Below are 69,329 nucleotides of genomic sequence, written 5' to 3' on the forward strand. Positions count from 1 at the left end.
TGCATTCAGTTTCAGGCTCTCGGTTGAAGCCTTGCCCTGCCGTGGCTGTCGTGGGCACCTGGGCCAGAAAGAGAAGATGGACGCTCTGTCTTGGTGTTTGCCTCCGACTCTCGAATTTTAACAATGGCAGAACAAGCCTCAGAAGGGAAGAAAATGTCAACACAGCTGCAGTAAGAGACTTACATTTAATGTGTCAGAATTCCTCGCTGCCCCGTTACAAGATGGAAGCTGAACAGGGATGAAGTATTGAGAGGACGCATCTCCAAAGAACAGGTATTCGCGAGCTCACAGCTGCGTGACCGACCCAAACGTCTATCAGCTGCTGAACACCCGAGAGCCACCTGGCAGCTTGTGCTCGGCTCCTGTGCAGCACGACGGATGGACGCAGAGCACCTGCAGCTGAGGACCGTCACCAGCCATGGGCCCACACGTCACGAGGCCCCAGCATGGAGAACAATCCACAGACACGACCATGCACGCATGGCTGCGGGACGCTGCTGGAGGCTGTGGGGGACAGGATTGTTCCAGAACACAGGAAACCAAAGGTGATGGGTCTGTGGCCTTTTGGGGAATAACGGACATGTTCCTGGCCCTGAATACACACAAGAGCCATGGAGTTGCCCCCATGGCAAGGTGAGTTTTAGCACAAAGTATATCTCAACAAAACCATCACAGAAAATACTAGAAGTACACATCGCTAGGGTTGAGCTAGAGTCCCGGGTGGCCATCGGCATGAAGCCAGTGTACAGCTTCGCCATGAGCAGCAGAGGCAAACCTCGGGAATTTTGGCAGCGTAAGCTTTTTCAGTCCTTCTGTCTGAAAGCTGAGTTTAGGCAACCCAGAAGCAAATTTCAAAATTAGGCTTTGTTCATGGCATTCAGTGAAGGGTGGCCCTCCCTCGGATCTGGGACTGTCGGCTCCTTTATCACACGTTGCATATTTAACTTACTAGTCTGATGAGCCCAGGCCACAGATGACGCAGGGACCTGGCGACATCACAACGCTCGGCTTCTTTGCCAAGGTCCCCAAGTTCAAAAATGAACAGCTGAGCAAGACTGGGACGGTGCTCGGGTCCAGGGGTGGCTGGCCAGGAGCGTGCCTGGCGTGGCTCCTGAGGATGTCAAAGCCAGGGTGCCCAGAGCTGCTGCTGGCACCTGCATTTTGAGTGCCGTACTGGGTTGGTGGAGAGGTGGGAAGGGGTCGGTCTCCTCCCCTGACCTTGAGTCACAGGCTTGAGTGCTGTCCCTGCATCCGGCAGGGTTTCACCAACATCCACCCTGGTGCCCAGCATACAGGGTTGGTTCAAGTTCAGGGGCAAAAGAGCTCCTTTCCACACAGGTTTAACCGTGGTGGAGCCCACGCGAGGAGCCCGAGTTTAAGCGCTGCTGGCGCCGAGGCCTAGGAGTCGGACACTCACTGTGCAGTTTCCCCCTTGGACCTCTGTTCTTCACCCAGCATGCAAGTCCATCCCTCAAGATTAATGCCCCGTGTGAAATTCCGTGGCAGCTAAAATTGGTTTGTCTATTTGCCAACCTCTTCTAAATGTGAAATAAAATTGTGCGTGTGTGGAAAATCCCCCTGCTCCGACGAGCACTGTGATTCCGCCTTGCTGAGAAATCTCTCCAAGTGTCCTTAGGGGGATTTTAAACTTGAGTTGGCTTCTATGCAGCTTTTATGAGAGCAAAGCGTTTGAGTGGCTCTCCCTTCCCAATGGGCACGTCTGTGGTTCCTGACACAGAGCCTGTACTCTTAGAGCTGACTGTGGACGTGACTGTGGGTGGCCCAGGGAGAAGCTCCGAGACGGAGACTGGGCTTCAGGCTTGGGTGCCTTCCGTGGCCGGTCATGCGGGACGCTGTGGCTTTTCTCATTCTGTGACCTTGGTGACCTTGTGTCTCCACCTCTCCCCTGGGGCCCCAAATCCTGTGCTTATTCACTCCTGGTGGGGGGCCTGTGGTCTGCAATGCTCCAGGGAAGGGCTCTCCCAAGTGGGGAGTGGAGGTGAGGCTGGCCCACTCCATGCCTCGCCAGGCACGCGGGCTCAGCCCCTTCCAGGCAAGGTGCTCCCCAGGGCAGCCGTGTCTTCCTGTCACCCATGTGGCCAGTGGGACACCTGTGGGGCTGACCTTGGCCCCGCAGACCTCCGTCCTGGCCTGTCTCTGAGAGCCCTTCCCTGACAGTGCACATGGGAGTCCCGCGAGATCCCACAGTGGCTCGCCCCGTATACGCCAGAGACCTCTGAGGCCGGGTGGGAGGCCAGGGGCCTCTGGAGCTGGCCACACACCCTGACGTCCTGGGCTTCCAGCCTCTAGCCCCCCTCAGGCAGCTGCCCTGCCTGCCCAGCCACTCTCCCCGGTCATGGGCACAGTGGAGTGGGCAGGCGAAAGCCCCTGCCTTACCAAGCCCTTAGTGTCTATCGTCGCCATGGAAACTTCCTCCAACTTTCACAGTGTAAGAGGTTCCCTGCCCCCGCCCAACACGCATGACTTGTGTGATCTGAGTCTGAATCCCTGTGTGACCTGAGACAAATGAGCCTGTTGGGGCTCAGTCTGCACTTCCCTGGGTGTTGGCGGAGACTCAGTGGGCTAACCGATGCGGTTAGGGGCCCCTCGTTCCCGCACTGCCCTCGCACGTGGCAGTGCTGGCAGGCCATCGGAATGAATGAAGGAATGCGGCGTAGGGGCACGTCTGTCCCCCAGGCACCACTACCTCTCTCATGCAGAAATAACTCACCTCCACAGAAACATTCAGAACGCAGCATGTCAAGGGCTGGGCTGGGCTGACACGGGCGCTGCGTCTTGCCTGTTGGATGCAGGGGGACTCCGCGTCAAGGGCTGGGCTGGGCTGACATGGGTGCTACGTCTTGCCTGTTGGATGCAGGGGGACCCGGCTCTTACGGCGAGTCCTGAGCTAGAAGCAGAGGCTGCCAGCACCCAGGGTGGCTGTCCAGGGAACGTAGGTTCTCTGTATCTCGCCGTCTGGAATTTCCTTCTTAACAAGCGGTAAGTAAAGTCCGTGAGTCAAGGGGGCCTGTGACCCTGACCTTGGGCCACATGCTCCCCCACAGGACACACCATGCCTGGGGAGTGCCATGGTCCTCTGCAGGACCATGTGTCCTGGCCATCCCCCGCCCCCCGACCCCCCCCCCCGGCTGCTGAACGGTAAGGGGTTCCAGTGGCAGAGGCCCGGGACACTAGGGCTGGCCTCACTGTGGTTGGGGACAGCGACCACTGGACATTCTGTGCTGGGGTCTTCCCTGCTCCCATCAGCCTCCTTGTCTGGCTCGCCCACAGAAACGTGGCCACGTGCCAGGGCTCCAGCATCAGCATTCCGTGAGAGCCACCTGAAGGCATACTTAGAGTGTGTGTCACTGGTCTTTACTGTTGCTAGCAAGCTCTTCTCTTTGGCCCTGTGTGTGCGTGGGGTGGCAGCAGACACACAGGGAAGGCCCCCTGATGGATGCGGACAAGCACAGCTGGTGGCAGCCGACACGCAGGACCTGCAGAGACCGCCCACCCTGTCTCCTGTTCTCTCCTCGCATGCCCCCAAGTGCCGGCCGTGCCCCGGCAGTCGGCCTTCTCGGGGCGTCCTGACACATGCAGCCTCTTGCTCAGGGCCAGCCCTGTTGTCCGGTCCCTGGCAGCTCTCCACTGCGTGCTGCTGTAGTCTGCGGTATTGGCGGAGGGAGCTATCGGTCATCCCAGTGCGGGAATGCGGGAGAACGTGGCGGATGCCTGGGCTGCTGACTTCAGCCTGCTCCAGCCCTGCGTGTCTCAGGCTTCCGGGGAGTAAGCCCGCTGATGGGGAGCTCTGCCTGCCTGCCTGCCTGCCTCTCAAAAAAAGTCAGGAAAAATGTTACATGTTTAAAAGAGGCGCTGAGACCGCGGGGGCTCGGCTTCTTTCTGCCATTTAAGACGTTTAGTCTGACGGCACCTGCAGGTGTTTCCTGGATGACTGTGAAACATGACTTCCTTCTGTAGGCATTTTAACAATATTCATCTTGAACGGGCGTGGAGCTTTTTTGGTTGGTTGGTTGGTTTTTTGAGAAGATGTATTATTTACTTGAAAGGCCGAGTTAGAGGGGGAGGCCAGGGCTCACAGCGACAGGCACCCAGACCCTGCCGTGGCCCCAGGTGACGTGGCGCGGGGCTGGGCAAGGGCAGCCACTGGCACCCCGGGAATTGCATTTTGAGTGGTCTTTCTGCATCTGCTGAATTGATCCTTTTTAACCTGACAGTCACAGTGAAATACACCACTAGGCTTTGGGGCTGTAGCTTCTCCGTGGATCCCCGCAGTTAGGGGCCAACCTAGTTGACCTCAGGCACCCCTTGCTGGCACTGCTGGGCTCAGTTGGTGTGTTTGAAGGTCTTTGCTCCCCGGCTCATGCGGAGATGAGCCTGCGGCTAACTGGCCACCTGGCGCTTGCTCCGGAGACGCCCGGGAATGTGTCGGAAGGGACGCTGTCTCCCTCACGCCTGAGAAGTGTAGTCGCCAAAACCATGTGGGCCGTGAGTCACCGAGGCGAAAGCTGACTGAACAAAAATGAAGCTCTTCAAAACCAAAGACTGTCCTGATTTCAAAATGACACCCTGCTGAGGTTCTGAACAAGGCAGAGATACAGAGGAGACACAGAGAAAGATCTTACATCCGCTGGTTCACTCCCAAGTGGCTGCAATGGCCGGGGCTGAGCTCCCACGCCAGGAGCCTGGGGTTTCCTCCAGGCCTCCCACGCGGGCGCAGGGTCCCAAGGCCTGGGCCATCATCCTGTGCCTTCCCAGGCCACAAGCGGGGAGCTGGATGGGAAGCAGAGCAGCTGGGACATGAGCAGGTGCCTGAACGGATACTTGCACGTGCAAGGCAAGGGTTTAGCCACTAGGCGCTTGCACTGGGCCCTGAACACCTTCTCTAAGATTTCTTCCCCACATTGTTGCAGTGCCAAATGGACACACACCATCCCTCACGTTGTTGGGCCGGCCCCTGCCGGAACTCGTTTTTGTTTTCAGATACTTCGATGTCAGGAGTTCTCCAGGGACACACATGTAAGTACCTTACAGGAGTGTATCGGAAGTTCACAGAAAAGGGCATTAAGTTTATTTCGGGGCAAAAATGCTTGACTCCACGTGACAGCCAACAGAAAATGGCAGCAGGACCGGGTCTTCTGGGACACGTGCACAACCTTGGGTTCTTGGAAACTACAGAGAAGTGAGCGTTTTTCTCATCCCAGGATGAGCTCCTGGTTTTCTCTGCTCAGGCAGTAAGCTGACCGACCCAATTGTTTTCTTTAACAGACCTCGAAGGTCCTGCTTGCCTGGTTCTGTTCGTACTAGGTGGGATGCAACTCTCACTGGATAAAGCACAAGGTGTTTCAACTGGGTGCGTGTCCCACGCCACTGCAGTTGATCGCTTGTACTGTGCACTGATTAAGCTTGGTTGATCAGCTGCTCCCCTCTTCCACGCACGGTGGAAAGGGACAGTCCACGGGTCGGCCAGTTGGTGACTGAAGCTCCTGAGCTCCTCAGAGTCAGCCTCCGGCCCATCTCTAGGTGCATCTGGTCAACTCGCAACACTCCACACATACACAGGCAGTTCCCAGGAAGGGCGATTAAAAACACACAGGCAACTCCCAGTTCCGCCTCTTCACACACTGCGGGCGCCCTCGCGCGGGCGGAGCGGCGGGCTGGTGCTCCATGTCCCCCACGCGGCCGTCAGGTGGCGGCCGGGAGCGCGCGGGGCCCAGGACGGGCGCCTGGGGGGCCTGCCGGGCCCAAGGCCTGCGCCCCCGCCGCCGAGGGAGGGTCCCGGGCGCAGGCCGCGCGCACCTGCCGCTGTGCGGACCCAGGCTGCACCTGTCACGGCCACCCGGCCGCCCAGGGCCTCCCGCGCCCCGCGCCCGGCAGGCCGAGGGCCAGCGCAGCCAGATGGGCACTGAGCAGGGCGCCCGCGCCCGGAGCCTCGGGTCCGGCAGGCCTTGGGCCACCGCAGCCAGGTAGGCACTGAGCAGGCCTCCCGCGCCCCGCGCCCGGCAGGCCGAGGGCCACCGCAGCCAGGTGGGCACTGAGCAGGCCGCCTGCGCCTGGAGCCTCGGGTCCGGCAGACCGGCGTGCGCGGGGCCTCGGGCTGCGCTGCGCGTGCGCCCCAGCGCGTCAGTGGACGGGGCGTGGTGAGTGCCGGCCGTGCCCACGGACGCTGCCCTCCCTATTGGCGCCGGGCTGGCGTGCGCCTTGCGTCAGCGCCTTGCGTCAGCAGTGCGCGCGGGGCGGCAGTGGCGGCCAGGTGAGCGGCCGCGCGTCCAGTGGGGACGGGGTGTTCCGGCGCGTTCTGTCCTGGCCCACGCGGGCGCGGTCACCGTCCGTCCCCGAGCTCGCGGACCCGCGTGCTGTTTGGGGCGCTTCCGCTTCCCGCGCCCGGAGGCCCCGGTGGGGTCCCACCTGTTACTCCATCTCCGCCGGCTCGCCTTTCCCTCCCTGGGGGACCAGGGGAGGGCAGGGAAGGGGCCCGCAGCGGCCGACTGGCAGCAGGTGCAAAGGCGCGCGGGCGCCCGGGCCTTGCCCTGCCCGCGGCTGCGAGCGGCTGGTGAGCCCGGCTGCAGGTGCGTCTCCCGGGTGCTGACGGCGCGCCCCCCGTGCCTGGCAGGGACGCGCTCGGCTGGACTCCCCAGATGCTGAGGTTCCTGCGGCCCTGGCCCCGGAGCGCGCTGAGCTGCACCTGGAGCCTCCTGCGCCTTCCCCGGCGCGGCCTGTTCACCATGAAGCTGCAGTCCTCGGAGTTCCAGGCGCTGTTCACGGACGGGCTGAAGAGCCTCACGGGTGAGTCGACCCCCGGGGGAGTCGCTGGAGCGGGAGGGGCGGAGGTCAGCACCTTCGGGTGGCGCCCCGCGTCCTCGTCCTGGCTGCTGGGGAGGGGCAGCCGCCGGCTGTGGCAGGGTGGGCCTGGCCCTGCCCGCCCCGTGCCTGGGGTGCTGGACACGGGATCTGACCTCCCCGTTGGTGACCGTTGCGTGCGCTCCTGTCTGTCGCTGAAGTTTCGCATTTAAGCCTGGGTTAAGTGGCTAGGTTCACTGTGCGTGACGCTGGCAGGGTTGTGGCAAGCTCAAGCGGGGAGGGAAGGAGGCAGGCTCTGGGTGCGGTACCGCACGGGTGCGTGCGCAAGGCGGGCTGCTGAGGGTCGCGGGTGGAAGGCGTGCTTCCTGACCTGCGTCGCAGCGCTCCTACGCTGGGCTGCATTTCCTGTGGGCACCGCTGCGTGCCTTACTGCCGGGTAATTAAGGGACCTTCTCAACGCCCTGAACCGGGAGGTGTTTGGAAGTGGTTTAATGAGAGCGAATCAGACAGTTAATAACCCACTCTACCTCCTGGCTCCTGTTCTGAAATGCTGTTAACTTGTTGCGTGACTTTGAAGCGTCTTTGAGTGAAGGGGGGGGTGGTTCAGAGCAGTGCTTCTCCGCGATGGCTCGCATGGTCATCTGGTCATCGTTTTTATTCTTTTTCAAAGTTTGTTATCTGAAAAGTGAAGTAGGGAGAGACAGTGAGGTCTCTCCAGCTGCTAGTTCGCCCTTGAAATGGCTGCATCTGCCATGGCTGGGCTCGGGCAAAGCCGGGATCCCAGAACGCCTTTCGGGTCTCCCATGTGCGTGTCGGCTGCTTCCCCAGGCACCTGAGCAAGGAGCTGGAGTGGGCCTGGAGTGGGCGTCCCGGTGGATGAGGTGTGGGCGATGGCCTGGCTTGCCATGCCGAAGCACCAGGTCCCCACCCCCTGCCCTCAGATCGGCTTCGCTTGCGTAAAGCTGCCCTCACTTCTGTGTTCCACAGTTTCTTGTCACATTCTTGAGGGATCTTGCAGCCCCTGGCTCGGGCAGCAGCTGTGTCCACTTCGTCCAGGCCGTGTCAGGGACCTGGAGCCGTCACGCTGACTCCCAGGGTCTGTGTTAGGAGAGGTGGAATTGGAAGTAACTTGGGTCTTTTTTTTGGTTTTTGGTTTTCTTTCCTTAGATGTAGTTTTTGCAAAGTCAGATATATGGAGAGGAAGATCTTCATCCAGTGATTCACTCCCCAAGTGACCACAGTGGCTAGAGCTGAGCCAGTCCAAAGCCAAGAGCCAGGAGCCTCTTCCTGGTCTCCCACGCAGGTGCAGGGTCCCAAGGCTTTTGGGCCATCCTCTACTGCTTTCCCAGGCCACAAGCAGGGAGCTGGATGCCAGGATTAGAATCAGTATGGATGTGGGATTCTGGCATGTTCAAGGTGAGCACTTTAGCTGCTAGGTTACTGCGCTGGGCCTGTAACTTGGGTCTTGAAGCAGTGACTTGGTGGCTACCTCAGCTGTGCCCCCATACGTAGTTAGAATAGCAAGGTGAGGGCCCGGGGTGATAGTACAGTGGTTAAGGTCCTCGCCTTGCACGTCCAGGATCCCATATGGGCGCCAGTTCTAATCCCGGCAGCCCCACTTCCCATCCAGCTCCCTGCCTGTGGCCTGGGAAAGCAGTCGAGGACGGCCCAAAGCTTTGGGACCCTGCACCTGCGTGGGAGACCCAGAAGTGGCTCCTGGCTCTTGGCTTCGGATCGGCTCAGCTCCAGAGGTTGCGGCCACTTGGGGAGTGAATCATCAGACGAAAGATTTTCCTCTCTGTATATCCGCCTTTCCAATAAAAAAATAATAATAAAATAAATCTTAAAAAAAAAAAAGAATAGCGAAGTGACATTCAGGTGAGCACTGCCATTGAACCCGAGCACCAGGCAGCACTCACTGGCCGAGTGGGCATGGAGAGGCCTCATTGGGCCAAGTGGGCACCACTGGCCTCAGTGGCGGCCCCAAGAATCTCCCCGTGCTCACCCTGGCAAGGGACATTGCTTGGAATCTGGTCTGGACGGTGGCATCAAGGAGGGTGCCAGGCAGTGAGCCAGCAGGGCCAGTGTGTGGTCAGAGGCAGCCGTGACAGCGGGGGGCGCAGCAGGTGGGTTGGTGTGCTGTGGTGGGCTTCAGGCCCTAATGTGCTGGCTGAGCGCACGTACGTCCCGTCACGGGGTGTGGGCCGGGGGGAGAGCTGGCAGGGCTTTGGGGAGTGGCCCTCTCTAGCAGTGGGCTGGGGGGCTCCGGGCAGAGCCATGGGCTGCGTGTGGTGAAGTGAAAAGAGAGATGCTCATGGCAAGATGTCTGCGCATTGGGTGTAACGGGGCGCTCGCTGCGTGAGCAGACTGAGGGGCGACGGCGGAGAGGGCTGGGGACAGCAGCTGGGACAGCGGGGGTCGCCTGGGCCATGCGTGCGTTCAGAACCCGGAATGGGCTGCGTGACTTTGCCATACTAGTTTAATTTTTAAATTTTGTTTAGTGTTCAAAGGCAGAGACAAAGGTTTCACCCATTGGTTGATTCCCCGAATGCCCCATCGCCAGAGCTGGGCCAGACTGCCCTGGGAGCCGGAAGCTCCACCTGGTGGCCTGTAGGCCCGTCCCCTCCCTGCCCCAGAGTGGGCACTCGCACAGGGTGGGGCAGTGGAGGAGTGGGACTTATTCCCGGGACCTGCAGTGTGGCGGTGGGCGAGCTGCGGGTCCCGTGTGCAAGGACTTGCAGGGGCGGGGTTGGGAGAACCCGTGGCTTCGTACTGTTAAGTTTTCCTCGTGTGTGCTGGCTTCATGTCTCTCACCACAACAAATTTTATTTCCACCTCCATGATTGACGGTTTGAGGGGTCTATGGGGTTGAGTGGGACCCGGCATCGAGGACACGGAGGCTGTGTGGGGAGAGCCAGCTTCCTGAGGGCGGAGGGAGAGGAGGCACCCATCCTTTCAGAAGACCCAGGGAATGGGGCTGGACAAGGAGGCAGCAGGTGTGCGGGGTGAGAGCAGAGGCTGGGTGGGTCGTGTGGAGCAGGGTCCTGGGACCAGGAGCGAAGCACGCCCAGCCTCAGCCCTCTGCTGGCCGGCCCCCGGGAGAGGTCTCACGTCCTGGCGCTGTCTTTGAGCCCCAGCACAGACGCCGCCGTTCAATGCTCTGATGCGTGTTCAGTTGTGCAGCGAGGTGTCTTGGTGTCACAGCACTGCCCACACAGCTTGGCACACAGGGTCACGCCTGCGTGCACCCCAACCCGGTTTACCCCTAGCCTTCACTGGTTGCATTTGTGGTGTTTGTCCACCCTCTCTTCCCAGGAGCCTTGAGAGCCTCTAGGTGTTCTGGAGCTGGGCCTGCTGCCATGTCTGGCTCGTCCTCTGAGAGGGTCCGCGTCTGGGGGACCCCTGCTAGTCAGCTCTTCCTGACTGTAGTGGTGCCCTCAGGCTCACGCTGGCGGAATGTCTGCTTAGGTGGCAGAGAGCTGTGCCTGGCAGTGGCAGGTAGCAGAGAGCTACACCCAGGAGCTGTGCCCATGAGCCCACCTGGGCCCTCCCCCCATGAACCTCCCAGCTCAGTCAGGTCAGGCCCTGCATTGATTAAATGCCTGTGTGACTTGCAGCCCCATCAGGCCACGGCAGGCATTGTGGAAGGGACTAATGGCCTGGGTGGCTGAGCTGATGCTGGGTGGGCTGGGTGTGGTTCCGTGGTGGCCTCTCAGCAGCCTGGTTCCAGTTTGATGCTGATGGGCAGATGGGAGCTGTCTCCCCTGGCCCCCACGTTCATGTGGTGTCGCTCGGGTGTGGCTTTAGGGCGGTGTGCCTGCTGTGTCCTGCACCCTGGGCTCAGGATGGCCATGCCTGCCAACCCCGTCCTGTGCCACTGTCTGTTCCGCAGAAGCTCAGGGTGGGTTGGTGCGTGGCAGGCTGGCTCCTGGGTGGCTTGGTTCCCACAGTGTGTGTGCCTCTGCTGGGGCACGCACTGGAATCAGTGGCTGCACATCAGCAACATGGCATACACAGTGATTTCCACCCCTAAGATTGATTGATTGATTGATTGATTGATTGGAAAGGCAAAGTTAGAGGGAAACACAAGCTCAGTCCCCGATGGCTGCACTGGCCAGAACCAGGAGCTGGGAGCGCCTTCTGGGTCTCCCGTCCGGGTGCAGGGAGGGGCCCTGGTGCTCGGGTCGTCTTCTGCTGCTGGAGGGAAGTGGAGCAGCCGGGACACGAACCGGCATCCCTGTGGGTGCAGATAGAGGATCAGCTCACTGGGCCATTGTGCTTCCAAGTCCCCTTCTGAGCTCCCAGGGGCTGGGGCTCTGGGTGACCTGTGCTGCGCGTGGTGACCTGGAGACAAACTGACACGAAGCCTTGTGCCTTGCAGAGCTGTTCCACCGCGAGAACCACGAGCTGCGGATCGCAGGAGGCGCCGTGCGGGACTTGCTGGCGGGGGTCAAGCCGCAGGACGTGGACTTTGCCACCACTGCCACGCCCGAGCAGATGAAGGAGATGTTCCAGGCAGCTGGCGTGCGCATGATCCACAACAAGGGGGAACAGCACGGAACCGTGACGGCCAGGGTGAGTGCACAGCCTGCTGCGAGACAGCCAGACGGCGCCTGGGCAGCACTCGGTCCCCTCTGCCCTGCTGGCAGCCCGTGTGCCCTCTCCAGCTTCCATGGTGCCCTGGGGGTCTGGTCTTCTGGCTGCCTCCTGCAAGGGAAAGCGAGGCTCGATCCACCAGGGGTCACGTGTCGTGACGGGGCTCTGTGTGCGGGACGCGCTGTGTTGGAGCTCCGTGGCAGCTACATCAGGGCGCGCTGTGTTGGAGCGCCGAGGCAGTTGGAACGCCGTGGCAGCTGCATGAGGGCACGCTGTGTTGCTGTGCCCTCATGCATCTGCATCAGGGCGCGCTGTGTTGGAGCGCCGTGGCAGCTGCATCAGGGCATGCTGTGTTGCTGTGCCGTGGCAGCTGCATGAGGGCAGGCTCGCTGTGTTGGAGCGCCGTGGCAGCTGCATCAGGGCGCGCTGTGTTGGAGCGCCGTGGCAGTTGGAACGCCGTGGCAGCTGCATGAGGGAGCGCTGTGTTGGAGCGCCGTGGCAGCTGCATCAGGGCACGCTGTGTTGGAGTGCCATGGCAGCTGCATGAGGGCAGGCTCGCTGTGTTGGAGTGCCATGGCAGCTGCATGAGGGCGCGCTGTGTTGGAGCGCCGTGGCAGTTGGAATGCCGTGGCAGCTGCAGCGCTCGCGTTTGCAGTGGTGTGCCTGCCGCTATCTGTTCCTGCATGAGCTTCCCTCATTCTTGTACGTGGTGCCAGGACTGCTGGTTCCCTCAGAGGACTGAAACACATCGAGCGTCCTTTCATCTTCATTCTTCTGTGAGCTCTTCCCATGATGGCTGGAACGGGCTGGGCTGAGCCGAGCAGAAGCCAAGACCTTTGGAGCTTCGTCCAGGTCTCCCACGTGGGTCGCAGGGGCCGAAGCACATGGCCCACCCTGCACTGCCTTTCCCAGCCCCGCATTAGGGATGAGATGGGGGTGGCCTGCCAGGACAGGACCTACACCTGCATGGCAGCCACTCGCACCCTGGGCAGACTAGTTTCCTGACTGCTGCAGTGGTAGGCAGGAAGGACTCGCATCTCGGAGAGCGCACTTCCTGTTCCAGTGCTGCCTGAGGTGATCCCCTACAACGCCTGTGCGTTAGAAACCTGATTTTTTTGTTGGGGGGTAGGGGGGGCCGGCTTTCTGATCTTCTGTTTTGATTTTCAAGGACTGGTTTTATTAGGGCCGGCAGGATCGTGCACATGCTAATCCTTCACTTGCAAATGCCATCAGTACCATGTGGCCCTGGTCACGTCCCGGCTGCCCCATCCCGTCTAACCGTCTGCCCGTGTCCAGGCTGCCCCATTATCATCCAGCTGTCTGCCCATGTCCAGTTGCCCCCCTTCCCATCCAGCTGTCTGCCCATGTCCTGGCTGCTCCACTTCCCGTCCAGCTGTCTGCCCATGTCCTGGCTGCTCCACTTCCCGTCCAGCTGTCTGCTCATGTCCCGTCCAGCTGTGTGTGTGGCTTGGGAAAGCGGCAGAGATGGCCCACACCCCAGGCTCTGCACCCACATGGGAGGCTGAGATGAAGCTCCTGGCACCTGAACTTTGGGTCAGCTCAGCTCTGGGGAATGTGAACCAGAGGATGGACGGTCTCTCCCTGCCCTCTCTGAAACTGTCTCACTATCTTTTCAATAAATATGTCAGGAAATAAAATTATTTATAGACATACAGAGAGGAAGAGAGAGGAAGCTCTTCCATCCAATGATTCACTCCCCAAGTGACCACAGTTGCCACAGCTGAGCCAATCTGAAGGCAGGAGCCAGGAGCTTCTCTCTGGTCTCCCAGCTGGGTGCAGGGGCCCGGGAATGGGCCATTCCCCACCACTGGATGAAAATTGGAGAAGCCAGGACACGAGTGGGGGCCCATGTGGGAGCAGGTGGCAGCAGGGTGAGGGTTCAGCTGTGGAGCCATCATACCAGGCACAGAGATTTTTTTTTCTCATTAGTAAATTGCCCTCTGCTTAACCAAATTTTATTCATAACATTTTGTTAAAATGAGGAAGTGAATGGTGAGGGTCTGTGCTGCTCCCCCATGCTGGGAATGTACCCTGAGGGCTGGCTCAGGACACGTGGAGAGAGCAGGGCAGCTTGTCAGTGTGCAGAAGGAGGAACAGCACGTAACTACATCACTGGGCCTGTGGTGTGTGTGTGCAGGTGTGTGGGCACGGCCATGTGTGCTGGTGGTGTGTGTGTGCAGGTGTGTGTGCATGGCCGTGTGTGCTGGTGGTCTGCGGGCACGGCCGTGTGTGTTGAGGTGGGTTTTGTTGTACTTGTATGTGCTGACCTGCTGTTTGCCCACTGTCCACCTGCAGGCCTCCTGTGGCGAGGGCCCTGCCGTCACTGTGTTTGAATGACCCCTCTGACTGCTGTCATCCGGGTCGCACTGTCACCATCCCGCAGGCGCTGACTGCATGTCGTGTGTCTGTGACGTCTCCTCCCTGGCTGTGGGTGCAGTGTTTATGAAGGAGCGGTTTAGTGATTTTGTGATGTGTTTCTCCCAAGCCCCTTTTTCCTCAAGTTTTCATTGGTACCTGTGGGCCTGTCAGGTGGAGGGTCTGACCGTGAGCATGCTGGGGCGTCGGCTGGTTCCCTCTCGGTGGCCGAGGAGCAGTGCCGCGTGTGCTCGGGAGTCGTGCGTGTCAGCGTGGGGTCGGGGCCAAGGGCTCAGGCTGGTGCGCCCTGGGCCTGCCCGTCCCGGTGTGTCTGTTCCCTGGGGGTCACGCCTGGTCTCTGCCTGGTGAGGGAGGCTCCGGGAGGCGATCCGCCAGCAGAGCCTGCAGGTCCCTCCCTTCCCGCGAGCGGTGCTTTATGGTAAACACGCATCCTGCCTGCACGCCGAGCGGAAACCACGTGACAGCACCGTGCTCCTTCCAGCCTTCACTTCCTGAGAGAGCCTGCGTCTTCACTTGTCCTACTGCCCTGCCCTTGTGTCGTTGGGCATTTTGTTTTTCTCCCACTTAGGAATGATGTTCCCTATGCAGATGTTTCTTGTGGTCAGTGGGACACAGATGTTGCTCTGTCATGAAGGCACCTGACTTCCCTGGCTGTGTCTCTCCTGAGACAGCTGGGCCGTGTGGCCTAGAGGGGCAGCTCTGTTGATTGCCTCCTTCCGGCAGGCCGTGGACCCCGTGGGGTCCAGAGAGCCGCTGTATGCTGCCAGGTGCATGGAGTCCAGAAGACGGAGCGCTGCCAGAGGCCTTCTGCCCTGTGTCCTGGCTGTGGCTCAGTGTGACCTGGTGCATGGCCCTGCACGGGGTCCCAAGGCCTTCTGCCCTGTGTCCTGGCTGTGGCTCAGTGTGACCTGGTGCATGGCCCTGCACGGGGTCCTGAGGCCTTCTGCCCTGTGTCCTGGCTGTGGCTCAGTGTGTGTGGTGGTGTGTGTGCTGGTCCCGAGGCCTTCTCCCTGTGTCCTGGCTGTGCCTCAGTGTGACCTAGTGCATGGCCCTGCACGGTGTCCTGAGGCCTTCTGCCCTGTGTCCTGGCTGTGGCTCAGTGTGTGTGGTGGTGTGTGTGCTGGTCCCGAGGCCTTCTCCCTGTGTCCCCATTGGACACATTGCATCTGATTCACCACGAGAAGCACATTTTTAAACTCATTTGGACCAGTTTTTGGCCATGTTTCCTTCTGTGCCACATTAGTAGTGCACTTCAGTGAAGACAATTTTTTTTTAATTGGGTGGTATTGAGAAATGATTTTTTAGAACCCATGTTTTCATTGCAGCTTCATGAAGAAAATTTTGAAATCACCACCCTGCGTATTGATGTAGCCACTGATGGGAGACACGCCGAGGTGGAGTTCACCACTGACTGGCAGAAGGATGCTGAGCGCCGCGACCTCACCATCAACTCCATGTTCCTGGGTGAGGGTCCCCCCAGCTCGGGCCCTGTGCGAGGGAGCGGCCCCCGTGGCGTGAGGGACGGTGTGCTGGCCACAGGTCTGGAGCCAGGGTGCGTGCTGTCCCCGCCGCGGCCGTGGGGCTGGAGGGAAGGCAGGCTGTAGCTGCACCTGGTGTAGGCGTGCGGTGGTTCTGAAGTTACACACGCAGGGCAGGGTGAGCACACACTCCCAGCCCCGCCCGGGGCCGTTCTCGCTGCTCCCCGTGTACACATGTGTGCCCCATGGGCGTGTACACGTGTGTGCCCCATGGGCGTACACACACGACCACACACACACAGATGTCCCCTGCTCTTGGCGGAGGAAGTCGGCATCCTATGTGCCTGTGTTCTTACCACTGCCCTTTGGGAGCTGTCGGTCACCGTGCTGCCCTGGCCAGGGGCTGGGAGCCACCTGTGGGTGGGGGAAGCTGGTGGTGCTGCCTGCGTTTGACTTCCTGCTTTGTGTGTGAAATGGCAAGCAGGCTTTTGATATTCTGCCGGACTAGGAAAGCAGGGGAGGGTCATGCTGTGAGCCCCAGAGCAGCGGATCCTGCTGTGCGGCTGGTCCCGTGGGCCTCCTGCTGGTGGCACGTTACAGCTGTGGCATGTGCTGCCTGCCGGGTCCCGGGCACGGACTCCTTCGAGGCTCAGTAAATCGGTCAGCACGTGTCCCAGCCGGCTGCTCCTAGAACTGCCTGGAGAGGCTGGCAAGGCTCTCCCGGGCGCTGTGCTGCTGGGACTCAGATCTCGTCCTGTGGCGAGCACTGCGCCCGGCTGCGCCCTTCACCCTGAGTCGGGAAGCCAGTGTGCTTTCAGCCCGATGGAGCTGGGCACGCGCTGCTTTTGTTGCTCCCCTTGTGCGGGCCGAGTGGGGCTGCGCCTGCCCAGTGCCTGCCTGGGGCGGGGGAGCCGAGGGCGGTGTGGTCCTGCTGAGTGCCCACGATGGCTGCCCGCCCTTCCGAGGCCACGGGTCATGTGCCTGTGGGAGGTGTTGGTCATCTTGTTCCCTGTGGGCGACCACGGCAGGGCGACCACGCCTGGGAGTGCCTCCTGGAAAGGTGCGTTCTCTGGGAGCGTTTTGTGTTTCCATGGTGTTTACTGTAAAGTACGGGAATGGCCACGGATCTGCATGTCTCCACATTTGTGTCATTTGTGGTTTCAGATTTTTTTTTTGCTTGTTTTGTCTGAAGTTAACCAGTTTTCCTCTTGCGCTCACTCTAGTTCACTCAAGTCGTAGGTGCCGTTTTTGGAGCAGCCTTTTCACTCTGTTCACCTCGGTTACTATGACATAGAACAGTGGCTTAATTTTTTGCATACTTACTTTTTGCCGTTTTCTCTCAGATCTGAGCTGACCTCACGTCCGCAGGCCCCATCATGACGTCACTGTATTTCTTTCCTGAGCTGACCTCACACAGATGACGCCCCGTGATGACGTCACTGTATTTCTTAGCTGACCTCACACAGATGGCGCCCTGTGATGACCTCACTGTATTTCTTAGCTGACCTCACACAGATGACGCCCCGTGATGACGTTCTTTCTTTTCTACTGACTAGGTTTTGACGGCACCTTGTTTGATTACTTTAATGGTTATGAAGATTTAAAAAATAAGAAAGTTAGATTTGTCGGGCAGGCCAAACAGAGGATACAAGAAGACTACCTTCGGATTCTAAGGTATTTCAGGTAAGAGGTTTAAACCTTGTTTAAATATCAGGTGTGGGCAGTGTCACCTGTCGTGTCCCTGGAGCCTCCTGGTGGCCTCGTGTTGCCCAGCAGGGGACGATCCTCAGACATGCTGAGCCCCATGCAGCGCAGCTCAGGTCTGGATCAGGTGCCCCGTGGCACAGGCGACTGCTCAGCACAGGCCGCCTCCTGGCCAGGGCTCAGGTTCAAGGCTCCCTCCCCGCGGAGCGCTCGCAGTGGCCGGGCAGCTCTGGCTGCACAGCAGAGGGATGTTGGCGTGTTTCTAGGAGCAGTGAGCGTGCGGACAGAGCAGTGGGTGCACTGTGGGAACGTGTGTGGATGCTTGTGTATTGATCTGGGAGACTCCAGGCTCACCCCGGACATCCCAGTGGCCAAGGCTGGGGCAGCACAGGTGGGGTCTGGGGGTCAATGCAGCCAGCCTCTGGGGGCTGCACAGGCACTGGTGTCGAACCCCGAGGAACTCCTGCGTAGTGTGTTCGCAGCTCGGTGGTTGGGTGACGCTCAGAATCCAGTGTACAGACGTTCGCTGGGACACCCCGGCGTGGGGCAGTCACTGGCACGCTTCTTTCCCGTAGGTTTTACGGCAGAGTCGTAGAGAAGCCTGGGGACCACGATCCTGGGACTTTGGAAGCCATTGCGGAAAATGCACAAGGCTTGGCTGGAATTTCAGGAGAAAGGATTTGGGTGGAGCTGAAGAAAATTCTTACTGGCAACCACGTCAATCACTTGATGCACCTGAGCTACAGACTTGGCGTGGCCCCTTACATAGGTGAGAGCACGGGACAAAAGGTTTTCACTTTGCACTGGAACTGCGAGTTAAAGGATTGATTCCCAGAGTCGGAGAACTCCTAGTGGTGACATGGAATGCTTGTAAGGCCGTGATCTGACAGGAGGGCTGATGGCTCAGGCGCTGGTGCCTCAGACAGGGCAGGGACTCAGAGAGGCCGCGACTGCTCTGGTGCTGCAGGGGCGTGCATGCAGGCAGGCCGTCCTGCTGGGGGAGTGGACCAGGAGCCGTCAGCAACACATTTCTGCACAAACCTGGCTTCGCTAAACACAGGAAAATGCTTTTGTTCCTCCAGGCTTACCTGCTAATGCCAATCTAGAAGAGTTTGACAAAGTCACTAAAAACGTGGAAGGCCTTGCCCCGAAGCCAATGACTGTTTTGGCCTCATTATTCAAAGGGCAAGATGATGTCACAAAATTGGATTTGAGATTGAAGATTTCAAAAGAAGAGAAAAACCTTGGGTTATTTATAGTCAAGAACAGGAGAGACTTAGTGAGTGCAGCAGACAGTTCAGACCCCCTGAAGCCTTACCAAGACTTCGTCATAGATGTGAGTACGGGGCGGGGACGGGGCGGCTGTCCCGGGGGCGGCTGTCCCGGGGGCGCTGCTCTAAGACTGAGCAGTGTTCCTGCATGTGCCCAGTGCAGGGAGCCGGATGCCAAGGCCCGCGTGTGTGAGCTGCTCAAGTACCAGGGCGAGCCAAGCCTGCTGGAGGAGATGCAGGGCTGGTCCATCCCGCCCTTCCCTGTGAGCGGCCACGACCTCAGGAAAGCAGGCATTGTTTCGGGGAAGGAAATCGGGGCTCTTCTACAGCAGCTGCGGAACCAGTGGAAAAAAAGTGGCTACCAGATGGAAAAGGATGAACTTCTGAGTTACATACAAAAGCCGGGGAGCTGAGAGCAGCTCACTGCGAGGCGCGCCGTGGCTCTGGGCCTCAGCTGGTCCCGCGCTGTCGCCTGCCACCGCACCTGGCTTTCTAACCTTCCAACAAAAAGGCTTGTCCGCCCAGAAGCAGCCACAGGTACTGTGTCTGAACTCCAGCTGGATTCCAAAATAAACGAGTGCTGAAAGCAGTCAGATGTCTGACCCGAGTGCGTAAGACGTACCATAGGTGTCCTGCTCGCAGGAGGTACACCACAACAGGTGTCTCCTGTCACGATGGGATGTCTAGAAATTAGGGTGCTTGTGGGGGCTGTTAACTTTGATCGGTTCCCTTTGCTTTGAAGTTGAATGCTTACGTGTAGTGCCCGCCTGTGCATGCTGGGCCGTGAGATTACTGCAGAGCTGTGCACAGACTTCTCAGCAGTTAGAGGGAGGGTTGGCCTGCACGGTCAGCAGCCGCTGGGCCCAAGCAGAGCCCTTATGCAGGACAGAGCCCCAGCCAGTGAGAATGCAACATACGGGAAATAAACTTGATTTGGGGGTTCACGTTACATATTTTACTTGGATATTTTCAAAATTTACAGTACAAATTAGTATCTCAGACAAGCTAAAGGAAACTGAAAACAAAGTCCTTTTGAAATAATGTCACTTTGCCTCTTTTGAAAAGGAACACATCGTTGTGCCTGGCACCTGCCTGTTAGAGCCGGGCCTCAGAGCAGTGGTGGAAGGACCTCAGCGTGCCCGTCCCCCCAGGAGGTTGGCACCAGCTCCTCACGCAGGTAGCCCTGCCCCCACGGTGTGCGTCTCTCCTCCCATACAGAGGCATCCCTTCCGAAGCAGATCTGAGAACACCAATGCGTCCGTGACTGTCCCTCCCATAAGTTTATAAGCAAAGTATCACTCTGTCTGGGCTCAGGTCGTCCTCAGTGTCTGGGATTGTGGGCAGCAGAGCAGATCGGGTTAAACCCCAAAACTTCTGAGGTGCCATCTCTTTCTTGGTCGCTGTAAATTTCCATCCGATATGGCTTGCGCAGATCTTGCACTGGGCAACAGTCCATGCATATCTGCCAAGTTAAGGAAAGGCGTAAGCTTTGGAGACGTCTCACCACAAGCGGACTGTCTGTTAACCAGGATGAGAGGAATTACCGCTTGTACTCTTTATGAGCCACAAGATTTCTGTTTGACGCAATAAAGAACTGAGCTAGTTTGTGGATCTATTCCTGAAGGAAAAGAGCCGCCTCAACTGATGCGATTTCTAACTTTGTTGTGCATTGCAGGTGGCCACTGACACCCCACTGCTGGGCAGGTGGACAGGCAGGCATGCACCTTGCCTGACCCTCTGTTTCCCTCCCTAGCTCTGTCATTCCTCTCCCTAGCTCTCACCTGGCAGAGCCTGACACCCCACAGCTGGGCAGGTGGACAGGCAGGCATGCATCTGTCCTGACCCTCTGTTTCCCTCCCTAGCTCTGTCATTCCTCTCCCTAGCTCTCAGCCGGCAGTACCTAACAACCTACTGCTGGGCAGGTGGACAGGCAGGCATGCACCTGTGCCTGACCCTCTGTTTCCCTCCCTAGCTCTGTCATTCCTCTCCCTAGCTCTCAGGCACTGCTGGCTGACACCCCCTGCTGGGCAGGTGGACAGGCAGGCATGCATCTGTCCTGACCCTCTGTTTCCCTCCCTAGCTCTCAGCCGACAGTGCCTAACACCCCACTGCTGGGCAGGTGGACAGGCAGGCATGCATCTGTCCTGACCCTCTGTTTCCCTCCCTAGCTCTGTCATTCCTCTCCCTAGCTCTCAGGCACTGCAGGCTGACACCCCACTGCTGGGCAGGTGGACAGGCAGGCATGCACCTTGCCTGACCCTGTGTTTCCCTCCCTAGCTCTGTCATTCCTCTCCCTAGCTCTCAGCCGGCAGTGCCTGACCCCCCACTGCTGGGCAGGTGGACAGGCAGGCATGCACCAGGCCTGACCCTCTGTTTCCCTCCCTAGCTCTGTCATTCCTCTCCCTAGCTCTCAGGCACTGCTGGCTGACACCCCCTGCTGGGCAGGTGGACAGGCAGGCATGCATCTGTCCTGACCCTCTGTTTCCCTCCCTAGCTCTCAGCCGACAGTGCCGGCTGACACCCCACTGCTGGGCAGGTGGACAGGCAGGCATGCATCTGTCCTGACCCTCTGTTTCCCTCCCTAGCTCTGTCATTCCTCTCCCTAGCTCTCAGGCACTGCAGGCTGACACCCCACTGCTGGGCAGGTGGACAGGCAGGCATGCACCTTGCCTGACCCTGTGTTTCCCTCCCTAGCTCTGTCATTCCTCTCCCTAGCTCTCAGCCGGCAGTGCCTAACAACCTACTGCTGGGCAGGTGGACAGGCAGGCATGCACCTGTGCCTGACCCTCTGTTTCCCTCCCTAGCTCTCAGCCGGCAGTACCTGACAACCCACTGCTGGGCAGGTGGACAGGCAGGTATGCACCTGTGCCGGACCCTCTGTTTCCCTCCCTAGCTCTGTGATTCCTCTCCCTAGCTCTCAGGCACTGCCGGCTGACACCCCACTGCTGGGCAGGTGGACAGGCAGGCATGCACCAGGCCTGACCCTACGTTTCCCTCCCTAGCTCTGTCATTCCTCTCCCTAGCTCTCAGGCACTGCCGGCTGACACTCCACTGCTGGGCAGGTGGACAGGCAGGCATGCATCTTGCCTGACCCTTGTTTCCCTCCCTAGCTCTGTCATTCCTCTCCCTAGCTCTCAGCCGGCAGTGCCTGACACCCCACTGCTGGGCAGGTGGACAGGCAGGCATGCACCAGGCCTGACCCTCTGTTTCCCTCCCTAGCTCTGTCATTCCTCTCCCTAGCTCTCAGGCACTGCCGGCTGACACTCCACTGCTGGGCAGGTGGACAGGCAGGCATGCACCAGGCCTGACCCTCTGTTTCCCTCCCTAGCTCTGTCATTCCTCTCCCTAGCTCTCAGGCACTGCCGGCTGACACCCCACTGCTGGGCAGGTGGACAGGCAGGCATGCACCTGCCTGACCCTCTGTTTCCCTCCCTAGCTCTGTCATTCCTCTCCCTAGCTCTCAGCCGGCAGTGCCTAACACCCCACTGCTGGGCAGGTGGACAGGCAGGCATGCACCTGTCCTGACCCTCTGTTTCCCTCCCTAGCTCTGTCATTCCTCTCCCTAGCTCTCAGCCGGCAGTGCCTAACAACCTACTGCTGGGCAGGTGGACAGGCAGGCATGCACCTGTCCTGACCCTCTGTTTCCCTCCCTAGCTTCTCAGCCGGCAGTGCCTGACACCCCACTGCTGGGCAGGTGGACAGGCAGGTATGCACCTGTGCCTGACCCTCTGTTTCCCTCCCTAGCTCTGTCATTCCTCTCCCTAGCTCTCAGACACTGCCGGCTGACACCCCACTGCTGGGCAGGTGGACAGGCAGGCATGCACCTTGCCTGACCCTCTGTTTCCCTCCCTAGCTCTGTCATTCCTCTCCCTAGCTCTCAGCCGGCAGTGCCTGACACCCCACTGCTGGGCAGGTGGACAGGCAGGCATGCACCTTGCCTGACCCTCTGTTTTCCTCCCTAGCTCTCAGCCGGCAGTGCCTAACACCCCACTGCTGGGCAGGTGGACAGGCAGGTATGCATCTGTGCCTGACCCTCTGTTTCCCTCCCTAGCTCTGTCATTCCTCTCCCTAGCTCTCCAGCCGGCAGTGCCTGACACCCCACTGCTGGGCAGGTGGACAGGCAGGCATGCATCTGTCCTGACCCTCTGTTTCCCTCCCTAGCTCTGTCATTCCTCTCCCTAGCTCTCAGCCGGCAGTGCCTAACAACCTACTGCTGGGCAGGTGGACAGGCAGGCATGCACCTGTGCCTGACCCTCTGTTTCCCTCCCTAGCTCTGTCATTCCTCTCCCTAGCTCTCAGGCCTGCTGGCTGACACCCCACTGCTGGGCAGGTGGACAGGCAGGCATGCACCTGTGCCTGACCCTCTGTTTCCCTCCCTAGCTCTCAGCCGACAGTGCCTAACACCCCACTGCTGGGCAGGTGGACAGGCAGGCATGCACCTGTGCCTGACCCTCTGTTTCCCTCCCTAGCTCTGTCATTCCTCTCCCTAGCTCTCAGCCGGCAGTACCTAACAACCTATTGCTGGGCAGGTGGACAGGCAGGCATGCATCTGTCCTGACCCTCTGTTTCCCTCCCTAGCTCTCAGCCGGCAGTGCCTGACACCCCACTGCTGGGCAGGTGGACAGGCAGGCATGCACCTGTGCCTGACCCTCTGTTTCCCTCCCAGGCTCTGTCATTCCTCTCCCTAGCTCTCAGCCGGCAGTGCGTAACACCCCACTGCTGGGCAGGTGGACAGGCAGGCATGCATCTGTCCTGACCCTCGGTTTCCCTCCCTAGCTCTCAGCTGGCAGTGCCTGACACCCCACTGCTGGGCAGGTGGACAGGCAGGCATACACCTTGCCTGACCCTCTGTTTCCCTCCCTAGCTCTGTCATTCCTCTCCCTAGCTCTCAGGCACTGCTGGCTGACACCCCCTGCTGGGCAGGTAGACAGGCAGGCATGCATCTGTCCTGACCCTCTGTTTCCCTCCCTAGCTCTCAGCCGACAGTGCCTAACACTCCACTGCTGGGCAGGTGGACAGGCAGGCATGCATCTGTCCTGACCCTACGTTTCCCTCCCTAGCTCTGTCATTCCTCTCCCTAGCTCTCAGGCACTGCCGGCTGACACCCCACTGCTGGGCAGGTGGACAGGCAGGCATGCACCTTGCCTGACCCTCTGTTTCCCTCCCTAGCTCTGTCATTCCTCTCCCTAGCTCTCAGCCGGCAGTGCCTGACACCCCACTGCTGGGCAGGTGGACAGGCAGGCATGCACCTTGCCTGACCCTCTGTTTCCCTCCCTAGCTCTGTCATTCCTCTCCCTAGCTCTCAGCCGGCAGTGCCTAACAACCTACTGCTGGGCAGGTGGACAGGCAGGCATGCACCTGTGCCTGACCCTCTGTTTCCCTCCCTAGCTCTGTCATTCCTCTCCCTAGCTCTCAGCCGGCAGTGCCTAACACCCCACTGCTGGGCAGGTGGACAGGCAGGCATGCACCTGTGCCTGACCCTCTGTTTCCCTCCCTAGCTCTGTCATTCCTCTCCCTAGCTCTCAGGCACTGCCGGCTGACACCCCACTGCTGGGCAGGTGGACAGGCAGGCATGCACCTGGCCTGACCCTCTGTTTCCCTCCCTAGCTCTGTCATTCCTCTCCCTAGCTCTCAGGCACTGCGTGCCTGACACCCCACTGCTGGGCAGGTGGACAGGCAGGCATGCATCTGTCCTGACCCTCTGTTTCCCTCCCTAGCTCTGTCATTCCTCTCCCTAGCTCTCAGCCGGCAGTGCCTAACAACCTACTGCTGGGCAGGTGGACAGGCACGCATGCATCTGTCCTGACCCTCTGTTTCCCTCTCTAGCTCTCAGCCGGCAGTGCCTGACACCCCACTGCTGGGCAGGTGGACAGGCAGGTATGCACCTGTGCCTGACCCTCTGTTTCCCTCCCTAGCTCTGTCATTCCTCTCCCTAGCTCTCAGCACTGCCGGCTGACACTCCACTGCTGGGCAGGTGGACAGACAGGCATGCACCAGGCCTGACCCTTGTTTCCCTCCCTAGCTCTGTCATTCCTCTCCCTAGCTCTCAGCCGGCAGTGCCTGACACCCCACTGCTGGGCAGGTGGACAGGCAGGCATGCATCTGTCCTGACCCTCTGTTTCCCTCCCTAGCTCTGTCATTCCTCTCCCTAGCTCTCAGCCGGCAGTGCCTGACACCCCACTGCTGGGCAGGTGGACAGGCAGGCATGCACCAGGCCTGACCCTATGTTTCCCTCCCTAGCTCTGTCATTCCTCTCCCTAGCTCTCAGGCACTGCCGGCTGACACCCCACTGCTGGGCAGGTGGACAGGCAGGCATGCACCTGTGCCTGACCCTACGTTTCCCTCCCTAGCTCTGTCATTCCTCTCCCTAGCTCTCAGCCGGCAGTACCTAACAACCTACCTCTGGGCAGGTGGACAGGCAGGCATGCATCTGTCCTGACCCTCTGTTTCCCTCCCTAGCTCTCAGCCGGCAGTGCCTGACACCCCACTACTGGGCAGGTGGACAGGCAGGCATGCACCAGGCCTGACCCTACGTTTCCCTCCCTAGCTCTGTCATTCCTCTCCCTAGCTCTCAGGCACTGCCGGCTGACACTCCACTGCTGGGCAGGTGGACAGGCAGGCATGCACCAGGCCTGACCCTTGTTTCCCTCCCTAGCTCTGTCATTCCTCTCCCTAGGTCTCAGCCGGCAGTGCCTGACCCCCCACTGCTGGGCAGGTGGACAGGCAGGCATGCACCAGGCCTGACCCTCTGTTTCCCTCCCTAGCTCTCAGCCGGCAGTGCCTAACACCCCACTGCTGGGCAGGTGGACAGGCAGGTATGCATCTGTCCTGACCCTCTGTTTCCCTCCCTAGCTCTGTCATTCCTCTCCCTAGCTCTCAGGCACTGCCGGCTGACACCCCACTGCTGGGCAGGTGGACAGGCAGGCATGCACCTGTGCCTGACCCTCTGTTTCCCTCCCTAGCTCTGTCATTCCTCTCCCTAGCTCTCAGCCGCAGTGCCTGACACCCCACTGCTGGGCAGGTGGACAGGCAGGCATGCACCTGTGCCTGACCCTCTGTTTCCCTCCCTAGCTCTGTCATTCCTCTCCCTAGCTCTCAGGCACTGCGGCTGACACCCCACTGCTGGGCAGGTGGACAGGCAGGCATGCACCTGTGCCTGACCCTCTGTTTCCCTCCCTAGCTCTGTCATTCCTCTCCCTAGCTCTCAGCCGGCAGTACCTAACAACCTACTGCTGGGCAGGTGGACAGGCAGGCATACACCTTGCCTGACCCTCTGTTTTCCTCCCTAGCTCTCAGCCGGCAGTGCCTAACACCCCACTGCTGGGCAGGTGGACAGGCAGGTATGCATCTGTCCTGACCCTCTGTTTCCCTCCCTAGCTCTGTCATTCCTCTCCCTAGCTCTCAGGCATTGCCGGCAGTGCCTGACACCCCACTGCTGGGCAGGTGGACAGGCAGGCATGCATCTGTCCTGACCCTCTGTTTCCCTCCCTAGCTCTGTCATTCCTCTCCCTAGCTCTCAGCCGGCAGTACCTAACAACCTACTGCTGGGCAGGTGGACAGGCAGGCATGCACCTGTGCCTGACCCTCTGTTTCCCTCCCTAGCTCTGTCATTCCTCTCCCTAGCTCTCAGGCACTGCTGGCTGACACCCCCTGCTGGGCAGGAGGACAGGCAGGCATGCATCTGTCCTGACCCTCTGTTTCCCTCCCTAGCTCTCAGCCGGCAGTGCCTGACACCCCACTGCTGGGCAGGTGGACAGGCAGGCATGCATCTGTCCTGACCCTCTGTTTCCCTCCCTAGCTCTGTCATTCCTCTCCCTAGCTCTCAGCCGGCAGTACCTAACAACCTACTGCTGGGCAGGTGGACAGGCAGGCATGCATCTGTCCTGACCCTCTGTTTCCCTCCCTAGCTCTCAGCCGGCAGTGCCTGACACCCCACTGCTGGGCAGGTGGACAGGCAGGCATGCACCTGTGCCTGACCCTCTGTTTCCCTCCCTAGCTCTGTCATTCCTCTCCCTAGCTCTCAGCCGGCAGTGCTAACACCCACTGCTGGGCAGGTGGACAGGCAGGCATGCATCTGTCCTGACCCTCGTTTCCCTCCCTAGCTCTCAGCTGGCAGTGCCTGACACCCCACTGCTGGCAGGTGGACAGGCAGGCATGCACCTTGCCTGACCCTCTGTTTCCCTCCCTAGCTCTGTCATTCCTCCTAGCTCGCCGGCTACACCCCTGCTGGCAGTGACAGGCAGCATGCATCTGCCTGACCCTCTGTTTCCCTCCCTAGCTCTCAGCCGCAGTGCTACCCCACTGCTGGGCAGGTGGACAGGCAGGCATGCACCTGTGCCTGACCCTCTGTTTCCCTCCCTAGCTCTGTCATTCCTCTCCCTAGCTCTCAGGCACTGCCGGCTGACACCCCACTGCTGGGCAGGTGGACAGGCAGGCATGCACCTGCCTGACCCTCTGTTTCCCTCCCTAGCTCTGTCATTCCTCTCCCTAGCTCTCAGCCGGCAGTGCCTGACACCCCACTGCTGGGCAGGTGGACAGGCAGGCATGCACCTTGCCTGACCCTCTGTTTCCCTCCCTAGCTCTGTCATTCCTCTCCCTAGCTCTCAGCCGGCAGTGCCTGACACCCCACTGCTGGGCAGGTGGACAGGCAGGCATGCACCTGTGCCTGACCCTCTGTTTCCCTCCCTAGCTCTGTCATTCCTCTCCCTAGCTCTCAGCCGGCAGTGCCTAACACCCCACTGCTGGGCAGGTGGACAGGCAGGCATGCATCTGTCCTGACCCTCTGTTTCCCTCACTAGCTCTGTCATTCCTCTCCCTAGCTCTCAGGCACTGCCGGCTGACACCCCACTGCTGGGCAGGTGGACAGGCAGGCATGCACCAGGCCTGACCCTCTGTTTCCCTCCCTAGCTCTGTCATTCCTCTCCCTAGCTCTCAGGCACTGCTGGCTGACACCCCACTGCTGGGCAGGTGGACAGGCAGGCATGCATCTGTCCTGACCCTCTGTTTCCCTCCCTAGCTCTGTCATTCCTCTCCCTAGCTCTCAGCCGGCAGTGCCTAACAACCTACTGCTGGGCAGGTGGACAGGCAGGCATGCATCTGTCCTGACCCTCTGTTTCCCTCCCTAGCTCTCAGCCGGCAGTGCCTGACACCCCACTGCTGGGCAGGTGGACAGGCAGGTATGCACCTGTGCCTGACCCTCTGTTTCCCTCCCTAGCTCTGTCATTCCTCTCCCTAGCTCTCAGCACTGCCGGCTGACACCCCACTGCTGGGCAGGTGGACAGGCAGGCATGCACCAGGCCTGACCCTCTGTTTCCCTCCCTAGCTCTGTCATTCCTCTCCCTAGCTCTCAGCCGGCAGTGCCTGACACCCCACTGCTGGGCAGGTGGACAGGCAGGCATGCATCTGTCCTGACCCTCTGTTTCCCTCCCTAGCTCTGTCATTCCTCTCCCTAGCTCTCAGCCGGCAGTGCCTGACACCCCACTGCTGGGCAGGTGGACAGGCAGGCATGCACCAGTCCTGACCCTCTGTTTCCCTCCCTAGCTCTGTCATTCCTCTCCCTAGCTCTCAGGCACTGCCGGCTGACACCCCACTGCTGGGCAGGTGGACAGGCAGGCATGCACCTGTGCCTGACCCTACGTTTCCCTCCCTAGCTCTGTCATTCCTCTCTCTAGCTCTCAGCCGGCAGTACCTAACAACCTACCTCTGGGCAGGTGGACAGGCAGGCATGCATCTGTCCTGACCCTCTGTTTCCCTCCCTAACTCTCAGCCGGCAGTGCCTGACACCCCACTACTGGGCAGGTGGACAGGCAGGCATGCACCAGGCCTGACCCTACGTTTCCCTCCCTAGCTCTGTCATTCCTCTCCCTAGCTCTCAGGCACTGCCGGCTGACACCCCACTGCTGGGCAGGTGGACAGGCAGGCATGCACCTGGCCTGACCCTCTGTTTCCCTCCCTAGCTCTGTCATTCCTCTCCCTAGCTCTCAGGCACTGCCGGCTGACACCCCACTGCTGGGCAGGTGGACAGGCAGGCATACACCTTGCCTGACCCTCTGTTTCCCTCCCTAGCTCTGTCATTCCTCTCCCTAGCTCTCAGGCACTGCAGGCTGACACCCCACTGCTGGGCAGGTGGACAGGCAGGCATGCACCTTGCCTGACCCTCTGTTTCCCTCCCTAGCTCTGTCATTCCTCTCCCTAGCTCTCAGCCGGCAGTGCCTAACACCCCCTGCTGGGCAGGTGGACAGGCAGGCATGCACCTGTGCCTGACCCTCTGTTTCCCTCCCTAGCTCTGTCATTCCTCTCCCTAGCTCTCAGCCGGCAGTGCCTAACAACCTACTGCTGGGCAGGTGGACAGGCACGCATGCATCTGTCCTGACCCTCTGTTTCCCTCTCTAGCTCTCAGCCGGCAGTGCCTGACACCCACTGCTGGGCAGGTGGACAGGCAGGCATGCACCTGTGCCTGACCCTCTGTTTCCCTCCCTAGCTCTGTCATTCCTCTCCCTAGCTCTCAGGCACTGCCGGCTGACACCCCACTGCTGGGCAGGTGGACAGGCAGGCATGCACCAGGCCTGACCCTTGTTTCCCTCCCTAGCTCTGTCATTCCTCTCCCTAGCTCTCAGCCGGCAGTGCCTGACACCCCACTGCTGGGCAGGTGGACAGGCAGGCATGCATCTGTCCTGACCCTCTGTTTCCCTCCCTAGCTCTGTCATTCCTCTCCCTAGCTCTCAGCCGGCAGTGCCTAACAACCTACTGCAGCGCAGGTGGACAGGCAGGCATGCACCTGTGCCTGACCCTCTGTTTCCCTCCCTAGTTCTCAGCCGGTAGTGCCTAACACCCCACTGCTGGGCAGGTGGACAGGCAGGTATGCACCTGTGTCTGACCCTACGTTTCCTTCCCTAGCTCTGTGATTCCTCTCCCTAGCTCTCAGGCACTGCCGGCTGACACCCCACTGCTGGGCAGGTGGACAGGCAGGCATGCACCTTGCCTGACCCTCTGTTTCCCTCCCTAGCTCTGTCATTCCTCTCCTAGCTCTCAGCCGGCAGTGCCTGACACCCCACTGCTGGGCAGGTGGACAGGCAGGCATGCACCAGGCCTGACCCTATGTTTCCCTCCCTAGCTCTGTCATTCCTCTCCCTAGCTCTCAGGCACTGCCGGCTGACACCCCACTGCTGGGCAGGTGGACAGGCAGGCATGCACCTGTGCCTGACCCTACGTTTCCCTCCCTACTCTGTCATTCCTCTCCCTAGCTCTCAGCGCAGTCCTAACACCTACTCTGGGCAGGTGGACAGGCAGGCATGCATCTGTCCTGACCCTCTGTTTCCCTCCCTAGCTCTCAGCCGGCAGTGCCTGACACCCCACTGCTGGGCAGGTGGACAGGCAGGCATGCACCAGGCCTGACCCTCTGTTTCCCTCCCTAGCTCTGTCATTCCTCTCCCTAGCTCTCAGGCACTGCCGGCTGACACTCCACTGCTGGGCAGGTGGACAGGCAGGCATGCACCAGGCCTGACCCTCTGTTTCCCTCCCTAGCTCTGTCATTCCTCTCCCTAGCTCTCAGGCACTGCCGGCTGACACCCCACTGCTGGGCAGGTGGACAGGCAGGCATACACCTTGCCTGACCCTCTGTTTCCCTCCCTAGCTCTGTCATTCCTCTCCCTAGCTCTCAGGCACTGCAGGCTGACACCCCACTGCTGGGCAGGTGGACAGGCAGGCATGCACCTTGCCTGACCCTCTGTTTCCCTCCCTAGCTCTGTCATTCCTCTCCCTAGCTCTCAGCCGGCAGTGCCTAACAACCTACTGCTGGGCAGGTGGACAGGCAGGCATGCACCTGTGCCTGACCCTCTGTTTCCCTCCCTAGCTCTGTCATTCCTCTCCCTAGCTCTCAGCCGGCAGTACCTAACAACCTACTGCTAGGCAGGTGGACAGGCAGGCATGCATCTGTCCTGACCCTCTGTTTCCCTCCCTAGCTCTGTCATTCCTCTCCCTAGCTCTCAGCCGGCAGTGCCTAACACCCCACTGCTGGGCAGGTGGACAGGCAGGCATGCATCTGTCCTGACCCTCTGTTTCCCTCCCTAGCTCTCAGCCGGCAGTGCCTGACACCCCACTGCTGGGCAGGTGGACAGGCAGGTATGCACCTGTGCCTGACCCTCTGTTTCCCTCCCTAGCTCTGTCATTCCTCTCCCTAGCTCTCAGGCACTGCCGGCTGACACCCCACTGCTGGGCAGGTGGACAGGCAGGCATGCACCAGGCCTGACCCTACGTTTCCCTCCCTAGCTCTGTCATTCCTCTCCCTAGCTCTCAGGCACTGCCGGCTGACACTCCACTGCTGGGCAGGTGGACAGGCAGGCATGCACCAGGCCTGACCCTTGTTTCCCTCCCTAGCTCTGTCATTCCTCTCCCTAGCTCTCAGCCGGCAGTGCCTGACACCCCACTGCTGGGCAGGTGGACAGGCAGGCATGCATCTGTCCTGACCCTCTGTTTCCCTCCCTAGCTCTGTCATTCCTCTCCCTAGCTCTCAGGCACTGCCGGCTGACACCCCACTGCTGGGCAGGTGGACAGGCAGGCATGCACCTTGCCTGACCCTCTGTTTCCCTCCCTAGCTCTGTCATTCCTCTCCCTAGCTCTCAGCCGGCAGTGCCTGACACCCCACTGCTGGGCAGGTGGACAGGCAGGCATGCACCAGGCCTGACCCTACGTTTCCCTCCCTAGCTCTGTCATTCCTCTCCCTAGCTCTCAGCCGGCAGTACCTAACAACCTACTGCTGGGCAGGTGGACAGGCAGGCATGCATCTGTCCTGACCCTCTGTTTCCCTCCCTAGCTCTCAGCCGGCAGTGCCTGACACCCCACTGCTGGGCAGGTGGACAGGCAGGTATGCACCTGTGCCTGACCCTCTGTTTCCCTCCCTAGCTCTGTCATTCCTCTCCCTAGCTCTCAGCCGGCAGTACCTAACAACCTACTGCTGGGCAGGTGGACAGGCAGGCATGCATCTGTCCTGACCCTCTGTTTCCCTACTAGCTCTGTCATTCCTCTCCCTAGCTCTCAGGCACTGCCGGCTGACACCCCACTGCTGGGCAGGTGGACAGGCAGGCATGCACCAGGCCTGACCCTCTGTTTCCCTCCCTAGCTCTGTCATTCCTCTCCCTAGCTCTCAGGCACTGCCGGCTGACACCCCACTGCTGGGCAGGTGGACAGGCAAGCATGCATCTGTCCTGACCCTCTGTTTCCCTCCCTAGCTCTGTCATTCCTCTCCCTAGCTCTCAGCCGGCAGTGCCTAACAACCTACTGCTGGGCAGGTGGACAGGCAGGCATGCATCTGTCCTGACCCTCTGTTTCCCTCCCTAGCTCTCAGCCGGCAGTGCCTGACACCCCACTGCTGGGCAGGTGGACAGGCAGGTATGCACCTGTGCCTGACCCTCTGTTTCCCTCCCTAGCTCTGTCATTCCTCTCCCTAGCTCTCAGCCGGCAGTGCCTAACACCCCACTGCTGGGCAGGTGGACAGGCAGGCATGCACCAGGCCTGACCCTACGTTTCCCTCCCTAGCTCTGTCATTCCTCTCCCTAGCTCTCAGGCACTGCCGGCTGACACTCCACTGCTGGGCAGGTGGACAGGCAGGCATGCACCTTGCCTGACCCTCTGTTTCCCTCCCCAGCTCTGTCATTCCTCTCCCTAGCTCTCAGCCGGCAGTGCCTGACACCCCACTGCTGGGCAGCTGGACAGGCAGGCATGCACCAGGCCTGACCCTCTGTTTCCCTCCCTAGCTCTGTCATTCCTCTCCCTAGCTCTCAGGCACTGCCGGCTGACACCCCAATGCTGGGCAGGTGGACAGGCAGCATGCACCAGGCCTGACCCTACGTTTCCCTCCCTAGCTCTGTCATTCCTCTCCCTAGATCTCAGCCGGCAGTGCCTAACACCCCACTGCTGGGCAGGTGGACAGGCAGGTATGCACCTGTGCCTGACCCTCTGTTTCCCTCCCTAGCTCTGTCATTCCTCTCCCTAGCTCTCAGCCGGCAGTGCCTAACACCCCACTGCTGGGCAGGTGGACAGGCAGGCATGCATCTGTCCTGACCCTCTGTTTCCCTCCCTAGCTCTGTCATTCCTCTCCCTAGCTCTCAGCCGGCAGTACCTAACAACCTACTGCTGGGCAGGTGGACAGGCAGGCATGCATCTGTCCTGACCCTCTGTTTCCCTCACTAGCTCTGTCATTCCTCTCCCTAGCTCTCAGGCACTGCCGGCTGACACCCCACTGCTGGGCAGGTGGACAGGCAGGCATGCACCAGGCCTGACCCTCTGTTTCCCTCCCTAGCTCTGTCATTCCTCTCCCTAGCTCTCAGGCACTGCCGGCTGACACCCCACTGCTGGGCAGGTGGACAGGCAAGCATGCATCTGTCCTGACCCTCTGTTTCCCTCCCTAGCTCTGTCATTCCTCTCCCTAGCTCTCAGCCGGCAGTACCTAACAACCTACTGCTGGGCAGGTGGACAGGCAGGCATGCATCTGTCCTGACCCTCTGTTTCCCTCCCTAGCTCTCAGCCGGCAGTGCCTGACACCCCACTGCTGGGCAGGTGGACAGGCAGGTATGCACCAGGCCTGACCCTCTGTTTCCCTCCCTAGCTCTGTCATTCCTCTCCCTAGCTCTCAGGCACTGCCGGCTGACACCCCACTGCTGGGCAGGTGGACAGGCAGGCATGCACCAGGCCTGACCCTACGTTTCCCTCCCTAGCTCTGTCATTCCTCTCCCTAGCTCTCAGGCACTGCCGGCTGACACTCCACTGCTGGGCAGGTGGACAGGCAGGCATGCACCTTGCCTGACCCTCTGTTTCCCTCCCTAGCTCTGTCATTCCTCTCCCTAGCTCTCAGCTGGCAGTGCCTAACACCCCACTGCTGGGCAGGTGGACAGGCAGGCATGCATCTGTCCTGACCCTCTGTTTCCCTCCCTAGCTCTGTCATTCCTCTCCCTAGCTCTCAGCCGGCAGTACCTAACAACCTACTGCTGGGCAGGTGGACAGGCAGGCATGCATCTGTCCTGACCCTCTGTTTCCCTCCCTAGCTCTCAGCCGGCAGTGCCTGACACCCCACTGCTGGGCAGGTGGACAGGCAGGTATGCACCTGTGCCTGACCCTCTGTTTCCCTCCCTAGCTCTGTCATTCCTCTCCCTAGCTCTCAGGCACTGCCGGCTGACACCCCACTGCTGGGCAGGTGGACAGGCAGGCATGCACCAGGCCTGACCCTACGTTTCCCTCCCTAGCTCTGTCATTCCTCTCCCTAGCTCTCAGGCACTGCCGGCTGACACCCCACTGCTGGGCAGGTGGACAGGCAGGCATGCACCTTGCCTGACCCTCTGTTTCCCTCCCTAGCTCTGTCATTCCTCTCCCTAGCTCTCAGCCGGCAGTGCCTGACACCCCACTGCTGGGCAGGTGGACAGGCAGGCATGCACCAGGCCTGACCCTATGTTTCCCTCCCTAGCTCTGTCATTCCTCTCCCTAGCTCTCAGGCACTGCCGGCTGACACCCCAATGCTGGGCAGGTGGACAGGCAGCATGCACCAGGCCTGACCCTACGTTTCCCTCCCTAGCTCTGTCATTCCTCTCCCTAGCTCTCAGCCGGCAGTGCCTAACACCCCACTGCTGGGCAGGTGGACAGGCAGGTATGCACCTGTGCCTGACCCTCTGTTTCCCTCCCTAGCTCTGTCATTCCTCTCCCTAGCTCTCAGGCACTGCCGGCTGACACCCCACTGCTGGGCAGGTGGACAGGCAGGCATGCATCTGTCCTGACCCTCTGTTTCCCTCCCTAGCTCTGTCATTCCTCTCCCTAGCTCTCAGCCGGCAGTGCCTAACAACCTACTGCTGGGCAGGTGGACAGGCAGGCATGCATCTGTCCTGACCCTCTGTTTCCCTCCCTAGTTCTCAGCCGGTAGTGCCTAACACCCCACTGCTGGGCAGGTGGACAGGCAGGCATGCACCAGGCCTGACCCTCTGTTTCCCTCCGTAGCTCTGTCATTCCTCTCCCTAGCTCTCAGGCACTGCCGGCTGACACCCCACTGCTGGGCAGGTGGACAGGCAGGCATGCACCAGGCCTGACCCTACGTTTCCCTCCCTAGCTCTGTCATTCCTCTCCCTAGCTCTCAGCCGGCAGTACCTAACAACCTACTGCTGGGCAGGTGGACAGGCAGGCATGCATCTGTCCTGACCCTCTTTTTCCCTCCCTAGTTCTCAGCCGGTAGTGCCTAACACCCCACTGCTGGGCAGGTGGACAGGCAGGTATGCACCTGTGTCAGACCCTACGTTTCCCTCCCTAGCTCTGTCATTCCTCTCCCTAGCTCTCAGGCACTGCCGGCTGACACCCCACTGCTGGGCAGGTGGACAGGCAGGCATGCACCAGGCCTGACCCTACGTTTCCCTCCCTAGCTCTGTCATTCCTCTCCCTAGCTCTCAGGCACTGCCGGCTGACACCCCACTGCTGGGCAGGTGGACAGGCAGGCATGCACCTTGCCTGACCCTCTGTTTCCCTCCCTAGCTCTGTCATTCCTCTCCCTAGCTCTCAGGCACTGCCGGCTGACACCCCACTGCTGGGCAGGTGGACAGGCAGGCATGCATCTGTCCTGACCCTCTGTTTCCCTCCCTAGTTCTCAGCCGGTAGTGCCTAACACCCCACTGCTGGGCAGGTGGACAGGCAGGCATGCACCAGGCCTGACCCTCTGTTTCCCTCCGTAGCTCTGTCATTCCTCTCCCTAGCTCTCAGGCACTGCCGGCTGACACCCCACTGCTGGGCAGGTGGACAGGCAGGCATGCACCAGGCCTGACCCTACGTTTCCCTCCCTAGCTCTGTCATTCCTCTCCCTAGCTCTCAGCCGGCAGTACCTAACAACCTACTGCTGGGCAGGTGGACAGGCAGGCATGCATCTGTCCTGACCCTCTGTTTCCCTCCCTAGCTCTCAGCCGGCAGTGCCTAACACCCCACTGCTGGGCAGGTGGACAGGCAGGTATGCACCTGTGCCTGACCCTCTGTTTCCCTCCCTAGCTCTGTCATTCCTCTCCCTAGCTCTCAGGCACTGCCGGCTGACACCCCACTGCTGGGCAGGTGGACAGGCAGGCATGCACCAGGCCTGACCCTACGTTTCCCTCCCTAGCTCTGTCATTCCTCTCCCTAGCTCTCAGGCACTGCCGGCTGACACCCCACTGCTGGGCAGGTGGACAGGCAGGCATGCACCTTGCCTGACCCTCTGTTTCCCTCCCTAGCTCTGTCATTCCTCTCCCTAGCTCTCAGGCACTGCCGGCTGACACCCCACTGCTGGGCAGGTGGACAGGCAGGCATGCATCTGTCCTGACCTTCTGTTTCCCTCCCTAGCTCTGTCATTCCTCTCCCTAGCTCTCAGCCGGCAGTACCTAACAACCTACTGCTGGGCAGGTGGACAGGCAGGCATGCATCTGTCCTGACCCTCTGTTTCCCTCCCTAGCTCTCAGCCGGCAGTGCCTAACACCCCACTGCTGGGCAGGTGGACAGGCAGGCATGCATCTGTCCTGACCCTCTGTTTCCCTCCCTAGCTCTGTCATTCCTCTCCCTAGCTCTCAGCCGGCAGTACCTAACAACCTACTGCTGGGCAGGTGGACAGGCAGGCATGCATCTGTCCTGACCCTCTGTTTCCCTCACTAGCTCTGTCATTCCTCTCCCTAGCTCTCAGGCACTGCCGGCTGACACCCCAATGCTGGGCAGGTGGACAGGCAGGCATGCACCAGGCCTGACCCTACGTTTCCCTCCCTAGCTCTGTCATTCCTCTCCCTAGCTCTCAGCCGGCAGTGCCTGACACCCCACTGCTGGGCAGGTGGACAGGCAGGCATGCACCTTGCCTGACCCTCTGTTTCCCTCCCTAGCTCTGTCATTCCTCTCCCTAGCTCTCAGCCGGCAGTGCCTGACACCCCACTGCTGGGCAGGTGGACAGGCAGGCATGCATCTGTCCTGACCCTCTGTTTCCCTCCCTAGCTCTGTCATTCCTCTCCCTAGCTCTCAGGCACTGCCGGCTGACACCCCACTGCTGGGCAGGTGGACAGGCAGGCATGCACCTTGCCTGACCCTCTGTTTCCCTCCCTAGCTCTGTCATTCCTCTCCCTAGCTCTCAGGCACTGCCGGCTGACACCCCACTGCTGGGCAGGTGGACAGGCAGGCATGCACCAGGCCTGACCCTATGTTTCCCTCACTAGCTCTGTCATTCCTCTCCCTAGCTCTCAGCCGGTAGTGCCTAACACCCCACTGCTGGGCAGGTGGACAGGCAGGTATGCACCTGTGCCTGACCCTCTGTTTCCCTCCCTAGCTCTGTCATTCCTCTCGCTAGCTCTCAGCCGGCAGTGCCTAACACCCCACTGCTGGGCAGGTGGACAGGCAGGCATGCACCTTGCCTGACCCTCTGTTTCCCTCCCTAGCTCTGTCATTCCTCTCCCTAGCTCTCAGCCGGCAGTACCTAACAACCTACTGCTGGGCAGGTGGACAGGCAGGCATGCATCTGTCCTGACCCTCTGTTTCCCTCACTAGCTCTGTCATTCCTCTCCCTAGCTCTCAGGCACTGCCGGCTGACACCCCAATGCTGGGCAGGTGGACAGGCAGGCATGCACCAGGCCTGACCCTACGTTTCCCTCCCTAGCTCTGTCATTCCTCTCCCTAGCTCTCAGCCGGCAGTGCCTGACACCCCACTGCTGGGCAGGTGGACAGGCAGGCATGCACCTTGCCTGACCCTCTGTTTCCCTCCCTAGCTCTGTCATTCCTCTCCCTAGCTCTCAGCCGGCAGTGCCTGACACCCCACTGCTGGGCAGGTGGACAGGCAGGCATGCACCAGGCCTGACCCTCTGTTTCCCTCCCTAGCTCTGTCATTCCTCTCCCTAGCTCTCAGGCACTGCCGGCTGACACCCCACTGCTGGGCAGGTGGACAGGCAGGCATGCACCAGGCCTGACCCTCTGTTTCCCTCCCTAGCTCTGTCATTCCTCTCCCTAGCTCTCAGCCGGCAGTACCTAACAACCTACTGCTGGGCAGGTGGACAGGCAGGCATGCATCTGTCCTGACCCTCTGTTTCCCTCCCTAGCTCTCAGCCGGCAGTGCCTAACACCCCACTGCTGGGCAGGTGGACAGGCAGGTATGCACTTGTGCCTGACCCTCTGTTTCCCTCCCTAGCTCTGTCATTCCTCTCCCTAGCTCTCAGGCACTGCCGGCTGACACCCCACTGCTGGGCAGGTGGACAGGCAGGCATGCACCTTGCCTGACCCTCTGTTTCCCTCCCTAGCTCTGTCATTCCTCTCCCTAGCTCTCAGCCGGCAGTGCCTGACACCCCACTGCTGGGCAGGTGGACAGGCAGGCATGCACCAGGCCTGACCCTATGTTTCCCTCCCTAGCTCTGTCATTCCTCTCCCTAGCTCTCAGCCGGCAGTGCCTAACACCCCACTGCTGGGCAGGTGGACAGGCAGGCATGCATCTTTCCTGACCCTCTGTTTCCCTCCCTAGCTCTGTCATTCCTCTCCCTAGCTCTCAGCCGGCAGTACCTAACAACCTACTGCTGGGCAGGTGGACAGGCAGGCATGCATCTGTCCTGACCCTCTGTTTCCCTCACTAGCTCTGTCATTCCTCTCCCTAGCTCTCAGGCACTGCCGGCTGACACCCCAATGCTGGGCAGGTGGACAGGCAGGCATGCACCAGGCCTGACCCTACGTTTCCCTCCCTAGCTCTGTCATTCCTCTCCCTAGCTCTCAGCCGGCAGTGCCTGACACCCCACTGCTGGGCAGGTGGACAGGCAGGTATGCACCTTGCCTGACCCTCTGTTTCCCTCCCTAGCTCTGTCATTCCTCTCCCTAGCTCTCAGGCACTGCCGGCTGACACCCCACTGCTGGGCAGGTGGACAGGCAGGCATGCACCAGGCCTGACCCTCTGTTTCCCTCCCTAGCTCTGTCATTCCTCTCCCTAGCTCTCAGGCACTGCCGGCTGACACTCCACTGCTGGGCAGGTGGACAGGCAGGCATGCACCTTGCCTGACCCTCTGTTTCCCTCCCTAGCTCTGTCATTCCTCTCCCTAGCTCTCAGCCGGCAGTGCCTGACACCCCACTGCTGGGCAGGTGGACAGGCAGGCATGCACCAGGCCTGACCCTCTGTTTCCCTCCCTAGCTCTGTCATTCCTCTCCCTAGCTCTCAGCCGGCAGTGCCTGACACCCCACTGCTGGGCAGGTGGACAGGCAGGCATGCACCAGGCCTGACCCTACGTTTCCCTCCCTAGCTCTGTCATTCCTCTCCCTAGCTCTCAGCCGGCAGTGCCTAACACCCCACTGCTGGGCAGGTGGACAGGCAGGTATGCACCTGTGCCTGACCCTCTGTTTCCCTCCCTAGCTCTGTCATTCCTCTCCCTAGCTCTGTCATTCCTCTCCCTAGCTCTGTCATTCCTCTCCCTAGCTCTGTCATTCCTCTCCCTAGCTCTCAGGCACTGCCGGCTGACACCCCACTGAATATAGGGGATGTTCACTTCATCTTTCATTATTGTGGCAACTTTGCTTAGGACTTTGTTTTTGTGCCCAATTAATCTAAAATAACAAGGTTAAAGAGGCAAACGCATGCTATTACCCAGGAAACCAGCTGTGCTCTGTAGAGGGCCGGCCAATCAGGTTCAAGTTGCAGGCCTTGTACACGGTGAGTGTCTCGTGGACGTATCCGTGGGGGTTCACGTAGGCGGCCATCGGCCCGCACAGGGACAGACTGCAAGAACCCAGAGATAAGTGTATGAGAACAGGAGTCTGCCGGTAGCCGTGTTTGTTCAATCTACTGGAACACGAGGTTTTCCTGCCGTCCTAAAAACAGAGGGCCCCTCCTTGCAGTGGTCCCCGGGGAAGGGAGCGCCTGGCGGGTCAAGCCAGTGACAGACACTGCAACATCTCACTGCTCATTTCCTACGGAGTCTCCACGTGTCACCCGCTGGTGCTGCCACTGCCCGAGGCTCAGTTAGACTCATGACTTGTTGCACACACTCAGAAATTACTAAAATTGCTTACCTGAATATTTCGTTTTTGGTCGTTATTTCTGTTTCTTGACATTGTTTACAGCAAAGTGAGGTACACTGGAAAGAGAACGTTATCCCTGTGACTCGGGATCTCCGCCACACGCGCCCCGCCCTCATCCTGCTGGCGGACCGCCCGGGACAAGGCGCTGGGAAGCAGCGTGTTTAGAGACAAAGCCACTGGCTTCCCTGCACCTTGCCGCCAGAAGCCCCACGTCTAAAACATGGGGCGGAAAAGGCTGCAGGCCACTGCCGTGGGCCCCCGGGAGCAGGGCTGCTTCCCCCCGCCCCCGTCAGCGCCACCCGTCACTCACTTTATTCATGATGTCGAGTTCACAGCGCAGTCGTTGGATAGCACTGCCGATCTTGAGGAGCTGAATCCTCAGAGCATCGTCAATAGGAAGACATGCAGCTACTCTGTAAGAGAAGTCTGCAGGACATGGCACGTTTCAGACAGGAGCCGGGAAGTGTCGGAGCGCAGGCCTGTTCAGGGCCCCTGCAGTGCAGGGAGGGAAGCCCTGTGCAGAACTGCACCCAGCGCAGGTCACACTTTCCCATAACCTTGATACATCACGCACTTCCCAAGAGAACAGAAAGGACCCTCTAAACAGACATAGGTTTAAGCCAAGGACCAGGGCCCCCCGCTTTTAAGGGCGCCTAAGGCACAGGGTCTGTGCAAACTTAGAGCGTGTTTAATTTTCACAGTGTGAGGAATGATTTGGCATGGGGATGCAGCGTGCTCCTACCTATGGGGTTGGAAGGAAGAGCGTCACTCCTTAGGTTGTCATCCCACTCCCGGAGCTGCTTCTTGATTCTGTCCATGAGGGTTTCCTGGTTTAAAAGAAGCCGCAGCAGTTAACACAACTCTCAGCTTCAGTCCTACTCTGGTCAGCCTTCAGCGGCAGCCAGCCCCACACCCCCGTCCACCTGGCAGATACATGCCCATCTGGTCAGTTTGGGTGAGCTGTGTGCCCCATGAACTCAGAACCCTCTGCCCCACACACCAAGAGGAACGCCAGGGACGCTATGAGTCGCCGGCGAAGGGGAGAGCATAGGGTGCATCTGTTCAGAAAACCAAGGCTGAACCACCGACATGGGGCTGCCCCCGACCTCGCTCAAGTTCACATGCACAAAAACCCTGGCGCTTCCTGACGCTGCAGAACCACGGGCATTGGTTCTGATAGCAGCGCTGTTTTCTGGGCAGCTGTGCCCTGTGTGACCACACGGTTCAAGGAGAGCTACTCACAGCGTCGTACAGGGAGTACAGCCAGCGGGGCCACGAGGTCAGGTTGGCACAGTGAAACTTTCTCTGAAAGAGAAACAGTGGGAAATGGCTGAGAAAAGCACCTTCTAACTTAGGAGGAGGACTGCCAAAGTACAGAACACCACGACGGACGCTCAAGTCTGACAATGGTACTTCTACGTCCTGTCAGCTGGCAGATTCCAGTACAGCCCTGCCACATCTCCCGCAAGGGATGTGGGGACACATCTCCGTGCGGAACGCACCCTGTGGCCCAGCCTGTTGCCATGCTGGGCACTGCAGGCCACCACAGTAGCATCTGTATTCCAGCAGCCCTGCATGTTAACAGGACGGTGTCAAGGGAGCCGCAGGATGGGATGGGGGTGCTGTGCCGGGTGCTCCGAGGAACTGTGTCCAAGCTGGAGACCTGCGCCAATGGTCAGATCTGTGCTCAATGTGCCTTAAGGGCTTTTACGTTCAAACTCCTGTCCAAGACTGAGCTGCAGCTGGACCCGGAGGGGCGCACGGGGATTGTTCAAGTGCTGGCGGGCTCTTGACGCAGACCCCAGAGTAAACACCTTCCTGGAACAGACCGTCAGCAGTCAGTCCACTGTACCACCGCAGAACCAAGCCCAGCACAGGTGTTCTGACGGAAGTGTTCCCACTAAAGAGCCATCCCAGGCTTGGGTCTGAACAGAGCACCCGAGCCACACCAAAAGGTGACCTATACTTCAATTCCTGTGGCATTTCCGGTCCTACTTCTTGGCAAGACTGAATACTGCTGTCAGTTACCAAATGCATCCATTCATTGTGATGGTATTTAAACCATAATCCCAAATCCCGTTTCCTAAGAACCAACGTGCAGGGGCAGGCATCTGGCACAGTGGCTACAATGCCACTCGGGGCTCCGGCTCCCTGAGGGTGCACATGCGAGTGGCACCTGTGATGGGTCAGACACAGGACCAACTAGAGAGACCAGGGCCCAACTAGCAGGGTGCTGCTACCACATGGGAGACAGCACAACCCTGGGAGGGAAAGCCCATCGAAGGCACTGGGAGACAGACGGGGAGTGGGAGGGCTCCGCCGGGGCAGGGAGTGGGCAGGGAAGAGAGGAAATGCTACTCTGCCCACAGGGCGGTGCCTGGAGCCAGCAGCAGAGGTAAACAACTTGGAGCTGCTTGTTCAGCAAGTTCAGGAACTGCTCCGTGGAAGCAGAGTGACACGTGGGTGACGCAGCGACCTTCCAGTACCCGAGGCGGACCTAAAACCCTCGGCATCACGGGCACTGGGGTCCAGCCGGTCCCAGCCAGGGTCAGGTGCACCAGGGATTCCCCCGGAAGGAAAGCGACAGGGACGCAGTCCTCCGCCCTGGGGCTCAGCAACTGAGATTGCCAAGGGCCAGAAATGCAGCAAAACTGCAGCTTGGACATCCTTAGCACGACCCCCTGGCAGCAGAACTGTCGGAGCTGCAGTTCTACCTGGCATCTCTGCATTGATGAGGAGATGTCAAACAGGCTCTCCACAGACAACTGATGTGCCAAACGCAGGGAGGCAAGGGTGCGGCGTGCCGCGTCAGGAGGGCCCAACACCGAGCCAGGTACTGCACCTGCTGCAGTCTAGTGTCTTGGGTTCCGCCTCCAAGATTCTTCACCTCACTGATCCCGACACTGACAGAGCCTTGGCATGCGTGGGGTACTGTACCACGACAGATGCACCAGCTCCCACAAGCACTGCCACAAAGCCACTGGAGTGTGCCCAAGTCCAAGTCCGACTTTGTGTTCAGACCAACATCTGTTGTGTTCAGACCAACATCTGCTTAACAAACTCAGACACAGACACCAAGAATGAGACCTGCAGAGCTCTACTCATGAACTAACCCAGGGACACAGCATCTGCCATAGGCTGGCCATTTTCACCCCAAACCACTCGGGGACCAAGCTGATCTGCGACCTGCAGACCACTCCACCTAAATCAGCAGGTGCTACGGAGGGTTATATCACAGACTCAGACGAGGACACCGGGATTGACACAGAGCTGCAGGTCACAGCTATAATAATCCACTCATGACATTAAGATGAGCCTCAACCCGCTGGCCACTGCTGGACGTAAGCTCAGATGGTGATGCTACGATGAGACTTGACCCACAGATGGCGACACCTGTAGATGACCCTTCAACAAACTCCTCCATGGACACCAAAATTATTCTGGAGAGAAATTCAGTTCTGAGGGAAAGCTCACCAATGCTGCTCGTGAAAACCGCCGTGCAAAGGCAGTCATGTGAAGATGACCTCTGGCCACATTTTTGTTTACAAAAATCACAGCTTGTTAATAACATGCTTTGTAAACAAATAGCAAAACAACACAGAAGAAAAATAAATTGTGCTGCAAATGATAAAGGTGCCACCTGAGATGTAAAACTTACCCAGAGCAGTAATGGTACAATGGGGATTATTTGGGAAAAGCTTAGAAGGATTTGCACTAGCATCAACTACATAGCACAAAAATCAACAACACACAGACCAGGACCAACCGCCTACACACAGACCAGGACCAACGACACACAGACCAGGACCAACGACACACACAGACCAGGACCAACTACACACAGACCAGGACCAACGACACACACAGACCAGGACCAACTACACACAGACCAGGACCAACTACACACACAGACCAGGACCAACTACACACACAGACCAGGACCAACGACACACACAGACCAGGACCAACGACACACACAGACCAGGACCAACGACACACACAGACCAGGACCAACTACACACAGACATGGACCAACGACACACAAACACCAGGACCAACTACACACAGACCAGGACCAACTGCACACAGACCAGGACCAACTACACACAGACCAGGACCAACGACACACAGACCAGGACCAACGACACACACAGACCAGGACCAACGACACACACAGACCAGGACCAACCGCCTACACACAGACCAGGACCAACGACACACAGACCAGGACCAACTGCACACAGACCAGGACCAACTACACACACAGACCAGGACCAACTACACACAGACCAGGACCAACGACACACACAGACCAGGACCAACTACACACACAGACCAGGACCAACTACACACAGACACCAGGACCAACTACACACACAGACCAGGACCAACTACACACACAGACCAGGACCAACTACACACACAGACCAGGACCAACTACACACACAGACCAGGACCAACGACACACACAGACCAGGACCAACTACACACACAGACCAGGACCAACGACACACACAGACCAGGACCAACGACACACACAGACCAGGACCAACTACACACAGACCAGGACCAACTACACACACAGACACCAGGACCAACTACACACAGACCAGGACCAACTACACACAGACACCAGGACCAACTACACACACAGACCAGGACCAACTACACACACAGACCAGGACCAACTACACACACAGACCAGGACCAACTACACACACAGACCAGGACCAACTGCACACAGACCAGGACCAACTACACACACAGACCAGGACCAACTGCACACAGACCAGGACCAACTACACACACAGACCAGGACCAACTGCACACAGACCAGGACCAACGACACACACAGACCAGGACCAACTACACACAGACCAGGACCAACTACACACACAGACACCAGGACCAACTACACACACAGACCAGGACCAACTACACACACAGACCAGGACCAACTACACACACAGACCAGGACCAACTACACACACAGACCAGGACCAACTACACACACAGACCAGGACCAACTGCACACAGACCAGGACCAACTACACACACAGACCAGGACCAACGACACACACAGACACCAGGACCAACTACACACACAGACCAGGACCAACTACACACACAGACCAGGACCAACTACACACACAGACCAGGACCAACTACACACACAGACCAGGACCAACTGCACACAGACCAGGACCAACGACACAAGACACTCGCAGCAGGATTACTGCCCATGCACTGGGCTGACTACTCGGGTGAGGATCTACACGGAGTACAAGACTGCCACACATGCAACAGAACGGACAGATTCAAGATCACTTTACACGCAGCAGGACTGAATGAATGAGCAGCCGGATCTCTACACGGGAACGAGGATACACACGCACAACAGGCTCACTACACACACCCACATGAGGATGTGCACACACACCACAACAGACTATACTCGGGTGACTACACACAGACCAGGATGAGGACCGACCACACCTGGACCAGGCTGACCGCCCAGGAATGAGGACTCTATATCAGGGTAGCTTTGAACCAAGTGATTAAGGCGCCATGTCACACGTGGCCTCACCCCAGCTTGCTGCTCATGCAGATGCCCTGGAGGCTGCAGTGAGGCCTCAAGAGGTCGAGTCCCCAGAGTGAGCTCCCAGCTCTGGTTTCAGCCCTGTGCAGTGAACTCTCTGTCTCTCACACTCCTTCCATTCTGATCACCATAGCTAGCCCAGTTAACGGAGAAAGCACTGCCAGCCAAAGACGCAGACACAGTTCACGGTTGGAATCACAGTAAGGAACATCTCCAGGCAGAAGTGGGTTGGCGGAGCTTCCTATTAAAGCAGTGCAGTTACCTCACCATTGGACGGATGGGATCCTCTCTGGGCCAGCTGTTAGGACACAGCATTACACACACTCTGCTGCAAGCTTGCAGTACATCATGGCATGTCATGGTATGTGTGGTCTTTGGTAGCAATGTCAAAAATGTGTACATAGAATGCCACCATTAACCTAGACACCCTGCACCCTAAAAGGACTCCTGCTGAGAGCATGGTGGCACCTCCACTGCCTTGCAAGATCGGCCAGCCTGTCCACCCCCTGGTCTTTGGACACCCATGCACTGCCTCACCTTGCCACGGGACTGCCAAGCCACATGTGGGGAGGGAGGCTAAGCTGAGCTACGATCTCTCCAGACAAACTCCGTCACTGAGTCCAGCTGAGGGTGGCAACGCCAGGCCTCAAGGCAGCACCCTCCCGGGGACCGCAGGGATTCAGGTCACCTCTGGAGGGGCAAGACGGCCTCCAGGTGGTCTCTACAGGACAGCTGGTGGAGTGCCTGCAGTTCCCCGGCAAGCACTCCTACTCACACCTGAGAACTACACACTTAGTCAACAGGACCTTGTTAACGCACATCTGACAGACCCCTAGGATGAACACACTCACACTCCCTACGCCCTTTGCTGGATCCCAAACCTTGGCGGCCTCCGGGTGCCCTCTGGCAGTTCTGTACAAAGAGGGGCTGAGGGCTGAGCATCCCAACACGCCCCAGACCAGACGGCAGGACAAAGTCCCTCTGCAGCTCCGAGACAGCCCGGCTGCAGAGGGAACCTTCAGGATGCAAGGTGACCACGATGCTGCAACCACAGAAGCACGTAGCCAATCACACCAAAACCAAACTTTAGATAAAGTCTTCCTTGAATTACAGGATCTGCAGGAGGGACTCAGACCTCTCAAGGATTTCTAAATGGGAAAGCATTTGTACACCCAACCTTCGTGAGGGAGAAGTGTGACAAACTGCACACCTCCTGAGAAGCCTGGAGAGTGAAATACACACCTCGCACGTGCCAGTGACAGGAGCCGCAGGGCCTGTAAAGCAGGGCCAGACCACTACCAGGTGCCACATGACCCCACGAAGCCCAGAACCACTCTCTGGAGCTGGCACGCTGACATAGCAGCCTGTGACAAATGTATCTCTATGAGTACACGACAACAGCAAGGGCTGGTGTTGTGGCTTCTGCAACGTGTGCCCCTACAGGCAGACTGCTGTCCTGACTGCTCCACTTGGCCCAGCTCCCTGCTAAGGACGTGGGAAAGCAGCAGGGAACGGCCCAAGAGCGTGGACCCTAAGAGAGAGCATGGCTTAGCCTGAAGGAAACAGCCCAGCATCCACAGCAAGCCCCAAGGCCTCTGGGGTCTCTCGGGGCCACATGAGTGATGCCCCCCCGGGACCTGGGGGGGACAGTGCCAAGCACGTCTTCCAAGTCCCACAGCACTGCAGTGACGCCGCAGGACTCGGTCAACTGGCAGCAAAGCCGTGCCCAGGCAGCCCCCGCCACTCGCTGCCAGCAGCAGCCTCCAGAGCACAGGGGAAAGGCAAGCCGACTTCGCCTTTGGAAGAGACATAAGGAACGAGTTTCTCACCTTCTGGTACTTCTGCCACCACTTGTATGAACACTGGTCTTCCCACGAGACGGGCTTGGAAGGGAACATCTGGCACCTGCTGAGGGACTCCAGCTGCACGGCGGACATGGTGGACGGCAGCACACACTCGGGCAGAATCTGCACTTTAGCTTGCTGGATTCTAAAAGAATGAACCAGGCATGGGTTCATTTTCAACATCAACTCACTCAAACCACAAGTTTCTAAACAAGGAGGGGTTTTTTTTGTTTTTTAAGATTTATTCACTTTAAATAGAAAGTCAGATATACAGAAAGGAGGAGAGACAAAGAGGAAGATCTTCCATCTGTTGATTCACTCCCCAAGTGGGCACAATGGCCAGAGCTGAACTGAACCAAGCCAATCCAGGAGCTTCTTCCAGGTCTCCCACGTGGGTGCAGCGTCCCAAGGCTTTGGGCCGTCCTCGACTGCTTTCCCAGGCCACAAGCAGGGAGCTGGATGGGAAGGGGAGCTGCTGGGATTAGAACCGACCACCAAATGGGAAAGTCACAGACCACATCTGCTGTGCACCCTGACAGTTCCAAAGGAAAGGAGGTGCTCCCAGCACCCATCTTCAATGCTACACACACCTGACACCGCCCAGGCCAGGGGTGGACAAGAAGGCAGAGAAAATCAGGAACCCATTTACAGATGTGTCAAAACCAACCAGATAAGCCTGCGTAGCCCACATGTCCACGTGCACCATTCTCTATTTCTCAAACATTTAACATGAACATAAAGGAACAGAACATGCATTACCTCCTTTACTTAAAGACTGATGGGCATCTCACAGTACAGTCATTCTCAAAATACCCTTGGACTGTGGTCACCTCCCCAGGGCTGCTGAGGCGCAGGCCGTGCCCGCTGGGCACTCTAGCTAGGAGAATTTCAGGGCTGCTGAGGCAGAGGCTGTGCCTGCTGGGCTCTGTAGGAACGCTAGGAGAAATACTGTTGTCTCTACCATCTGGATTCATAATAAGTTACAAAAAGAAATTCTGATGTTTCTGCCCATTTAGTAAATGGAAATAGCCAAATGTGTGTGAAAATATCTACGTTTAATCTAGTGTAAATTTAGTGTCATAGTGCTTCCTTTAGTGAAGTTGTCTGTTATGACCAAAAGAAGTTTTTCAAAATTTAGTATGTTTCAATTGTGGTTGCATTACTATGTGTAAAACAAATTCTCTAATTTTCTTCACTGATCATGAACTTGATAACTGTCTTTTCAGGTAAACAGAGCACTGTACAGAAGCTTGAAGCAATCTGAACGGCTCACCCAGCGACCTGAGGACTCAGTGGGATACAGACAATGTGCAGTACGTCCTTGCACGCAGCACCCTGCCTCGGGCAGCCCGCCCAGCACCCAGCACCCAACACCCAGCCTTGGGCAGCCAGCCCAGCACCCAGCACCCTGCCTCAGGCACCCAGCACCCAGCCTCAGGCACCCAGCACCTTGCCTCGGACAGCCAGCCCAGCACCCAGCCTCAGGCAGCCCGCTCAGCACCCAGCACCCTGCCCCGGGCAGCCAGCCCAGCACCCAGCACTCTGCCTCGGGCACCCAGCACCCAGCCTCGGGCAGCCAGCCCAGCACCCAGCACTCTGCCTCGGGCACCCAGCACCCAGCCTCGGGCAGCCAGCCCAGCACCCAGCACCCTGCCTCGGGCACCCAGCACTCGGCCTCAGGCACCCAGCACCCAGCCTTGGGCAGCCAGCCCAGCACCCAGCACCCTGCTTCGGGCCACCTCCAGCCTGCAGATACACCTCCAGACGCTGTGTCTATCCTGACACGGTGACAAAGCATAGCTAAACAGGGATGGCACACAGAGCTGCTTGGGACACAGCCAGCTGCTGGTGGGACACCCACCTCCAGCACACCACAGACCACAGTCACTGCTCCCTACAGTGACGCGCTAGCCTCCTTCGGTATTTGCCTGTCAGTTTTCCCTTGTATTTTAGAAGGCAGCAGACAAGACAGCTCAGGAGAGGTTCAGAAGCGGCAGCTCTCTGCAAGCCGCTGAGTATGTTCCCGACGCCACTCCATCCCGGCAAGCTGCCAGAAGCTGGGGTCCCCTGATGCTCTGTCCCCCGACCTGCTGGCCAGGCAGAGCCGGGCCTCCGGGCACTCTTGCTCATCCGCCTTCTGGCGAAGCTGGCCCCGGGGGCAGAGGGCAGGACAGCCTGCCAGGAGGCTCCTCACCGAGGCCTCGCCCTGAGATTCCTGGGGAGGCTTCGCCCACAGTAAATCCTTTACCAGCGCTGTGTATTCCTGCGGCTTTTCCGCAATAAAAATCACCACTCTTAAGCCTCTGAGAGTTACACTCCTCCCCACGCCAGTTTTGCTGTTTCTGAAACGCAGTGCTGGCAAATACTCAGAACTGTCCAAGTATTCAGACAGGAACTAAACAAATGAGACTGTAGGTCTAGCGCTGTGGTGTGGCAGGTAAAGCCATGCCGAGACTGGCTCCTGTCCTGGCTGCTCCATTCCAAAGCCAGCTCCCTAACAGCCTAGGAAAAGGCCGGAGGATACCCCCCAGTGCTTAGGGCCCTGCCCCCCGACAGGAGCTGCCAAGCAGCTCCTTGCTCCTGGTTTGTCTGCACCAGCCCTCCCCAAAGCGGCCGTCGGGGGAGTGAATCAGAGAATCGAAGATCTCTCTCAGATATATAAATATATCCGTAACACAGACACACACACCCTTTAAAAAAGTGGAACTGCAGGCAAAATCCACAGCTACCCAGTGTGGGAACAGTTGCCAGGGAGCTCTGCCACTCCGGCCCAAGAGCAGGACAGGCCCTTGTCCCTGCTCTCGGGCGGGGGGTGCCCAGGATCACAGGGGTTTGCACAGTGAAGGTTCTGGAACAGCAGCCAGGAGGAGAAGCCCCCGGGTGGCAAGCCGAGCCCACGGCCTGTCCCTCGGCCCCCATCCCCCAGGCTCGCTCTAGCTGCACAAAGCTGCGGACCCACACCAGCCCATGACTCAACAGACAGATGAATCCCATGTGCACACAGCATACATCCCTGCCCTCACGCAGCACACATCCCTGCCCTCACGCAGCTCATGCGCCTCTCTGTGCCCTGTGTGTTCAGCTACTACCTGAGCCTCTGCTCTGCCCACAGGCCAGATCCCAGCTCACAGGGCCGGCTGGGAGCCGGAGCAACCGTGACCTGCAGCCAGCTCACAGGGCCGGCTGGGTGCCGGAGCAACTGTGACCTGCAGCCAGCTCACAGGGCCAGCTGGGAGCCGGAGCAACCGTGACCTGCAGCCAGGAGCCTCCATACGCGAATCCTGCTGGGCGGAGAACCTGTCCGCTCCCTTCCCCCAGTATCGGAAGGAAACCCGAGTGCCAGTGCCCAGGGCAGCCCGTGCTTTCTGAGCAGGCACTGCGCCCACACACTACTGGGCGGGGGGCAGCTTCACCCTGAGACAGACACTAAGTGGGCACGGCTTGTACGAGGCGCAGGGTGCACCCGCCAAGTGGACCACGAGGCCAGAGTGTACAAGGCCCACAGGTGGGGGGCCCAGCTGCCCCGCCCACCTCGCTCTGGACTCCACTGCTTCGGGTTCTCACGCCCCAAAGCAGAACCAGAAGTGCCCCAGTGCCTGCAAGGTCAGGTGCAGGGCGGGGCAGCACCCCTGCACAGGGAGAGCACCCTGTGAGCAGAGCCAGGCTCAGGCAGAGCGCGCACGGAGGCCGCACAGGGGCGGCGCTGCCTCTTACCCGTCCGACTGAGTCCGGAGCTCCAGGACCTTGAACCTTTGTCTGCCGATGGCTTTCACTTTCACCCTCTCAATGCCAAAGTCCCGCTCTTCTCGGTAGGCGTAGATCTCAGCTGTAGTTCCGAACTGGGCCTCCCTTTCCTGCGCATTACTGCCAGAGGAAACCGAAGAAACGGAGCGCTCTGAGCGTCTGGCTTGAAAATCTGCCCAGCTGCCCCTACTGCCTCTGAGCGGGGACGATGCTCAGAGCTCGGGGAAGGAGCCCTTCCACTCACGGGGCAGCCCACGCCGTGTGCGATGCTCGGGCAGGGCCGCTGCGCTGGGCAGCCCCACTCCTGTCCTGTCACAAGCTTCCCTCCTGCATGCAGCTGAGCCCTGCGTGGCGGCCCTGCCACTGAGCGGTGTTTGTACAACTCGGCACACCTGGGGCCAGCCCCCTTCATGCAGAGCGCCCTCACGTGAGAATACTCAGCTATTTCAACTACGATTAGAACTGAAACGATGGGCCCCGGCCACTGACCGAGAAACCCCATCCGACGGTCAGACATGTGCATGGAACCCCAACGCGCACACACCCTGACGCCCACAGGCCCAGGCCCTCCCACCCAAGGGCTCCAGAGCTGCACACGGTAGGCGCACGGTGATGGAGCCTCCCGCAGCAGCCCGCACTCCCACCTGTAGGCGAGCACGGCGAAGGTGCGGTCCTTCTGGATCAGGTGGCGCACCATGCTGACTTCCGGCGGGTGGGAGAGCTGCAGCGGCAGCGTCTGGCCCGGGATGAGGATCATGGCCACCTGCGGCAGCACCGGGATCACCTGGCAGCTGTCGTCATCATGCAGTGTCCGGCCGTGGAACTCCTCCATGTCGGCGCCCAGGTACTGCGTGGGGCGGGGCACAGGGCCAGGTGAGCACTCAGACCCCCAGATGCACAGACTTCCAGCCGAGAGGCACAACCGAGTCCCTAAGCAAGCCTGGTGTCCCCTCACACGGGTGGAATGCCTGCTCCTTCACCAAGCTTCTCACCCACCAACTCAAGAGCATTCTTTCACTTAGAATGCTTCGATGAATAAGAAACTTCTCCAAGTGCAAACACTGCACAGCACCACAGCATGCTGCGGTCAGCGGCCACCGCACCTGGCGCGAGGGACACACCAAGTGCCCGCCAGCACCAGGAGAGCTGTGCCAGGAACCACAGACACAGCACACGGACGAGCGGCTCACCAGCCAGCTGGGCTCAAGGTAGCTCCAGCGAGGCCCGGCGAGGCCCTAAGCTTGCCCAGCCATGCACCCAGTGCCCACCTGCAGCTCTGCCCGGCAAGGCCCTGAGCACACTTGGCACAGTGCAGTCGCTGCACAAGGCCCATGACTCACCGCGTGGGACGTCGGCAGACTGGTGTCAAAGTTGATGATGTTTGGTTTCTTGGCTTCTTTGCTATCCTGGTCTTCCACTTCCATTTCATCCTCGTCCTCACTCTCGGCTGCAGAAGAACATGACAAGGAAAACAGTAAGATACACAGAAGCGTCCACTCCGTGTCCTCTTCCGAGAGGTTCCTGTCCAGGCCAGCCGTTCCGGCCACCGCCTCCCGAGCAGCAGTGGCACTGGGGACCGTCCGTGCTGCACGCTGCCAAGCCATCTTCTCTGTTTACATCAACTCCAACGCTCAAAGTGTTCAACGTGTATCCCAGCGCTGTAGAGGGCACAGCGTTCCCCTCCCCCTCTGCTAGGGGGCAGCAGTGACTAACCCGCTTCCCTCACAGTCCCTCTGCCCCTCCGCGTCACCCTGTTCTAAGACCCATTCAAGACACCAAGACACTCCGCGCTCCTGTCTCCCTGCAGGCTGGGCTGGGCTGGGCTGGGCTGGGCTAGGCTGCGCTGGGCTAGGCTGCAGGGCTGCGCTGGGCTGCGCTGGGCTGCGCTGGGCTAGGCTGCAGGGCTGCGCTGGGCTGCGCTGGGCTGCGCTGGGCTAGGCTGCAGGGCTGCGCTGGGCTGCGCTGGGCTGCGCTGGGCTAGGCTGCGCTGGGCTGCGCTGGGCTAGGCTGCAGGGCTGCGCTGGGCTGCACTGGGCTGCACTGGGCTAGGATGCGCTGGGCTGGGCTGGGCTGCGCTGGGCTGCACTAGGCTGCGCTGGGCTGCACTGGGCTGGCTGCCCCTTGCTGTTGCCATGCTCTGGGGTGGTAGTGGGGCACCCTGCCCAGTTGCTCCCTTGTAGAGTCCCTCGTCACCCTCTCGTATTGCGTGTAATCCCAAGGCACAGCCGCCCCCAGCGGGAACGGCCAGGCCCACACCTACATCAACGCTCAGAGTTCCTTCCCACATTTGCTCTTGTTTCTTGCTAGTTCCTTATGTTGAAACCTTACACACTCACTCCACCTGATCAAGCCTTGGTTTTCTCCTCTGAAAAATGGAAACTGAGGCTATTTCCATCTCTGAGCCTTCTTACGCAAGCAATGGAAAACCAGAGAGGCCAACCAGGAATGGGAAGTGAAGCGAGAGCACCAAGAACTGCCTGCCATTTTCCCAGCAACGGCACCCATGTCTATCGCCCAATCATTAACATTGAAAAACTGTTGTAATTTCAAATACAGCATTTTCCTAAGGAATTTAACTGTAAACTTAAAGCTTGCTTTAAGAACACGTTGCCCAAGGCATTGTTGCAGTTTAAACTCTGACCAGAAAGACATAACCAAGCTGCCTCAAACAGGAGGTGCTTCAAGAAGCGCGGGAGAAACGAAAAATTGCTTTACTGCCGAAGAAAACAAAACCAAAACCCACTGTGAAATCCTGGCACAGTTTTCTAACAGCCCTTTCTGAGCTGTGGGGGCTCACGTCAGGCGCGATGCCATCCCAAGGGAGCCTGTCCCATCCCTGCCGCCTGGGGGGCAGCTCCCATTCCCGGTCAGAGGGCGAGCTGGTGCCCCGTCCCCCCCGCCTGGGGGGCAGCTCCCGTTCCCGGTCAGAGGGCGAGCTGGTGCCCCGTCCCCGCCGCCTGGTGGGCAGCTCCTGTCCTAGACCATTCCCAGTTAGAGAGGGCTGGGTGCTCTGTCCCTCAGCCAAAATTCAAGGAGTGTTTGGAAAAATGAGGGGCACTTTTGGTGGTCCTGCCGAGGGGCTCTGGCACTGGCGCAGACATGCTGCGATGCATGGGCACTTGAGGTGGGGAGGGCACGACACGCCGCCCAGACCAACGGCAGGGGCATCCTTGACCTTGCCATTGACCCCACAACTCCTGCGTTTTTAGACGCCCCAAATGTCATCGCACAGCAGCCCTCCGGCCCTGGGGGTGCGCCTCTCCAGCAGGTCCCGACAGAACACACAGACCAGAACTGCCCCCGACTTCACACTCAGCGTTAAGCCTCGCCCTAAGCCTCTGTTGGAGACACTAACCCCACGGGACACGCCACGGTCTCCCCAGCAGGTGCAGGAAACGACCCTGTGCGTGCAGCCCGAGCTCTGGCGGGCCGAGGAGTTGTGTGCATGACCCAGATCCACTTCAGGCCTTGACTGCAGAGGTCAGCACCCTCACACAGGAAACCCTCTGCCGCCTCAGAGCCTCAGACTCGCTGGACACACCGTGGCATTCTCAGGATTCAATTAAAACCCATCCCCCCCCCCCCCCCCCCAGCGAGCTACTCCTGCTTCTGGGGCCGGGATGGGGCCCAGCTTCCTCGGCATTCACAGAGGGCTCCTCTTTGCGGCCACTGACGCACAGACCAAGCTCCGGAAAAGCCCCAGCGAGGCCCGGGGGCACTGTGCCAGAGGCCCCGCGGGCAGGGGACAGCCAACGCCCAGGGGCAAACAAATCCCACGTTCCGCAGCCCCAACCCCACTGGCCAGGGAGGCACGCTGCCCAACAACTCCACACCTCCTGGCCATCTGCCTGGGCAGACTTGGGGTCCCCCCTCCGCACCCAACCGGGCACACAGCTGATGCGCCCTGGCAACCCCGAGGAAACACGCACGGCCCGAGTCGTCCCAGACCCAAGGCTGACCCGGCCAGCGCGGACTGCAGCCCAGGCTCGGAGGCCTGCGCCCTTGGGCGAACCAGGGTTGCAGCCCTTGCCTGCTCGCGGGGAAGGACCCGGCGCGGCCAAGCAGCGGCTGTGCGCAGCAGGGAGCACAGGAGGACAGACCCCAGTCCCGCCCCGGCCCCAGCTCCCCGCAGCCTCCCAAGGGGCAGGAGGACGCCCGGCGGTCACGCGCAGGAGGACGGACCCCGGCCCCAGCTCCCCGCAGCCTCCATAGGGGCAGCAGGACGCCGGCGGCCCGGCCCGGAGCGGAGGACCGCTGCAGCCGCTCCGACGCCGCCTCCGAGGCCCAGGCCGGCCCCCGCCCGCTGCCCCGGCCCGCCCCGGGCTCCGGCCCGCGACCCCCGCCCCGCCGCGACGGTACCAGGCAGCAGCGGCAGGTGGTTGCCCATGTCGCCAGCAGCGTCCTGCGCGTCTTCCTCCTCGGCCATGTCTGTTTACCCGCACAGCATGCCGGGAGCGGGCGACGCGCAGGGCGGAGCCTCACTGGGCGCACTGCCCACAGCTCCCCCTGCCGGCACCAGGGGGAAATGCACCGCCTGGACCCCGGCCTGGGAGTGGACGGGCCCCCGCGAGGACCCTGACCCCGGCCTGGGAGTGGACGGGGCCCCGCGAGGACCCTGACCCCGGCCTGGGAGTGGACGGGGCGCCGCGAGGACCCTGACCCCGGCCTGGGAGTGGACGGGGCCCCGCGAGGACCCTGACCCCGGCCTGGGAGTGGACGGGGCCCCGCGAGGACCCTGACCCCGGCCTGGGAGTGGACGGGGCCCCGCGAGGAAGGACCCTGACCCCGGCCTGACTGTGGATGGGGCCCCGCGAGGACCCTGATGGGCCCGGCCTGGGAGTGGACGGGCCCAGGGAATCAGGCCCCTGGTCTCTGCTGGGTCCTCACATTCAAGATGTGCCGAGGCCTGGTTCTTTGAACAGATGATTGATCTGCATGGTAGTTGGAGACACCGTCAGTTTCCTGCCCACTCAATGCAATTCCCCTCATTGCTAACCAACAACTTTGTTTTTTTCTGTGACAATAGTGTGCCAAGCCCCCGGGCTCTGTCCTCGCCTCCCCCAAGCTCGCGTGCAGAGAATGGGCCATGTGCTGTTTAGGCTGATGACACCACAGGAGGGGCAGCACCCTACGGAGGCAAGCAGGCCACGGTTGGTCTACATGAAGGAAGTGCTAACATTTAGAAATGGGAGACTCCACATGCAAGAGTTGACTCTGGTTCCTATCAGAAGTGGGCAGATCTGGCAACGCTGAGTCACATGCCAGGCCTACCGACCGCAGCTGCAGCAAAACGCCCTGCTGACCAGAGCCCCCTGCCATCCACACTTGACCTGCCGGGACCCAGTCACCGTCCTGCTTACAGCGTCTCCGTGTGGACAGACACCTGCTGGCTGATGCGCACAGCACAGCTCGTGTCAGCATCCGGTCCCCAGCGCATTCCCTGGGGATGCGCAAGGGTGGAGTGGCAGCAGTGCCTGGGGCACTGAGCAGCCCTGTGGGCACAAGCCCTACTCCGGGGTCCTGTTTCCATTCAGCCTCCGGTGACGGTGAGGGTCACGGCTGGGGACCTCTCCACCTTGACCTGCAGAATCCCTTCCTAAAGGGAGATTCTTTGAACTGTCAGGCTGTGTGGTCACTGAGCATGAGAATCGTGTCCCTTGTTTCCAGACACCGCAAGTGGCTCCTGGCATCCCAGCGAAACAGCCTCCTGGTGGCCTGTCTTTGGAGAAGCGGTGACACCCCCTGCTGTCTTCCTCCCACCCCTAGCAAAGCGCCTTTGCCTGGCCCTTCCTACCTCCTGGCGCTGGCCTGGCAGCTGTGATGCGAGCGTCAGTTCCTGTCGCCGCAGCGCTGAGGGACAGCGCCGTTGGGCTCTCACAGATCCGGAGGAATGAAGCAGGGAAAGCCGCTCTGAGCAAGCACAAAGCCAGAGCCAGTGAGAATATTTCACGTCCTTTCACGACCACTTTATCAACACTTTCCTGTCTCAGTATTATGGTGGATAATTTGGGATCTGACAGATAGCTTTGTAAGCAACTTTCATTGCTATATTAATATTCCCAGGTACTTAGAGTCAGTAGAAATCCCCAAATGGTGGAGTTATTTGTAAAAAGCTGACAATTTGTGACCATACTTAATGCTGCAACTGTGTGAAACTTCTGGTCGTGCCATCCTGTTCTGACACGACAGGGACAGTGGGAGGGTTTTCTCAGGTTGGGCAATATGTCACTTTTAACCGTGTGTACTAAACTCACGTCACAGCTCACCGAGCAGCCGCTGGTGGAGCCTCGTGCCATTGGCTCTGCCACTGAGCGAGCACACAGTGCCGTGGAGGGAGAGACACCAGCCAGGGAGTGCGTGGGCTGGGCCCAGGGCACGTGTCCCCGCTGTGATCTCCACGGGCCTTTCATGGTCTTTGTGCTTGACCTTGTAGGCCACGCAGAGTTCTGTGCAGTTAGATATGCCCGTAATGCAAACGAGCTCTCCCTCCAGCCGGGCTGCGGTGGGACGCCTCTGTCAAGGAGTTCATCATGAGACAAAGGCAACGTCATGCAACTGGCCCCTGGATTTGGACACAAATGAGTGACGGGCTGAGGCCTGCCCCAGGAGCCGACCTCATGGCAGAACCACTCAACCTCCAAGGAACTGCTCATGCGACGGCCCCCACATTCATCTCTTTCAAGCTGTCTTCTTGGCACACCAAGCCAAAGAAAGTCAACACTGCACAGAGGGGCACATCCCATCCCATTGTTCCAGCCTCACAAGTGGCTCAGTCATAAACATGTGAAAACTCACACTTGGAGAGCATCCCTCCTCCGCAGCTCCCCTCACCCACCCACCTGGCATAGACTCAGCAGGCGAGCACACTGCCGGCAACATTGGCATCCCGTATTTCAGCACAGGTCTGGGTTCAACTGCTCTGCTTCCGAGTCAGCTTCAACCACTGTGCCCGGGAAGGCTCTGGCCAGTGTATGGCACACCTGGCCTCCGCTCGGCCCAGCCCTGATCACCACGGCCATTTGGGAAGCGATCTAGTGGACACAGAGCTCTCTCTGTATCTCTGTCATTCTATTTTCAAATAAATGAAGTATTATTTTGTAAAAGAAAATAGGTGTAATACAGATGTTAAAATTTTATGGTTTTGATAATTAGTTCTCTGCTTCAGTGAACCAAACTTGATCATTTTGTGTTGTTTATTGGAAAGCTTGACTTCCATATGTATATAGATACAGAAACACACACACACACACACACACGGAGTCTACAGAAAGTTCTTAGAAGGGCCTATGTTTACTGCTGTGGTGGACAAAGCCACCACCTGACATGCTGGCATCCAATATGGGCACTGGCTGATATCCACTGCTCTAGCTTGACCACTGAGGAGGCCCAGTGCCGACCACAGACCCTATGATTCTCCCCATAGTTGGAGTTCTGAGTCCTGCAGTTTAGTTGGGGAGATCCCCAGAGAAACCCCACCTGAGGTGATCCAGACCTAACTCTCGTGTATTCCAGTCAGGATGGGGGCTGGCTGAGCCCATTACTCCCATCAGCCTACACACACTGCTAGTTGTAATTGCCGGGTCAGTTCTGTCTCCAGTCCTGTCTCTTAGGTAAACCAATGGATGCTGTGGCCCAGCCCAACCCTGCCCACCACACACTTGGCCATCACGTACATCAGCAGGAGCTGCAGCCTAGTCGAAGCAATCCTAATAACCCCCACCAGGCCCGCCCCCAGCCCTGGTTCCCGTGCATGCTGCTATGGGTTGTAGACTGGTCCAGTCCACCCTGCATCCTATTCAGCTCTCACACATAACAACGGTCATTGAAGCCTAGCTCAACCCAATCAACCCCACTATCCAGAGCACACTCATGCCAGCAGGTGCCACCGTCTGTCTAGCCAGACCTGCCCCAACCCCTGGTTCTCACTAATGGGAGTTGCAGCCCATCAGAGAGAGGCCCACAGTTTTTCTAAAGGACCCACTCCCTACCCTGGATCTTGCACTCTCCAGGTGCTCCTGTAGTCTAGCTTGACAGGGCTCGCCCCTGGCCCTAGCACTTCCCAGCTGATGCCACGGCAAAGCCCAACCAGCCTGCACTCGCTCTGTTGGGTCCTATTGATTGTCTGGGAAGAAGCCATATCCTGTGCCCAGAGGGAGGTGTGGGATTTCCTGACACTTCCACTGGTACCCTACCACAGGTCGTGGCCTCTGCCCCAGAAGGTTGGCAGCATCTCAGGGCCTCTGGGGTTCTTCAGAGCAGGCGACGTCCAGGCAGGGAGGAGAGAAGGAGTGGTGCCCAGGGTTAGGGAATGGGGCTGGACCCTGGCTGTGCCACCAGATGCTCCCCGACCACAGGGGCCTGTTGGCATATGGGTCATCCTGAGGTTTCTTCCCATTCTGACATGCTGCATGGCCTGCTCAAGCCATGTTTGTAAAGGGATTCGGCAACCATGTCAAAATTACCTAGGGAATTGCAGACTTTCCAACTTAAATGTATGTATCTGAGACACAGAGGGAAGGAGAGCCCCAATTCATTAGTTTATTCCCCAAGTGGCCAGACTGGCTGATGCTGGGGCCCAGGCTCTTGCTTCATCAGGATCTACAGGTGAGATCAGGACCCAGAGATGGCATTAATCCTGGGCACTCTGGTGTCTATCCCCCAGGCCAGCTGTCTTCCCTCTAGAGCTTTCTAAATAGAGGCTGGCTTGCCGTTTTGAGTCCGGCGTGCTGACCCTGAGCCTGCATGAGCTGGCTGCCTGAAGGAGTGTCAGCTCTCAATCTCTCAGCTGCTGCCCACCTCTACCCTGCACCCAAAATCATGGCAGTTTGCTGGTTTGGTCGGCAGCCCTTAGAACGAGACACACCAGCTGGCTGTCAAGATAGGCCTATACGCTGTAACTCTAGGATGGCGTGACCACATTAGCCTTCTGATCCTGCCGTGGCCACACTCACTGCAAAGACCTGCAGGTGTGTGAGTGTGCACACGTGTGTGCAAACACATAGACACATGCTTTTTAAAGGAATAGTTGAACAGATGGGCTAGAATGTCTACAGTTAGGGTTGTCTGGGTTAGGAGAGAGTCCATGGCTAACTATCCTTGTGGGGTCCCCTCCTGGGCTCCCCACTTGCCTGGACAGCCAAGGCACATGCACGCTGGTTAGCTTTTCACGGTTGCGTTGGTAAACTGCCTCAACGTGGCAGCTTATACAACCCACATCTTGTATGTGAGGGCACTGTGGGTCCAGGTCCAGCTCAGGTCTCAGGGGGGCGGTCCCCTCCCACGGACTCCAGCAGGAAGCATTCCCTAGCCTCCCCAGCCACTGCAGGCTGCCCAGGGCCCAGCCAAGCTGCCCTCCTCACGCCCTGTCTCCATCTTCCTGCCCCTCTGCCCACAGCTGGCAAATGTCTCTGATTTTAGTGGTGTGTGATCAGACAGGACCCACCTGTGTAACCCCGGGCACTCCCCCCACCTCAAGGTCATTGCCCAGTCGTAACTACAAGGTCCCCGTCGTCACACGTGGTGACCTGCCTGCAGGTTCCAGGTGGGAACATGTGAACATCTCGGGGAACTGTCTACCTCCCACGAGGCCTGCAGAAAATGCCATTCACACCCAGAGATGAGCATGTGGGAAATGTTCTTCCAGGGAGACTCCTCAAACTGATGCCCATGTCACTCCGAGCCCGAAGGCCCTGCAGACAACGTGAGCAAACAGGCCCGGCAGGTGCACGGCTCATTCAGGGCACACAGCTCACCATCCAAGGGGCCTCCTGGCACAAAGCCTGGCCTGCTTCTCACCCATCTCTGTGACCACAAAGAAGCACTGTCTCATAAAACCACTGATTGGAACTTCTGTTCTACTTGGAAGAATGATTCTGAATGAGAATAGAACTTTGTTCAAAGCTTTGTGGATGAAATGTCAGGAGGGTTTGCCATTTAACAGGAAACCATTTTTAATCCCAAGTGACAAAATTACTCTGTTGCCAAAGGGAGATGATATTTAAATAAAGGTCACATAAAATTGGGGTGTGGGGCCCGATCTATGCTGTATTAGAAGCTTGAGAGTAACTTCTAAGTCTTTGGACCTGGACAACTTTTCAGCTTTCAACGGTTCCTCTGTACACCCACTCAGCTGGTGCCCACCCACTCGCCCACCCATCCATCAGCCTACCATAGCTACACGCTACCTTGCCCAGACACCATTCAGGAGGCGCTAGGTGCACAACGTGGTTGTTGCACTTGGAGAGCTGAGAGCAGACGCAAGCTCACCTGCCACCTACTGCTCACCCATGTCAAAGCTACTCAATCCCGGCATCCTGGCTCCCACACATCTGTGCACAGCAGCAGATGTGGCTAAATTTAGTGACTTCCCAGGTTTTTGCAACACCTACTCAAAGGACTCCACTTCCATAAATTAAGACAGTGAGGCTAGCGAGTCCCCCCTCCCTGCTGAGACTCTCCGCAAGGTTCCCCAGGTAGGGAGTGCGGAGACAGCAGCCAGAGCAGGCCCTCACCAGGCGTCACACGTGCGTTCCTGGGAGTGCCAGCCACTGCGCCGTGTTCTCCTTGGTCAGCAAAGTGAATGAGCCTCCCCCAGCACATCTGGGAACCTGCACACTCGCTCTCTGCCTACAAAGAAGCCAGCCAGACTCAAAATCCACACGGCCTTAAGCCCCCAGCCTCCTCCCCTCACTGCTCCTCCAGGGTTCAACGGGTCCTTCGCAGGATCAGAGCACACACAGCAGTCATCTGCAGGAAGAGAGGCCCCATCGCTCCTCCCACCCCGGCATGGACAGCTGGTGACACGTGCAGGGCTTAGCAGCAGGCTGGACTCGGTCACTGAATGGCCAGCACAGGGTCACTGGCTGTCCCCCTGGGCTGACTGCTGCTTCTGAAAGCCCCATTTCCTGCTTTGGGATCAGGCCACCTGGCCTCCCTCGAAGACCCCAGACACGAGAAGGGCTGCAGAATTTTCTAGGTGAGCACACAGGACTACTGCCGTATCGGAGCCCAGTGCATGGAATCCCTCCCACAGCTGGCAGTCCACTCCCGGGCTGTGCACGTGTGTCAGGGCTCGTCTGGTTGTCCACTGGGAAGCATGCAGTGTGGCACCTCCCCCTGGCAGTGTGCACTGGGTGTCTGCGGTGTGCTGGGAGCGATGCCAAGCACTGGGGGTGCAGTGTGCCGTGCGGGGTGTGGGGTCAGCAAGGCCACCAAGGGAGCAGGGTGACAGGAGTTTGCAAGAGACCCACATGGGCTGGAGGGGTGGGGGCAGGGTTGAGTCCGGCTGCCGCATCCGAGAGGAACATGAAAGCCTCTGTGGCCGTCACTAATTCTTTTCCTTCTATTTGGAAGGTGGAGGGAGGAAGGGAGGAGGCAGAGGCCAGTATCTGCTGCCCTCCAGGATGTGTTAGCAAGAGGCTGGTCAGGAGACTGAGCCAAAACTCCAATACGGCCACTCTAATGGACACTGAGTGTCCCCAGTGGGTACTCAGCCGCTGCGTCAGACACGGTTACTGCCGAAGTATGAAGTGTCCATGCCAGTGGCCAGGGTAAGCAGTTTTAGAATCACCTGTAACTTCTGTACTAGAGCCATGCAGCACACAAGCCCTTTTTTCACAGAACCAGAATTCACATTTCATCTAATGCCTGGAGGCGGCGAGAAGTCACGACATGGTGGTTTACATCTGTGCTCCGAGGTGAGCAGGAAGCCAGGCGCGCTAGCACCTCTTCACCAACAGGTGGCAGGCGCGACATGTCCCAGAGGCGCCCGGGCACCTGCCAAGCCTGTGGCGACTCAAGTTGACCAGCCCGGCAGGATGTTGGATTTCGCCACCACCACCACTCACTGCTTTCTTTAATTCCTAAAAATACCTCTTTTCCACCAATTCCAAACACTTCCCCTTGCATCAAGGCCTAAAAAAAGTCATGAAAAGTCACAAACAGAAAACCAAGCAAATGTGTGCTGCATTTTGGCTCAAAGCGCCTCTTTTGAGGGCACGCCCTTCCTTGGCAGACTTGGACCTGCCCCCCACCCTGACTGCCCAGCTTTGCCCCCGAGCTGACACGCGGCAGCTCCTCCACCACTGTGGACATCTTTACTTCCTGTGGACAAGTTCCAAGATGCACCTGGGGTGCCACATAGCTCAGCCCGTGGCTGTGGCTCTGACCCTGACTTTGCATGCCGGGATTCCCGGGCTCCGAGTGTCCACTGCCCTCTGCCGGCACTGAAGCCAGGTGCCCTTCCTTGTATTTCGCTCATGGACACTGGGCAGCTGTCCTGCCGTGTTTTTGCCACGTGTGTGCCCTGTGCACAGCCTCCTGGGTCCCAGTGTCCTCTATACAATGAGGGCCAGGGACGATCTCACAGAGATAACGTCCAGCACTTGACAACCCTCTAAGCCACTGGCTGGCCACAGGCCCCACCCTCCGTGGTTTAGCTGTCTCCCAAGCAACACGGGCAAGACTGTGGTAGGGCTTGGTGATGACAGCGGCGTGGGCCCGGGAGGGGAGGGTCTGCAGCCACCCTGTGAGTTAGGGGCTCCAGGCTGGAGAAATGAAGAAACTGAGTCACAGGAAAGCTGAAAGATTTGTCCAGTCTCACACAGGCGGTGATGGTACAACTGGTTTTCACCCAGCACACAGACTGCCCCGCCCACCTGCTGGCCACTTGGCCACGTGACTCGCTCGGCTGCAGTTACGTGGTTCATGTGAACATGGCGGCTGCCTGCCAACACCACCAGGCCAGGTGACCCACAGAACTGGCAAAGTCAGAGGCTCCGCACTTGTCCTCGAAGCCGCTCTCTACCACTTTCCCATCCATGGAGGAGGCCCGTCGTAAAAGCCAATCGTAGGAAACCGCTCACGGACTCTTCAGCAAGCCCAGGGCTCGGGTGCCCACCCCTCCCTGCCCCAGGGGCCGGAGTGGGCAAGCCTTGGTCCAAATTGAGCTGGCAGGGTCTCCCAGGCAGGTCAAGGACCCCCGTTTCAGGACCTGACACTGAAAAGCCAGCAAGAGACACACGGTCAAGCAGCTGCCTCTAGCAAGTGGCACCAACAGGTGTCTCCCCGAAAGCTCACCGGAAGCATGGACTCGGGAAACAGGATGGACTTCAAACTCACGGCTCCAAAGTAGTCATCCTTCAAATTCTACTTCCCATGAGCCCTCTGGAGTCACCTGCTCGCTGGCTCTCAGAGCAGACCTCAGGGTCTGCATTCTGCTCTGTGGGTACCCCCTCGGCGAGCACCCCAGCACTCTAATTCAGCAGCACTCAGCCCCCGCACTAGCTGCGGGTGACGCATTCCCCTCTGTGCCTCCTGAGTGACACCTTGTCAGAGTTCCTTGTGAGGGCAGAAGGGCCAGGCCCAGGGCCACGCCCGGCCTCGGGTGCCCCTGGGCACTGGGCCTCACCCTCAGGGAAAGGGCAGGGCTCCGCGTCCTCACCTCCCGCGTAGGGCGAGGGCTGCAGCTCTCCTTCAGGATGAGAACACCCAGGGTCAAGGGCTCCATGTGATTTGGACAGCACTCGGTGTCAGTGAAAGTCACCTTTCTCCACCTGAACTTGGCGTGCACATCGGGGCGTGGAACTGAGATCTTGTCTCGGTGGCAAGGGCACGCGGCGGTGGGGCCGAGCCGGAGCCGACCCAGGCCTCCTTGGGCCACGTCCAGGCGGTCCCCTCGGCCCAGCACCACACACACACACCGCCTGCCTGGCTTCCCAGCACACAGCCCTGCCTCCTTCCCTGACTCTCATCGGTCTTCAATGATGACCTAGCAGGAGTGCCTTCCAACTGCTGACATGAGACACAAAACACAAATTAAAACATCACTATGTCCTCCATATGCCAGCTCCCAGTGGCAAACACCCCACACGGAGTCCAAACTGCCAACTAGCTCTTCATTTTGATTCTAAAATTTAAACTACTTGTCATAAATGAAAAATAGTAACTTTTGCAATAAATGTCCACTTCTATAGCTGGTTTTCCCTTTTCAATCAAAGTTAGCCACAGAGGGCTCAGATTGCTATAAAATAATCCTTTATTAGAGCACAATTATTTATTCACTTTGCCTTCCTGGTCCACACAGGAAGGGGCTGCACCATCCACACAGCTAGCTTCCAGTCCACTGAAGGGTCACAGTGGACAAAGCACTGACCACATGTGATTCCACAAAATGGCCACGCCTGACCCCAGCACAGACCATGCCTGACCCCAGCTCGACCACGTGTGACCCAAGCTCTGACCACGTGTGACCCCAGCTCTGACCACGTGTGCCCCCAGCTCCACCACGTGTGACCCCAGCTCTGACCACGTGTGACCCCAGCTCGACCACGTGTGACCCAAGCTCTGACCACGTGTGACCCCAGCTCTGACCACGTGTGACCCAAGCTCGACCACGTGTGACCCAAGCTCTGACCACGTGTGACCCCAGCTCGACCACGTGTGACCCAAGCTCTGACCACGTGTGACCCCAGCTCTGACCATGCCTGACCTGGCGGCGTCGTAGCGTTTGCCCCCTAAAAACAGGACTTCTTCTGAAAGCACCGTCTGAGAGCACCTGCAAGGCACCTCTGCTCGTGGAGAACCAGCCAGACTGGGGCTCCAGTGTTTCCTGGACTGACAGCATGTCCAGTTCTTTAGAAAAGACAACACCTGGGATAGGACAGGCTACTGTGTCCAGACTGAAAAAAGTGGGAAAGGGTGAGACACCATTGGTACTGGAGCCCATGCCTCCTCTGCGGGAGGAGTGCGCGGGAGTCCTCCCTCTGCGGGAGGAGTGCGCGGGAGTCCTCCGTCTGCGGGAGGAGTGCGCGGGAGTCCTCCGTCTGAGGGAGGAGTGCGCGGGAGTCCTCCCTCTTCAGGAGGAGTGCGCGGGAGTCCTCCCTCTGCGGGAGGAGTGTGCGGGAGTCCTCAGAGCTTTGACCCGCACATGGTTGACCGCTAATCCGCCCTGGGATGGTTCTCCAGGGACTTCTCACAGCACTTGCTTCTCTTTGGTGTGTTTGGCAAATTCACCTGACAAGGGAGAATTTTTCTAGAAAAACCACCATCTGCACGCGGTGGGTCCTGGGCAGGGTTCGGTTTGGGTCCAGAGGGGCTTGCATCCCAGGAAGTTCCTGATGACTGCATTTGCATCTTGGTCCCGTTGGAGAAGCCACTCTGCTCCTCCCTAGCAAAGGCAGCTCTGGAGCAGCTCAGCCACGGAAGCGAGTCCTCCTCGCCTTCTGTGGCTTTGATTTTTTGAGCTGTGTGCAAACAGGAAGAGACGCAATCACTGGCACCGTCTAATTTGCATCTTGATGGGAGAAGAGGGGATGCCGGGATTTCCTCGCAGGGCCCATCGGAGGCTTTGTCGTACAAACCTGAAGTGATCAGCGGTGGACTTCCCACGCCAGGCAAGCTGAATCTTCCATGGTACCTCAGGGATGAGTTGGAAAAATACAGTTCTTTCCAGAAAAATCCCTCAACTCCCTGAGGGAGCTCAGAGGAGCGGTTTCCTGCAGACACTGACAGCCCGTGCAGGAACACACACACACACACACACACACACAGAGAGAGAGAGATTCCATCTGCTGGTTTCCTCCCCAAATGCTTGCAACAGCCTCAGCCTAGCCAGATCCAATGTGGGACCCCAGAACTCCACACAGGACTCCCATGCGGGCAGCAGGGGCCCAGGTCCTTGGCCATCATCTGATGCCTTTCCAAGTGTATTAACAGGAAGCTGAGTGGCAAGCAGATGTGGGACTCCATCCCAGGCTGTCCTATGGCATGTAGGCATGACAGGTGACAGCTTAACCCACTGTGCCACCATGCCAGCCCCTGGATTTGTGCCTTGAATGCAGTCTGAGCCTTCCCACTCACGTACTGCAGTTCCCTCTTGCCCCTGCAAAGGGGCTGCCCCGGGTTCCCTGCAGTGGCCTACCCGTAGGAACTCAGCATAGGCAGGTGGGGACAGTGCTGCTCAGGGTCTCACACCTGTTATCCCCAGGTCCCAGTGTGCCAGGAGCCCTGTGTCTGCGGCAGGAGGAGCCAGGACGGAGGGGTGGCTGAGGCTCCGTCAGGCATGGCTGGGACATGTCATCCGTGTGTGCCTGGAAGCTGACTCCATGGGAGAACTGAGGGTGTGTACAGGTGTGAGGCAGAGGGAGGCTGTGGCGTGCCACGCACTGGCGCAAGTCCCCTGCAGGAGGGCAACAGGCCTGGTCCTGGGACGACTGCCACGAGACACAGGGAAGATCAGACATCCACTGTCCGCTCGGGGCCCGGGGGGAGGCCAGATCTGCCACAACTTTCCTGAGTCTCCCCTTTCTGCCGCTTCAAGCAAACACGTGGGTAGAACACTGGCTCTTCTACACTCCCTCTTCCAGCCTCAAGTAGCTTCCAGCGGTTAGCAACATCTGGCTAGCCCGGTGACATGCTGAGCCGGTCAGTGACTGCGATCCAGGGATGAGATGAGCCCCTGGGACCCTCGCTGCCTGTACCTCCTGCTGTGACTGCAGAAGCTGGTGCAAGTGTGACACTTCAGCCCCCTATGGCACTGGAGCGCCCCGTGCTAACTGCCCCTCAAGACGCCTCCAAACCGCTTCCACCTTGTGACCAAGGCGTAGTGTTGAGATGGCAGTGGAACACCAGCATACATGTGTCTGTAGGGAACATGCAGTCTCTGTGTGTGGCTTAGGGGTCTCCAGGGGTCCCATCTCCAACAGCCCTGGGCTATCCTGGCCACTCGCCCATCAGGAGTGTCCCTCAGGGTGCCCTGCCCCTCAGCATGGCCCGAGCCCCAGGTGTGGCTTTGAGCCCCACAGGCTCCTGCTCCAGGGGTTTTCTGCAGTGACTGCTGACTGGGTGTGCCCCCAGATGCTGCCAAGGAGTGCCCAGCCTGGGGCAGGAGCTGTGTGCAATCCTCTTGTGCCGCTTCCTCTGGCTGCACTGTTTGCCTACCTGCTGGGGTGGAAGGCTCCCCAGGAGTGACTGTACTCCAGAGCTGCCCAACTGTGCCCTCCCACAGTGCCACGAGGTCATCTCCACGACAGATACCCAACCTCCACCTGCGGGGTGCAAGCTGCTCTCTCCCAGAGGGGACCTAGTCCCGAGATCCTGGCAGACAGCCAGTAGCAGGTGACGCTGGCACCAACACATCTGATGGGGGGATGCACTGTGGCCTCTGCTTCCACCCTAGGCACACCTCCTGTCAGGGGCCATACCACACCCCGTGTCACACTGATTCATGTGGAGCAGGACCCTCGGGGTGCCATTTGTCATCTGGCCCACAAGGGGGCCCTTATTGCAGACAATCAAAAATGAATACATCTAAAAATAAACCTGCCTGGTAGATGTGCCTGGGATCTGCCCTGGGGACCCGAGGAACCTGTCCCTGTGAGCTTTCACTGCCAAGGAAGCCGGGCTGGCCCCCTGGGCAGGGAGCAGAACCAGGGCTCATGCCCCTTCCTGGCACAGCTGGCTGTAGGCTGTCCCCTGCACCCACGCAGAGGCACGTGTGGTGCTGCTGCAGCCAGCAGCCTGCAGAGCCTGTTCTGGCGCTCTGAAGCCCAGCTGCCCAGACCTCACAGGCCTCGGGACCCTCCAGAGCACCCCAGGAGTTTGTCCCTGAGCTGTCCCAGAGGCTCCCAAGCTCTGAACAGCGCCTACATGGTGCTCAATCGTAGCAAAGCACAGTAACAGCAGTCTCCGACCTTATCCGGGCTGAGAGTCGCACAAGCACTGTTAAACACATTCACACTACTGGGCAGCTCCGCGGGTGGACAGTGGGCATCCAGGCACGGACTGGACACTCAGGGTGTGCACACAGCACAAGTATGCATGCTGGGCACCCCACACACACTGGGATGCCTGGGACAGGGGTGGGGAGAGGGAGAGCATGACCCCCATCTCCCTGCTCAGCCCTGTTCTCGGGGTGTCCCACACCAGACAGGGAGCTCCGTCCCGTCAGAGCCGGGATTACTCCGGGACTCGTACAGCTGGTCAGAGTGTGGGCTGGGAGGCCCTTCAGCTGCTCTGTGGGATCCACCATGGATTACGGCATGTGAAAGAGCCTCAGAGCCAACACTGGGCTGGAACACACTGCGAGCTGAGTTGACGGCGACCAGCCCAGCGTGGCCCGGGGGACATGGCAGCCTTAAGTCCTGGGACATCCTGGAACAGAAACCCGGAAGGGGCAAAGGCACTACCCTGACTGTCCCTACAAGAAGTGATTCCCAAGTTCAGAGACGTGGATTGGGCAGGATCAGTCCTTTTAGCTGTTCTTGCATGAAGACAAGGTTTGATGGACAGAGCCGTCATCCAGCGACTTCCAAGGGCAGCCCTCTGTCCAGAGAGCACTTGGTCTGCTGTGCAGGCTTGGTGATGGTGTCCTTGGCTGACACGGCTTGGATTCTGCGACAGCTGACTGTTTCAATAACTGTTGGAAGAGGATGTGAGCACGAAGGCTCAGACTTGTGGGAGACTCACAGAGGTACAGGTCCTGCTGTTAGATAAGGCAGTGTGCGTCCTGGGCGGGAAAGCCATGCCACTGAAACAGGGGATGCAGCCAAGTGGGACCAAAACTCCAGCGCCACAAGTGACATGTTCGATTGGAGCCTTGTCTTGAAACTAGAGAGGAAAATTACAGTGTTTTATGCCAGTGTTAGCCGCCTTGGCCTTATAAACGCAGGGCTGTGTGCGTGTCAGAGTGAGCCCAGCACGAGTCCAGCGCTGACTGATGAGACAAGTGTGGTCTTTCGAGGCTGACTGGAACGGCGGCAGACGCAACGTCCTTTCTTCCTGGTGTCGGGGTTTCTTGCAGAGATCGCCGAGAGGCACCTGTGCCCAGGCGTCTAAAGGCTTCGGGAACTTTCCCAAGCGCCTCTGC

The 69,329-nt window shown here is 59.1% G+C and overlaps 2 protein-coding genes across 3 annotated transcripts; one reads left to right on the top strand and one right to left on the bottom strand.

Annotated features, from left to right (window-relative positions):
• Positions 1-6,336: 6,336 nt before the first annotated feature.
• TRNT1 (tRNA nucleotidyl transferase 1) lies at positions 6,337-19,094 on the top strand. 2 transcript variants are annotated; one of them, XM_040995096.1, is made up of 7 exons: positions 6,337-6,804; positions 11,201-11,394; positions 15,138-15,276; positions 16,847-16,973; positions 17,570-17,763; positions 18,077-18,330; positions 18,424-19,094. In XM_040995096.1, exons 1-7 carry the CDS (start codon positions 6,657-6,659, stop codon positions 18,676-18,678), a joined length of 1,311 nt encoding a protein of 436 aa, XP_040851030.1. In that variant the 5' UTR covers positions 6,337-6,656; the 3' UTR covers positions 18,679-19,094. The 2 variants fall into 2 exon arrangements, with proteins under 2 accessions (XP_040851030.1, XP_040851031.1); XM_040995097.1 differs by having other exon boundaries at positions 17,570-17,703.
• A 103-nt stretch (positions 19,095-19,197) lies between these two features.
• On the bottom strand, positions 19,198-54,896 carry CRBN (cereblon). The gene is made up of 11 exons (XM_040995095.1): positions 54,824-54,896; positions 51,805-51,911; positions 51,109-51,311; positions 50,435-50,584; positions 46,706-46,865; positions 40,520-40,582; positions 40,020-40,104; positions 39,588-39,703; positions 39,269-39,333; positions 38,844-38,975; positions 19,198-19,727 (listed from the first exon to the last, which is right to left on the bottom strand). Exons 1-11 carry the CDS (start codon positions 54,888-54,890, stop codon positions 19,547-19,549), a joined length of 1,329 nt encoding a protein of 442 aa, XP_040851029.1. The 5' UTR covers positions 54,891-54,896; the 3' UTR covers positions 19,198-19,546.
• Positions 54,897-69,329: the final 14,433 nt, after the last annotated feature.

Source organism: Ochotona curzoniae, unplaced genomic scaffold, assembly GCF_017591425.1.
Source record: "Ochotona curzoniae isolate NIBS_2020 unplaced genomic scaffold, NIBS_Ocur_1.0 contig_908, whole genome shotgun sequence".
Lineage (NCBI taxonomy): Eukaryota > Metazoa > Chordata > Mammalia > Lagomorpha > Ochotonidae > Ochotona > Ochotona curzoniae.

What these genes read in the sequence shown, in the direction of transcription:
- TRNT1 (XM_040995096.1), top strand. Translation starts at nt 6,657, where the DNA reads ATGCTGAGGTTCCTGCGGCCCTGGCCCCGGAGCGCGCTGAGCTGCACC. An exon ending in CATCAACTCCATGTTCCTGG is followed by an intron (nt 15,277 to 16,846) that starts GTGAGGGTCCCC and finishes TCTACTGACTAG; the next exon opens with GTTTTGACGGCACCTTGTTT. An exon ending in TGGCGTGGCCCCTTACATAG is followed by an intron (nt 17,764 to 18,076) that starts GTGAGAGCACGG and finishes TTGTTCCTCCAG; the next exon opens with GCTTACCTGCTAATGCCAAT.
- CRBN (XM_040995095.1), bottom strand. Translation starts at nt 54,890, where the DNA reads ATGGCCGAGGAGGAAGACGCGCAGGACGCTGCTGGCGACATGGGCAAC. An exon ending in TTCGCCGTGCTCGCCTACAG is followed by an intron (nt 50,585 to 51,108) that starts GTGGGAGTGCGG and finishes TTCCTCTGGCAG; the next exon opens with TAATGCGCAGGAAAGGGAGG. An exon ending in GAGCACAGCTGGTTTCCTGG is followed by an intron (nt 19,728 to 38,843) that starts GTAATAGCATGC and finishes TTAACTTGGCAG; the next exon opens with ATATGCATGGACTGTTGCCC.